Here is a 72089-nt window from a genome sequence, read left to right as displayed (position 1 = left end):
ACTGCTAGACAAGTAGCATCTGGAAAACCTAATGGGAATTTTTCTTTATGGTCATGTCCACAGCAAATGAGAAACTGCATTCTAAAAGCCTTGGTAATGACCATTTGTTCTTGTTTTCTTTTAAGGCAGGATTTCACACCATTTCCTAAACTATAGAATTTGCAACAATCCCTTCTCCCCCGGGTCAACCTGCTGGCAGAGAGAAAATCGGTTTTCTTCAGGGAATGACACTAGAAAGATCAAGCCATCCTGGGAAGAACTTGTTCAGGAGTAGTTGACTAACAAATAAGTCATGAAACAGCCTCTGTGTTTGTGTGTGTGTGTGTGTGTGTGTGTGTGTGTGTGTGTGTGTGTTGGGGTGTATGTGGTGTTCTTTTGGGCCGATGTTGTATTTTATTTTGCATCTTTTAGTGTAAATATATTACAAACTTATTAAAGGTTTCTACAATGAAATATTATTGAATTTTTACATTCCAGTGCTCCCACAAGCATGTGACAGCAAACTTGCCCAGGTTTCTCTGTCTTGCTTGCTTCCTTTTGTAGTCTCCTTCACAGAATAGCTGTAAGGCATTGTGTCTCTTTAGCTGTTAGTGAAAGTCTGGGACATCAGGGGCCATAAGCATGCTGGGAAAAAAAGACTTAAGGAGAGAGATTGGGGCTTCAAGCAGGTCACAGACAGACAGGTATCTCTCCTTGTGAATGGAATAGGTGTGTGGTTTAATGTGGGGGAAGCTGACCTCTGATGGCCAACAGTGCTGTGTGACTGAGCTCACAGCTGGCAGCTTCCCTCTCCAGGACAACTTGGGCATTGCCTCAGGAGCTTCCCTCAACACCAGGTTCAATGTTGAATTTCCAAGTGTTCCATGATGCCTCCCTACCCGTGAGTGTTCAGATAGATTTTCATGCCCAGGAATATGGATGTTATCTGACATACTTTATATTCAGTACATGATAGTAGACAATAAGTGTACTTTTGAGATAATCCTGCTGATAACATGGTATGCATTGGGGTGAGAGGAGGGGTCCGACCAATGTGACCCAGCGACTGTTCTCACAGAACAGAAGATGCAGAGATGGTGGGCCTCTTGAATAGAGTCACCTCCTCCTGACCTTTGCCCTTCAGAAGAATGCTTGGGGTCACAGGAACATGTGTCCTATGGCTTTGTGCTCCCAATTTGGAACTCACCTTCATGTTTCTCTCACAGATGTACACTCTCTTAGTTGCAACTTGATCATCAGGGCTCCTACCAAAGCAGAACCTCTCTGGTATGAAGGACAGTGTTCAATGGATGGAAATGTTTTCCTTTCTTCTAATAACGTGAACAAGACCATGCCTTTGGGTAACCAGGAGAAGATGGCAAATGCCACCGAAGTGTGGAAATGTGTGACCCAGTGGATAGACCTATTGGGCCAGGACTTAAGGGACAAGGTGTCTGAAATCAAAGTGCACACACCCAAGACCAGTGGTAAGTGTGGGACTGAGCACAGAGGCAGAGATGGTTGGCACAAGAGGAGGGGCAGAGCAGATGGAGGAATGGGATGTGAGTGTCTCTGTGTGAAGGAGCTGAGCGCTTGTGGTACTGTGCAGGCCCAGGGTACACAGTGGATAAAAAGAGAAAGTCGTGTGGAAAAGATACTGACACCTAAGCTTGTAGAGAAGGACTTGACCTTGAGGGGTAATGAATGGATCAGAAGGGAAGAATGACGGTGTTGTATGTGACTTGCAGGTCACCCCACTTTATGGGTCACCATGCTTTCTAACCACAGCCATGGACAAATCATTAGTGCTTCCTGGGAACTCAACATCAGTGAGAATTATTCCTTCATCTTGGACCTAAAGACTATGAAGTGGAAACTGATTAATCCTGTACCAGAGGACATCATGAAAGAATGGAAAGATGATAAGACATTAATGAAACATCTGAATTTGTTCATAGTAGAATGCAGTCCGAAATTCAATGAATTCTTAAATCAGCACGAGGAAAGAACAAGTAGGTATTACCTGGATTGTCAGAAGGCTCTTCTTCTCATTTCATAGACTGAGTGAGTGAGTTCTGGGTAGTGTTCCTGAGACAGTGATGACCACAGGGATTCCTCAGTCCATCTCACACCCCAGTGTTCCTCACTCCCTGTTAACCAGTGGTCCAGGCTCTGCATGGCCTGCTAATGAGCCCCAGCTCTGTGTGCATCACTGAAAACTTCCGGTCCTCTCATCCTCAGGTAGCTGCCCTTCCACCAGCTCCACCACCACTTTTTAAAGGATTTACCATTTTACTCTGGCACAGTTATACACCAGCAATTTCCTCAACATCCAGTGATATCCACAGTTCATTTGTCAAATTTTGGGATGGTTTGATAGACATTAACTTTCCTTTGTAATGAAATAAACTCTGCTGAGACATCATTTATACAACTCCCACTCCTCTGTCTACTCAGGACTTTGTAAATAGGTCTGGCATGTGAGTCCCTCTGACTGCCTTGGGAGAGAAGGTGCTAATGGAGGGGTGTATTTAACTTTATGGAGAACTTTCCTATGTTTTTTTTTTTTAAGGATCAACAACAAGGGCCCCAGATATCACCCAGCCTCCACCTACCAGCCAGGTTCCTTATAAGGAAGTATTGATCCCTGTAGGACTCATCATTTCCATCATCTTTATTATTTTCATTTGCATATGTGTGAAGAGGATGTGTTGTCCCCAAGGAGGTGAGGAGCAGGCTGGGGTCTCATCCTGTCCTTGGTAGGGTTGTTTGTCAGGGGACTTTCAATAGTTGTCTCAGTGGGTATTAGGGATGGGAATGCTGGTCCTCATACTTGCATAGCAAGTGCCTTTACCCACTGAGCCATCTTACCAGCAACCAACATTGACCTTTTGGGAAACTGATTTCCAGTTCAATAAGTTTCCTTCTGCTCAGACCATGAGAATGGAATGAAACAAGCTTGTGAGCGCCTCACTTGCAGGCACTCCTATCATGACCCATGCAGGGACACTGACTCTACATTCATTCCCAGAACAATTGGAAAGCTGTTTCCACACAGCCAGTTAGGACTGCCCATGAACTCTTTCTGTCTTACTTCCCTTTACGATACATGCAGTAATGGCTGTTGACCCCAGAAATGGGTCTGTCTGAGAAGAGGATTGGTGACCTGGATCTCTAAACCATCTTTGTTAGTCAGGGGTCATGACATATCAGGGTACAAGCTAAGAAGTGACTTCCAGACTTCTGTGCTGGGATCAAGGATGTATTACTTCCACAATCAAAGTGTGTCTCTCACTTCAAACCTCCCTAGGTAGAGAACTTCAGCTGCTCAAGGACTACTGCATCAACTGCCACAAGCCACAGAGGAATGAGGGGCTAGAGGAGACAAAAGGAGAGGTTCCCAACCAGAGAACCAAAATGTTGTCCCAGGAGGAAGATCCCAAGACATTGGGGTAAAAGCATTTACTCAACCAAACATCCAAATTATCCCATCCAAATTCAGGGAATACCTCACATCTAAGGGAAGAATGGGTGCAGGAGAACACTGTTCCCACTCATGACCTCAGTGCTGTGCCTTTGAGCTCAGGAATTCTGAGAAATTGCATGATCCCTGCACAAGAGCAGGCCTGTCAACCATCCCTTCATGGAGCCACAGGGCCTCATAAGCTTCCTCAGTCACTGAGAATTTTTCTGCATTTAATGATGCCAGAGCTTATTGTGTTTATTGGTGTGGTCACTACTAAGGAGCCTGTATTCCTGCAAATAACTCCTTGCACACACTCCTATTAGTAAATTCAAATTAAGTCTTTTTATCAATTATTATTACTTTTTAATTTAAAGAAACTTCCCTTGAAAGTAGAGGGGGCATTTGGAAGAGGAAACCTATGCAGGAACTGGGTAAGGGACATGAGAGGTGATTAAAGGGTTGTCGTCACCAGATTATCTTACACACATATATGAACACATCATAGTGAATCCAACTGTGATGCATTACTTATGTGAAATACATTGTTAGATGTTTGTGTATGTTTTACTCTTACTGTGTATCAGTGTTTTGCCTGTCTGTCTGTCTGTCTGTAACATGTGTACCTGGTACTTGCAGAGGCCCAAGGAGGGCATCAGAATCTGTGGAACTGGAGTTACAGATGTTTTCAAGTACTGGGAGCTGAACCGAGGACATCTCCAAGAACAGCAAGGGATCTTAACTACTGAGCCTTCACGCCAAACGATAAATGAATTTTTCCTTTAAAAATGATTTTTATTTTGTTTATGTATATGAGTACACTGTCTCTGTCTTCACACACACCAGAGGTGGGCATCAGATCCCATCACAGATCGCTCTGAACCACTATGTGTTGCTGAGAGTTGAACTCAGGACCTCTGGAGAGTGAGCAGTTCTCTTAACTGCCCAGCCATCTCTTCAGATTAATAAATTTCTTAAAAAGAAAATATGGCCTTAATATTATTCAATACAGGGGAAGGCCTTAACCAAACTTCACGATAAAGTTGAATGTTTCAGATTCACTCACAGTAAAATGACCATGGAGTGTAATGGCCAGTTATGACGTCATTTGTAGCATTGGAGCATAAAGGTTTGGTCAGAGGGGCACACAGTTGCTCTAAGAGAAATGCCAAGTAATACCACCATATCTAATGAAACCTGTAAATATAAGGTATGTGCTTCACAGTTTTATGTGAGTTTGACATATTATAAAGCGGTATGAGAGGAGAGAAACTCGGTTTTAAAATGCTTCCTTCAGATCAGGCTGGAGGGAACCCTGTAGGGCATTTTCTTCACAGTAATAACATGCAGCTCACAGCCCATTTCGGTGGTCCTTTCCTATAAGGCTGATGGCTTGTGTATGAGACTGTATGGCTGAGCAAGCCATGAGGAGAAATCTAGTAAACAGCACCCATGCATGGCCTGTGCATCAGCTCCTGCCTCCAAGTCCCTGCCCTCTTTGAATCCTGTCCTGACTTCTTTCAAAGGACAGTGATTTGGAAGTGTAAGCCACATAAACTCTTTCCTTCCCAAGTCCCTATGGTCATGATGTTTCACCACAGGAAAAGTAAACCTCATTAAGACACATTGGTACCAAGACAGTGTGTGGTTTTGTTGCAGCAGACATGGGCATGTATTTTGGGGAAGTCTAGAAGGCCTTTGGACCTCTTGGCTAGAAAAGCCATTGAGTGATAAGAGGTACCTGGTCCATTCTTCAGGACCTTAGATGACAGGCATGTTGAAAGCAGTGCGGACAATGGAGGCCTGACTTGTGATGTTCAGGGAAGCAAATGCTACCAAGTCATTTGAATTAAGAATGGATGGCTCTATGTTGCTGGGGCTGAAGAATTGGCTGTGATTAACAAGAGTCCAGAACTACTTTAGTGGAACCTTTGCTTTGCTGGGATACTGGATGCTGTTCAGCTGGACCTGAGAACTTAACAGTCATCAGGAGAGAGCAGCACCACTGAAGTGAGATCATCTGGGAAGGGATTCCTGAGAGTCAGTACACAAGCTGTGTGCAAGACCAGGCCAGTTTGGGCCTTGTGAGGTATCTGAAGTAGTCAGTGTAAGAGCTAGCCTGGTGTTCCTGGTTTTGAAGGTGTGAAGGGGTCATGGAGAACAGCTGAGGCTTGGCACTGTGTGACAGAATTGGAGTCCATGAATAGAGCTCTTCACAAGACACTACTAAAAGTGTGGCTAGAGCAGAAGACTCTAGCTCTATGGAAATGCCAGTGCCATGAATGAACATCGAGGAAAGCATCAGTGGCAATGGAGTGGAGCAAGCCAGAACCTAGAAGACAGGCTGTCTGTACTCTAGTGGGCGAGCTGGTGATGTAACTCACATGGTGATGGGGAGCCGGGTCTAGGCCAACCTTGGACCCTGTGTATAGTTGTCTATTTATGGCATTCATTGGAGACTCCATAACTGGTCCTATCCTCAATCACGGCTTTCTGTTCAAGCCAGACTCCTCAAGACCTGATTAAAACTTAATTTTAAGAAAAGGGAAAATTAGGAAAGTCCCCTGAGACACAAATAGTGGAAGTTATCCTCCAAGAACAACATATTTGTAACACACACACACACACACACACAGACACACACACACACGCACACACACACACACACACACACACACACACACACACACCCCACAAATAGAACTTAATGACCGATCAAAGTACAAATTGTGCAGACATTTTGAAGCTCCACTGAGTTTTCTTTGGGGTTGCTAACAGGAGTCTAGTGAGAGGCTAATTATAGGATCTGGGGTGACTTCTCCAAAGCTGTTTCATTGCAGAGCTCACCTCAACACAGGCAGTGACTCCTGATGAGAAAATTAGAACAGATTTTAATGTGCACAATGACCAGCCAGTTTTAAAACCACAGTGAAACACTTAGTCCTATCTCAATTGTCTAGAACAACTGAGGAGCTGTCTTGCACAGCTTCTGCTAATCCAGGCCTTTAGCAAATACACAAGAACGAGGTGACTGCAACAGTGGAGGTCATTACCTTGAAAATCTTTGCAACCTGATATTACAGCTAGAACCCACCTATATGTTCTGACGACTCCCCCTTCAGTGGATGTCAACAAGCAGGAGGGCAAATGGCGAGGAGCCTTCTACTTCAGGGTGACACCTCTGCAGCCACAGAGACATTTTAGGAAGCTCAGGGAGCACTTTCTACATCTGATAATTGTGTTTCTGCAGGAAGTGGCACTAATGTGGAAAGGTAAAGTTAAGGAAATCGTAGAGTCCAGAGCCCACAATTAGTCTCAATGATTATCTGAAGCTCATGATTGGAGTCTGGGAGACTCAGAAGAAGTGTGCACTAAGTTGTAGGGAGAGACCACACCCAACTGAGATGCCTGATAGAGAAGCAACTGTAAAATATTATAGCACCAGGTGAAGGTACCATGGAAAAAGACTCCATGCACATACCCTGAAAGACAATGAGTCAAGCAGAGGCCCCCAGTGGTAGACAGACACATGGTCCCCATACAGTAACTGAGTACTAAGTTCCAGGAGCATGAGCCATGACTGAAGGGTGTTCATGGAAATTTGGAGATTCTGACAGGATGAGGCCCATTCTCTTCCCATGTTCCTCCTTGGTACCAAGTGAATATCTCCAACAGGGGCCCTGTGGGATTGCTAGATAGAACAAGCCACAGAAACATGTGAGGCATTCTGAAAGTTCACAAGTCAGTGTCTGGGAGGGATCAGGTCACATACAGTGATGACAGGCTTCCTTCTAATGATTCAACAGGGGAAAGGTGAAGTCGTCTGTTCAGTTTCTGTGTACTTCTGTTTGTCTGTCAGGGGAATTGATTGTTTCTTTGTTTGTTAGACACAGAGCTGACAAGCACACAGTCCTCATGGTGAGTTGTCCTTCCTGGAAAGAGCATTCAGCTCTGGCATGCCCTTTACCTGTGCACGGAAAACATTCCTTATTTATTTTATTTTTTAGACATGTTTTCTCTTGGTAGCCCTGCTTGTCCTGGAACTCATGTACAGAATAGTGGCTGTGAAGGCCAAGATTAGCATCCCTCTGCTTCTCTAGTGCTAGGAGCAAATGCTGGCACATCCACTACCTGGCAAACATACTCTTTATACATTTATCTGTTTCATGAATCAAGGCATAAAAACCAAGAGTACTCAGCAATGTGTTCTGTCATTTTCAAATCAGCAATGTTTCCATTGTTAATTTCAAACATGAATGGGCACTCAGAGGATTTCATTCATCTCCTGGGTCTGCTAGCATGCGAAATCAAATAGTGACATCTGCTGGCCTAGCTAAGAATCTCCTGGATGATGACAGTAAACATGGGATAACAAAAAACCCAGGATAACAATAACTATTCTCAAAAATATCAGAAATTCTGGGGGATCACCATCCCTGATCTCAAGCTGTATTACAGAGCAATAGTGATAAAAACTGTATGGTATTGGTACAGAGACAGGCAGGTAGATCCATGGAATAGAATTGAAGACACTGAAATAAACTCACCCTTCTATGGTCACTTGATCTTTGAAGAAGAAGCCCAAACCATCCAGTCGCAAAACAAAGCATTTTCAACAAATGGTGTTGGATCAATTGATGATTGGGATGCAGAAGAATGCAAATTGATTCATTTGTATCTCCTTAGACTCTAGTCCAAGTGGATCAATGACCTCCACATAAAACCAGAAACACTGAATGTAATAGAAGAATAAGTGGGAAGGAGCCTTGAACACATTGGCACAGGGGAAATTTCCTGAACAGAATACCAATGGCTCATGCTCCAAGATCAGCAATGGGCAAATGGGAGCTCTTGAAAATGAAAGCTTCTTTAAAGCAAAGTATACTGTAAGTAGGACAAAAATGGCAATCTACAGATTGGGAAAAGGTCTTTAGCAACATGAAATCAGATAGAGGGCGAATATTCTAAATATACAAAGAACTCAGATAGATTGCAGAGGACCAAATAACCCCACTAAAAGTGGGGTACAGAGCTAAATGATGAATTCTCAAATGAGGAATATCGAATGTCTGAGAAGCACCTAAAGAAATATCCAACATCCTTAGCTGTCAGGGAAAGTAAATCAATACATCCCAAGCCTCCCCCTCAAACCTGTCAATATGGCTTAAGGTGAAAAATTCAGGCAACAGAGGGTGGTGGGTAACATGTGAAGAAAAAGGAACATTCCTTCATTGCTGGTGGGATTGCAAGCTGGTAGAAACACTCTGGAAGTCAATCTGGTGTTTCCTCAGAAAACTGGAAATAGTTTTACCTGAAGTCCCAGTTTTACCACTACTGGGCATATACCCCAAAAAAAGGCTCCTGCACATAATAAAGACATCTGTTCTACTATGTTCATAGCTTATTTATAGCAATCAGAAGGAGGGATCAACCCAGCTGCCCCATGATGAAAGAATGGATACAGAAAGTGTGATACAGTTACAGAGGGGAGTACTACGCAGCTATTAAAAATGATAACTTCATGAAACAATTAGGGAAATGGGTGGAATTAGAAAATACCATCCTGAGTGAGGGAACCCAGACCCAAGAAAACACACATTGTATGAACTCACCAGTAAGTGGACATTAGCCCAAAAACTTGGAATACCCAAGTTACAATTCACAAACTCGTATGGAGCTAAACAAGAAGGAAGACCAAACTGTAGATGCTTCAGTCCTCCGTGGAAGAGGGGACAAAATGGTCTGTTGAGGAGGATTAACCTTCTGACAGAGAGAGGAGGGAAGACGTTCAAGACGGAGCAGGTATGTGAAGAGACAGGAGAGAAGTGCAGGGCGACAGGGAAAGGAATAGAAATGTGTAGCTGCGTGGGGTATAGAACAAGAGGGGACCACTAGAAAGTCCCAGACACCAGGGAAGCTGGAGGTTCCCAGGACCCAGTGTGGATGGCATTAGTAGAAATACCCAACAGAGAGGAGACAGAACCTGAGGAGACCCCGTGGATTAGGTAGACATGGTGCCAGTCGAGGGACGCGGCCTCCCACCCATCTCAAGGTTTTCAACCCAGAATTGTGCCTGCCTAAAGAAAATGCAGGGACAAAACCTGGAGCAGAGAGTGAGGGAAAGGCCATCTAGAGACTGCCCCTCCTTGGGATCCATCCCAAACCCATACATTATTACTGATGCCAAGAAGAGCTTCCTGACAGGAGCCTAGTATATCTGTCCTCTGAGAGCCTCTGCCAGCACCTGACTAATACAGAAACAGATACAGCCAACCATCAGACTGAGGAGAGGGACTCCAATGGAAGAGCCTGGGAAAGGACTGAAGGATCTGAAGGGGATTGCAACCCCATAGGAAGAACAACAGTATCTACTCACTAGACTCGCAGAGCTCCCAGGGACTCAACCATTATCCAAAGAGTGCACATGAATGGGTCCATGACTCCAGCTACATATGTAGAAGACAACTGCATATCTGGCATCAATGGGATCAGGAAACCCTTGGTCCTGTGCAGGCCTGATGCCCCAGCACAGGGGGATGCTTCAGAGTTGAGGTGGGTGTGAGTGGGTGGGTGGGTGGGTGGAGGAGCACCCTCATAGAAGCAGAGTGGAGGGGGGATAAGATAGGGGGATTGCAGAAGGGGAACCAGGGAAAGTAGGTAACGTTTGACATGTAATTAAATAAAACAACCAATAATGAAAAAACCAGCAAATCCAACTTCAAAAAAATTGAATTAAAACAAAAAAATCACGTGTATTGGAACCATGAGCACTCAATTGAAAACATTTATGTTTACAGAGGGTGGGACCAAAGAGCAGAGATCTAAAGGCTTCACACAGACTACATCATCAAGCTGTGAGGAAACCTTCCATCTCACAGGCCCTGACTCTTCCGTGCTGCTGATTGTCCCAGCCGTCCTCAGGGGCTTAGGAGAACATGACCTTAAGACATCATTAGTCCAAACTATTAAAGAACATGGAACAATCTCGGGATAAAAGTGAAGGATTCAAGTATGGAGAAGGAAGGCGCAGGGAACCTTCAGTTAATTCCACATTAACGATGTGGCTTTAATACCATAAGTATTTAGCTTGATGTAGGCATGTGCAGGTCCTGAGAACCCAGTGAGCAAAACAAACAAAACAAAACAAACAAAAAAGAAATTAGGAGTCATAAATCAAGTACAAAGTTGTAAAATTAAAAAAAAAATCAGCAACCAAAAAAAATCAGGTGTATGTACACATGCGAAGTATGATGGGAAATTTAACTTTAAAGAACTGTTTCCCTGTCAGTAACAGTAAGAAGAATTCAATACCTACAAATCAACTTAGCCAAATGAGTAAAACATCTGCAGACAGAGGAAAGCAGTTGAAGGGGAGGCATCCAGTGTCCAGGGATTAGAAGGAAAATTTTCATAAAGTTCACGGTAACCAAAGTGGCCCAGAGACTGTATGCAGTCGCTTGTAAGTTCTTAATTATATTCTCCATAGGAGAAAACTAGGAAATAAAACAATCTCCAAAGAGACAACATATTTCTTAATTTTTACATTTATGTATTTTGCTGTAGGTGTGCTGGGGACAACATAGGATGACAGGGACAGCCAGCAGTAGGCTGGGCTGCAGACATCTCAGAAGCCCATGGCAGTTCCTTGTAAAGTATGGTGGCGTTTGGGACCCTAAGAAGCAGGAGACAGATCCCTCCAGAGGACCCGCCATCTGAAATAAGAGGCTACCTGAAGTAGGGCAGAATGGAGACATCTCAGTAGCCCGCAGCAGCTCTTTGTAAAAACTGGCTGTTCCCATTTCTCCTAACCTTAGCCCTGGACAACGGCTGTATAGATTTCATTTGTGTGTGACTGCCTTTCAGTTGGCCTTGTATAATTATTCTATTATATCTGACCTTTCTACTTCTTTCTCCTTCTGCTCTGGTGAGTTCTGTGAAACTAGATAATCCTTGACGTTGTTATTCTTAATCAATTGGAAATTGAGGCATAGGGGCACAGCACAGTCTTAATGGCCCAGGTGCATGCCCTGTGTTCTCGTCTTGGAAACAACGTAATAACTGCACAATCATAGTTCCAGATTAATGCTTGACTTGCAAAGAAACTTTAAGGAAATTATTAGAAAATGAATTAGTGCCAACATTGGGACCCTAAGAAAGGAAAAAGTTATTGAAGTTAGGAAATAAGTTTTACATAACACTTGAGAGTGGTTCCTGGATTAGGAAGTGGAGAATATATAAAATTATATACTAGTAAACTAAGTCAAAACTCTGGGACTCTTACGAGAGTCATTGTGTAAAAATGCTAGCAGAACCACTGAGGTCAGGGTTAACTTCATTCTTTCTGGCCACTGCCTGACCGCTTCGCCTGTGTCATTTATCAGTAGAGATTCACAGGAAATGCAAGTAGCTGACCTCAGAGCTTTGAGCTGCAAAGTATAATAAGTTAAAAGTTAAAGTTTATAATGATCAGTTTGCAATTATTATTATTTTGGCCACAGGCCTGGCAATAGGGGAATCGTGAAACTTGGGGAATAATTGTTTTTTTTAGTTCTATATGGGATGTGGCTATTCTTTTGAATTTGACTTGGCAATGATTATACATTGTCTTTTTTCTACCTGCTCTTGAATTATCAATAAAAGACTGCGGCAAGAGAAAGACTGGAGAGAATGAGAGAGAACACGTGAAGAGTGAATGAGAGAGAGAATGCGAAGAGTGCATGAGAGAGAGAATGTGAAGAGTGAATGAGAGAGAGCATGAGGGAGCGATTGAGAGAGCAAGACTGAGAACAAGGGTGAGAGCGAGTGAGAGAGCATGAGAAGAGCATGTGAAGAGAGTGAAGAGAGAATGTGAAGAGTGAATGAGAGAATGTGAGGTGTGTATGAAGATTGTGTGTGTGAGTGAAAGGAGAGTGCGTGTGGTGTGTGTGAGATATGTGTGAGGTGTGTATGAAGAGTGTGTGTGAGAGTGAAAGGAGAGTGCGTGTGGTGTGTGTGAGATATGTGTGAGGTGTGTATGAAGAGTGTGTGTGTGAGTGAAAGAGAGTGCATGTGGTGTGTGTGAGATATGTGTGAGGTGTGTATGAAGAGTGTGTGTGTGAGTGAAAGGAGAGTGCGTGTGGTGTGTGTGAGATATGTGTGAGGTGTGTATGAAGAGTGTGAGAGTGAAAGGAGAGTGCATGTGGTGTGTGTGAGATATGTGTGAGGTGTGCATGAAGAGTGTGAGAGTGAAAGGAGAGTGCATGTGGTGTGTGTGAGATATGTGTGAGGTGTGTATGAAGAGTGTGTGTGTGAGTGAAAGGAGGGTGCGTGTGGTGTGTGTGAGATATGTGTGAGGTGTGTATGAAGAGTGTGTGTGAGAGCGAAAGGGTAATGAACAGAGGTGTGCATGAGTGAGGGAGTTTGAGAAAAGAAACCACAATAAAAAAAAAAAGCAGAGTGTGCAAGAGATTGCAGTGTGTGCAGCCTCGACCTGAGAGAGAGAGAGAGAGAGGGAGAGAGAGAGAGAGAGAGAGAGAATTTAAGCCTTGAAATTGCCTGTCAGTTTGTACCCAAAGAGTAGTCTGTGAATATTTATTATGCACCTTCCAGATATCCCTGCTTCCAGTTGAGAACTTGGATCCTGTGTCGAGGCTGGACCCTGGCATAGGTGTATGAGTGTTGGGCTCCTATGTAAATCTGCTCACCACTGTGTTGAGATGATTGTGAGCTGACAGCGGGACCCACAAACCAAATGGCACAGAAAGAATTACTAGAAAACAGCTGTGAGCAGTCTAGCAAGAAGCTCAAAGGACAGAGAAGCTGAGTGGCTGTGATTCATCAGTGTTTCATAGGAGAGACCTGCACACCTCAGCCAGGGAGATCAGCCTCAGCACCCAGGAGAGACAGCTGTTCTGAGTTCCCTCCACTGAAGCTCCTAAGCCAGTGTGTGGGAGACTCAGTGCACAGAGGGTCTGTCAGACTCAACAGTGAGTGTCATTAGCTGTGGCTTATCTCACACAGACAAGCACTGAGCATCTCAAGTTCTTTATCTCAGTAACCCACAGGTTGGAGGTACCAGTGACTCTTCACCAAAACTTAATCTCTGTCCTGTATATACATTCACTCACTGACAACCCCCTATGCACATACCAGCACCTTCCCACATATACAATGCACCTGCAAACACACACACACACACACACACACACACACACACACAGAGGAGCAGATTCACAAATTTGCTCCCAAGGGCCCTGATATAACAGTGTTGGTTAATGAAAAATTTTCATTCATTTTTGTTTCATGTGTATCTCATTGTCTCATCTCATCTCATCTCATCTCATCTCATCTCATCTCATCTAATCTCTCCTCTCTCTCTCTCTCTCCCCCCTCCCATGTGTGTGTGTGTGTGTGTGTGTGTGTGTGTGTGTGTAGCATGTGAGTGCAGTCAGTGTCCAAGGAGGGGAGAGCCTGCATCTAACTCCCTGACAACATTTACAGGTTTTCAATACCAGGCATGGGACACATGGCTTTAATCCCAGCACTCTATGGACAGATGCAGGCTGTTCACTGAGGCCAGTCTGGTCTACAGAATGAGTTCCACGACAGCCAGGGCTACAAATAGAAACACTGTCTCTAAGTGTCACAGAGCTAAGTGGAAAAGGAAAAGCATAGTCTCTCTTCAACACAAGATAGAAATTCTCAGGCTGGAGAGATGGTTGAGTGGTTAAGAGCAACGACTACACTTCCTGAGGTCCTGAGTTCCAATCCCAGCAACCACAGGGTGGCTCCCAACCATCTGTAATGAGATCTGATGCCCTCTTCTGGTGTGTCTGAAGACAGCTCCTGTGTTTTTTGTTTATACATAATAAACACATGATTTTATTTTTTTAAAAATAAAGGTGGTAATTGTCTTCACTGGGGAGAGTAGAAGGAAGGAAACAGGAGAGAGGAGGAAAGGAGGTGACTGGGAAGCACTAGTGGAGGGGGGACAGTGGCTAACAGCAGGGCAGCAAAGAAGCAGAGCCTGCACCAGGGGATGATGGGGTAGGGAGCTGGAAAGACAGAGTGTGGTGTGGAGAAAAGATGGAGGAAGTGAGAAGAGCAGACTGAGTCTGAGGGAGCCTGAGGCTGTGTCTCCAGGAGAAGAAGCAGCAGTGGAAACTGCTAGAACAATCATTGGGGCCCCTACTGGGTGAGAACAAACCAGTGACTCTGTGAGTGCTGCATGCATGGGAGTGGGCAGAAACTGGTGCTCTGGTTGTAAATTTCCTTGATTCTGACTGCACTTTTTGCAGAGGATGTGCTGACCACACCAATCTTTTTCTTTTTCCTTTTTTTTCTCTTCCTTGTTTCTTTCTTTCTTTTTTTTTGCATTTCAACTTTTATTTGAAAACAACTTAAATTTTAGACAAATGATTTTTATATAAATTTGATTTCTTTTATACAGAATGTAAAGATTTCCCTTATTAATCTCTCATGTGAAGGGTATTACAGGCCCGAAGGAAGACATATTCTGCACACAAAGTACACTTCGTATGTGTGGCACTGGTGACAAATGGTGTCGTGCTCCTACACATACATTAGGGACCAAGTGGTGACATCACACATCAAAGGTCTGCCCCAACTGTCTGTGGTTTGCTCATGTTGACCTTAAGGAATTTGCTGGGCGGTTAGGCTTCCTACTGGTTCTGGGGCTTGGCTGTTAGCCAAGGAACTTGGACTCCGCTCCTTTCTGTCTCTCAGAGAAGGCACGGACTTCTCTGTACTACCACTGATGACACAGCCACCACAGCTGAAGCTGCAGACTGAAACCGCAGGCCACTCAGCGCCCGCTGACTCATGAATCTACTGCAGACCATCCCTGGGGACTGGTTATTTTGTTTCTTTACCCTGTTCTGGAGGAACCCTGAGGGCGCAGCTGTAGGTGAGTGAGATGAAGGGGTGTCGGATGCGAAAGTCCTGAAAAAGTAGGCTCAGTATTCAGGTCACAGTAGCAAACTCCACGGGACCTCGGGGACCTCAGGGACCTCTGCATGAAGACCAGAGCTAACAGGGCCTGTAGGGATTCCCAGAAACAAGTAGGAAAAGGGGCACTAGGAACTGCAAGACTGGAGCGTGAAAAGCCCAGAATTCACAGTCCAGGTGCCTGGAACTTTCTCAGTTCTCTGCACTGGGTCCTGTGCGGTGCAATACTGAGGATTCCTGATTTTCTCAGCAGCTCTGGTCGCACCCTAGGCCGCCTGGGCTCAGAAAAGACCATGGCAAAGAGAGGAACCACCAAGTGCAATCTTTCTCTGAGTCTGGGCCTTTTGCTGCTGCTGAATTTTCTGGGGACCGCGATGCTAGAAGGTGAGTTCCCAGGGTCCTCATGGAGGGGTCTACACGGAGGGGGTCTACATGGAGGGGATCTACACAGAGGGGGTCTACATGGAGGGGATCTACACGGAGGGGGTCTACATGGAGGGGGTTGGGGCACTGAACAAGGACCTGGCTAAGTCAGGAAATTCTCTCAGTCCTGAACTACCAGGAAACTCCTAGGCTTCTTCTCCACTTCATCAACTCAGCAACTGGGGACCGTGGTTCTGCCTGCCTCTACTCCCCTCCCCCATGCTGCACATTGAAGTTCTGGAAAAAAAAACACATTATGGCAGGAGGGCATAGCGGGACTACAGGGTTGAAGGTTATATCTGACAGAAAAGAGTACTTGGTGATGTCCTCAACACCACTGGGGTCCTTAGGAAGGAAGTCTAAAAACCAGTCTCTGGGACTGGATATGCTGGGCACAGTGCTGAGCCCTCCAAGGGAAAGGCTCAGACAGCTGACCTGGATCTAAGGCAGGCTGTGCTCTGAAGACTGCCTTCCTGGGGATTCCTCACAAGCTCTGCACCATTTCAGAAACTGTTTGTTCTTGAGCTTTCCTTCCTACCTTCCCATCCTCTGTCTCATGGTACCTCCAGACTGGTGGGAAAGAAAGGTTTAAGGAGATACATTGGGCCTTCAAGCACGTCACAGACAGACAGAGATCTCTTCCTGAGAATGGATTAGGTGTGTGGTTTAATGTGGGGGAAGCTGAGCTCTGATGGCCAACAGTGCTGTGTGACAGAGCCCAGAGGGAGCAGGAATGAGCACTGAGCTCACAGATGGCAGCTGCCCTCTCCAGGACAACTGGGACATTGCTTCAGGAGCTTCCCTCAACACCAGGCTCCATGTTGAATTTCCAAGTGTTCCATGTTGCCTCCCTTCCCGTAAGTGTTCAGATAGATTTTCATGCCCAGGAATATGGATTTTATCTGACAAACTTTATACTTCAGTACTTGATAGTAGACAATAAGAATAGTTTTGTGGTAAGTCCTGCGGGTAACATGGTATGCACTGGGGTGGGGTAGGGTCCGACCAACGTGAAATAGTCACTGTTCTCACAGAACAGAAGATGCAGAGATGGTGGGCCTCTTGAATAGAGTCACCTCTTCCTGACCTTTGCCCTTCAGAAGAATGCTTGGGGTCACAGGAACATGTGTCCTATGGCTTTGTGCTCCCAATTTGGAACTCACCTTCATGTTTCTCTCACAGATGTACACTCCTTTAGTTGCAACTTGATCATCAGGGCTCCTACCAAAGCAGAACCTCTCTGGTATGAAGGACAGTGCTCAGTGGATGGAATTGATTTCCTTTCTTCTAATAACGTGAACAAGACCATGCCTTTGGGCAACCAGGAGAAGATGGCAAATGCCACCGAAGTGTGGACATGTGAGATCCAGTGGCTAGACCTATTGGGCCAGGACTTAAGGGACAAGGTGTCTGAAATCAAAGTGCACACAACCAAGACCAGTGGTAAGTGTGGGACTGAGCACAGAGGCAGAGATGGTTGGCAAGAGAGGAGGGGCAGAGCACATGGAGGAGTGGGATGTGAGTGTCTTTGAGTGAAGGAGCTGAGTGCTTGTGGTACTGTGCAGGCCCAGGGTACACAGTGGATAAAAAGAGAAAGTCCTGTGGAAAAGATACTGACACCTAAGCTTGTAGAGAAGGACTTGACCTTGAGGGGTAACGAATGGATCAGAAGGGAAGAATGACTGTGTTGTATGTGACTTGCAGGTCACCCCACTTTACGGGTCACCATGCTTTCTAAGCACAGACACGGACAAATCATTAGTGCTTCCTGGGAATTCAACATCAGTGAGAATTATTCCTTCATCTTGGACCTAAAGAATATGAAATGGATACCAGAGGACATCATGAAAGAATGGAAAGATGATGCGACATTAATGAAACATCTGAATTTGTTCATAGTAGAATGCAGTCCGAAATTCAATGAATTCTTAAATCAGCATGAGGAAAGAACAAGTAGGTATTACCTGGATTGTCAGAAGGATCTTCTAATTTCATAGACTGAGTGAGTGAGTGACTTCTGGGGAGTGTTCCTGGCTGGGGAGACAGTGATGACCACAGGGATTCCTCAGTCCATCTCACACCCCAGTGTTCCTCACTCCCTGTTAACCAGTGGTCCAGGCTCTGCATGGCCTGCTGATGAGCCCTAACTCTGTGTGCATCACTGTACACTTCCAGCCCTCTCATCCTCAGGTAGCTGCCCTTCCACCAGCTCCACCATCACTTTTTAAAGGATTTACCATCTGACTCTGGCACAGTTATACACCAGCAATTTCCCAACATCCAGTGATACCCACAGTTCATTTGTCAAACTTTTGGGATGGTTTGATAGACATTAACTTTCCTTTGTAATGAAATAAAGTCTGCTGAGACTTCATTTATACAACTCCCACTCCTCTGTCTACTCAGGACTTTGTAAATAGGTCTGGCATGTGAGTCCCTCTGGCTGCCTTGGGAGAGAAGGTGCTAATGGAGGGGTGTATTTAACTTTATGGAGAACTTTCCTATGTTTTTTTAAGGATCAACAACAAGGGCCCCAGATATCACCCAGCCTCCACCTACCAGGCAGTTTCCTTATAAGGAAGTATTGATCCCTGTGGTTCTCATCATCTTTATTATTTTCATTTGCATATGTGTGAAGAGGATGTGTTGTCCCCAAGGAGGTGAGGAGCAGGCTGGGGTCTCATCCTGTCCTTGGTAGTGTTGTTTGTCAGGGGACTTGCAATAGTTGTCTCACTGGTTATTAGGGATGGGAATGCTGGTCCTCATACTTGCATAGTAAGTGCCTTTACCCACTGAGCCATCTTACCAGCAACCAACATTGACCTTTTGAGAAACTGACTTCCAGTTCAATAAATTTCCTTCTGCTCAGACCATGAGAATGGAATGAAACCAGCTTGTGAGCACCTCACTTGCAGGCACTCCTATCATGACCCATGCAGGGACACTGACTCTACATTCATTCCCAGAACAATTGGAAAGCTGTTTCCACACAGCCAGTTAGGACTGCCCATGAACTCTCTCTGTCTTACTTCCCTTCACGCTACATGCAGTAATGGCTGTTGACCCCAGAAATGGGTCTGTCTGAGAAGAGGTTTGGTGACCTGGAGCTCTAAACTATCTTTGTTTGTCAGGGGTCATGACATGTAAAAGTAGAAGCTAAGAAGGGACTTCCAGACTTCTGTGGTGGGATCAAGGATGTATTACTTGCACAATCAAAGTGTGTCTCTCACTTCAAACCTCCCTAGGTAGAGAACTTCAGCTGCTCAAGGACTACTGCATCAACTTCCACAAGCCACAGAGGAATGAGGGGCTAGAGGAGACAAGAGGAGAGGTTCCCAACCAGAGAACCAAAATTTTGTCCCAGGAGGAAGATCCCAAGACATTGGGGTAAAAGCATTTATTCAACCAAACATCCATATTACCCCATCCAAGATTCAGGAAACACCTTACAACATAGGGAAGAATAGGTGCAGGAGAGCACAGTTCCCAGGCATGATCTCACGTGTGTGTCTTTGAACTGAATATTTCTGAGAAATTGCATGATGCCTGCACAAGACCTGGCCTGTCAATCCTCCCTTCATGGAGCCACAGGGCCTCATAAGCTTCCTCACTCACTGAGAATTTTTCTGCATTTAATGCTGCCAGAGCTGATAGTATTTATTGGTGTGGTCACTACTAAGGAGCATGTATTCCTGCAAATAACTCCTTGCCCACACTCCTATAAATGAGTCCAAGTTAAGTCATTTGATCAATTATTATTACTTTTTAATTTAAAGAAACTTCCCTTGAAAGTAGAGGTGGCATTTGGGAGAGGACACCTAAGCAGGAAGTGGGTAGGGGACATGAGAAGTGATTAAAGTGTTGTCATGACCAAATTATCTTACACACATGTATGAACACATCATAGTGAATCCAATTGTGATGCATAATTTATGTGAAATACATAGTTAGAAATTTGGCTATGTTTCATTCTTACTGTGTATCAGTGTTTTGCCTGTATGTATATCTGTATGTAACATGTGTACCTGGTACTTGCAGAGGCCCCAGGAGGGCATCGGATCCTGTGGAACTGGAGTTACACATGGTTTTGAGTACTGGGAGCTGAACGCAGAACCTCTCCAAGAACAGCAAGGGAACTTCTGAGCCTTCTCTCAAACCCTCGAATATTTTTTTCCTTAAAAGATTTTTATTTTGTTTATGTATATGAGTACACTGTCTCTGTCTTCACACACACCAAAGGTGGGAATCAGATCCCATCACAGATCGCTCTGAGCCACTATGTGTTGCTGAGAGTTGAACTCAGGACCTCTGGAAGAGTGAGCAGTTCTCTTAACCGCCCAGCCATCTCTTCAGATTAATAAATTTCTGAAAAAGAAAATATGGCCTAAATATTATTAAATATAGGGGAAGGCCTTAACCAAACTTCACGATAAAGTTGAATGTTTCAGATTCATTCACTGTAAAGTGATCATGGAGTGTAATGGCCAGTTATGACGTCATTTGTAGCATTGGAGCATAAAGGTTTGGTCAGAGGGGCTCACAGTCGTTCTAAGAGAAATGCCAAGTAATACCGCCATATCTAATGAAACCGGAAAATATAAAGTATTTGCTTCAGAGTTTTATGTGAGTTTGACATATTATAAAGCGGTATGAGAGGAGAGAAACTCGGTTTTAAAATGCTTCCATCAGATCAGGCTGGAGGGAACCCTGTAGGGCATTTTCTTCACAGTAATAACATGCAGCTCACAGCCCATTTCGGTGGTCCTTTCCTATAAGGCTGATGGCTTGTGTATGAGACTGTATGGCTGAGAAGCCATGAGGAGAAATCTAGTAAACAGCACCCCTGCATGGCCTCTGCATCAGCTCCTGCCTCCAAGTCCCTGCCCTCTTTGAATCCTGTCCTGACTTCTTTCAAAGGACAAACAGTGATTTGGAAGTGTAAGCCACACAAACTCTTTCCTTCCCAAGTCCCTTTGGTCATGATGTTTCACCACAGGAAAAGTAAACCTAAGTAAGACAGATTGGTACCAAGATAGTGTGTGGTTTTGTTGCAGTAGACCTGGGCATGTGTTTTGGGGAAGTTTCTAGAAGGACTTTGGACCTCTTGGCTAGAAAATCCATTGAGTGTTAAGAGGTACCTGGTCCATGCTTCAGGACCTTAGATGACAGGCATGTTGAAAGCAGTGAAGATAATGGAGGCCTGACTTGTGATGTTCAGGGAAGCAAATGCTACCAAGTCATTTGAATTAAGAATGGATGGCTCGGGGCTGGGGATTTAGCTCAGTGGTAGAGCGCTTACCTAGGAAGCGCAAGGCCCTGGGTTCGATCCCCAGCTCCGAAAAAAAGAACCAAAAAAAAAAAAAAAAAAAGAATGGATGTTGCTGGGGCTGAAGAATTGGCTGTGATTAATAAGAGTCCAGAACTACTTTAGTGGAACCTTTGCTTTGCTGGGATACTCAATGCTCTTCAGCTGGAGCTCAGAACTTAACAGTCATCAGGAGAGAGCAGCTCCACTGAAGTGAGATCATCTGGGAAGGGATTCCTGAGAGTCAGTACACAAGCTGTGTTCAAGACCCGGCCAGTTTTGATCTTGTGAGGTACCTGAATAAGTCAGTGTAAGAGCTAGCCTGGTGTTCCTGGTTTTGAAGATGTGAAGGGGTCATGGAGAACAGCTGAGGCTTGGCACTGTGTGACAGAATTGGAGTCCATGAATAGAGCTCTTCACAGGACACTACTAAAAGTGTGGCTAGAGCAGAAGACTCGAGCTCTTTGGAAATGCCAGTGCCATGAATGAACATTGAGGAAAGCATCAGTGGAAATGGAGTGGAGCAAGCCAGAACCTAGAAGACAGGCTGTCTGTACTCTAGTTGGCGAGCTGGTGATGTAACTCACATGGTGATGGGGAGCCGGGTCTAGGCCAACCTTGGACCCTGTGTATAGTTTTCTATTTATGGCATTCATTGGAGACTCCATAACTGGTCCTATCCTCAATCACGGCTTTCTGTTCAAGCCAGACTCCTCAAGACCTGATTAAGACCTAATTTTAAGAAAAGGGAAAATTAGGAAAGTCCCCTGAGACACAAATAGTGGAAGTTATCCTCCAAGAACAACATATTTGTAACACACACACACACACACACACACACGCACACACCATAAGTAGAACTTAATGACAGATCAAAGTACAAATCGTGCAGACATTTTGAATCTCCACTGAGTTTTCTTTGGGGTTGCTAACAGGAGTCTAGTGAGAGGCTAATTATAGGATCTGGGGTGACTTCTCCAAAGCTGTTTCATTGCAGAGCCCCCCTCAACACAGGCAGTGACTCCTGATGAGAAAATTAGAACAGATTTTAATATGTGCACTTGACCAGCAAGTTTTAAAACCACAGTGAAAAACCTAGTCCTATCTCAACTAGGTAGAACTGCTGAGGAGATGTCTTGCAGCTTCTGCTAAGCTAGGCCTTTAGCAAATACACAAGAACGAGGTGACTGCAATAGTGGAAGTCGTTACCTTGAAAATTTTTGCAACCTGATATTACAGCTAGAACACCTATATGTTCTGACAACTCCTTCTTCAGTGGATGTCAATAAGCTGGAGGGCAAATGGCGAGGAGCCTTCTACTTCAGGGTGACACCTCTGCAGCCACAGAGACATTTTAGGAAGCTCAGTGAGCACTTTCTACATCTGATAATTGTGTTTCTGCAGGAAATAGCACTAATGTGGAAAGGTAAAGTTAAGGAAATCATAGAGTCCAGAGCCCACAATTAGTGTCAATGAGTATCTGAAGGTCATGATTGGAGTGTGGGAGAGTCAGAAGAAGTGTGCACTAAGTTGTAGGGAGAGACCACACCCAACTGAGATGCCTGATAGAGAAACAACTCTAAAATATTATAGCACCAGGTGAAGGTACCATGGAAAAAGACTCCATGCACATACCCTGAAAGACAATGAATCAAGCAGAGGCCCCCAGTGGTAGACAGACACATGGTCCCCATACAGTAACTGAGTACTAAGTTCCAGGAGCATGAGCCATGACTGAAGGGTGTTCATGGAAATTTGGAGATTCTGTTAGGATGAGGCCCATTCTGTTCCCATGTTCCTCTTTGGTACAAAGTGAGTATCTCCAACAGGGGCCCAGGGGGATTGCTAGATAGCACAAGCCACAGAAACATGTGAGGCATTCTGAAAGTTCACATGCCAGTGTCTGGGAGGGATCAGGTCAGATACAGAGATGACAGGCTTCCTTCTAATGATTCAACAGGGGAAAGGTGAAGTCATCTTTTCAGTTTCTGTGTACTTCTGTCTGTCAGGGGAATTGATTGTTTCTTTGTTTGTTAGACACGGAGCTGAAAATCACACAGTCCTGATCGTGAGTCGTCCTCTCTGGAAAGAGCATTAAGCTGTGGCGTGCCCTTAACCTGTGCACGGAAAACATTCTTTATTTTTTATTTTTATTTTTTTAGACATGTTTTCTCTTGGTAGCCCTGGTTGTCCTGGAACTCGTGTACAGAATAGTGGCCATGAAGGCAGAAATTAGCCTCCCTCTGCTTCTCTAGTGCTGGGAGCAAAGGCTGGCACTTCCCCTGCCTGACAAGAATACTCTTTAAACATTTATCTGTTTCATGAATCAAGGAATGGCCTAAAAAGCAGAGCACTCAGTAATGTGTGATGTCATTTTCAAATCGGCAATGTGTCCACTGTTCAATTCAAAACTGAATGGGCACTCAGAGGCTTGCATTCATCTCCTGGGTCTGCTAGAATGGGAAATCAAAGAGTGACATCTGCTGGCCCACGTCAGAATCTCCTGGACTCTGACAGTAAACATGGGATAACAAAAAACCCAGGATATCAAAAACTATTCTCAACAATATCAGAAATTGTGGGGGATCACCATCCCTGATCTCAAGCTGTATTACAGAGCAATAGTGATAAAAACTGTATGGTATTGGTACAGAGACAGGCAGGTAGATCCATGGAATAGACTTGAAGACATTGAAATAAACTCACCCTTCTATGGTCACTTGATCTTTGAAGAAGAAGCCAAAACCGTCCAGAGGGAAAAACAAAGCCTTTTCAACAAATGGTGGTGGATCAATTGGTGAATAGGATGCAGAAGAATGTGAAGTGATTCATTTGTATCTCCTTAGACTCTAGTCCAAGTGGATCAATGACCTCCACATAAAACCAGATACACTGAATGCAGTAGAAGAATAAGTGGGAAATATCCTGAACAGAATACCAATGTCTCAGGCTCCAATATCAACAATTGGCAAATGGGACCTCTTAAAAATGAAAGCTTCTTTAAAGCAAAGTATACTGTCAATAGGACAAAATGGCAATCCACCAACTGGGAAAAGGTCTTTATCAACATGAACTCAGATAGAGGTCTAATATCCTAAATATACAAAAAACTCAAAAGTTTGACTCCAGAGAACCAATAACCCCGTTAAAAGTGGGGTACAGAGCTAAATGATGAATTCTCAAATGAGGAAATTATCGCATGTCTGAGAAGCACCTAAAGAAATGTCCAACATCCTTAGTTGTCTGGGAAAGAAACTCAAAACATCCCTGAGCTTCCACCTCAAACCTGTCAGAATGGCTAAGATCATAAATTCACGCAACAGAAGACGCTGGCGATGATGCGAAGGAAAAGGAACATTCCTCCATTGCTGGTGGGATCACAAGCTGGCAAAAACACTCTGGAAGTCAATCTGATGTTTCCTCAGAAAACTGGAAATAGTTTTACCTGAAGTCCCAGTTTTACCACTACTGGGCATATACCCCAAAAAAGACTTCTGCACATAATAAAGACATCTGTTCTACTATGTTCATAGCTTCCTTATTTATAGCAACCAGAAGGAGGGATCAACCCAGCTGCCCCACGATGAAAGAATGGATACAGAAAGTGTGATACAGTTACAGAAGGGAGTACTACGCAGCTATTAAAAATGATGACTTCATGAAACAATTAGGGAAATGGGTGGAATTAGAAAATACCATCCTGAGGGAGGGAACCCAGACCCAAGAAAACACACATGCTGTGAACCCACCGGTAAGTGGCTATTAGCCCAAAAACTTGGAATACCCAAGTTACAATTCACAAACTCACATGGAGCTAAACAAGAAGGAAGAACAAACTGTAGATGCTTCAGTCCTCCGTGGAGGAGGGAACAAAATGGTCAGTTGAGGAGGATTAACCTTCTGACAGAGAGACGAGGGAAGACGTTCAAGACGGAGCAGGTATGTGAAGAGACAGGAGAGCAGTTCAGGGCGACAGGGAAAGGAATAGAAATGTGTAGCTGTGTGGGGTATAGAACAAGTGGGACCACTATACAGTCCCAGACACCAGGGAAGCTGGAGGTTCCCAGGACCCAGTGTGGATGGCATTAGTAGAAATACCGAACAGAGAGGAGACAGAACCTGAAGAGACCCCGTGGATTAGGTAGACATGGTGCCAGTCGAGGGACGCGGCCTCCCACCCATCTCAAGGTTTTCAACCCAGAATTGTTCCTGCCTAAAGAAAATGCAGGGACAAAACCTGGAGCAGAGAGTGAGGGAAAGGCCATCCAGAGACTGTCCCTCCTTGGGATCCATCCCAAACCCATACATTATTACTGATACCAAGAAGAGCTTCCTACAGGAGCCTAGTATATCTGTCCTCTGAGAGCCTCTGCCAGCACCTGACTAATACAGAAACAGATACAGCCAGCCATCAGACTGAGGAGAGGGACTCCAATGGAAGAGCCTGGGAAAGGACTGAAGGAGCTGAAGGGGATTGCAACCCCATAGGAAGAACAACAATATCAACTCACTGGACACGCAGAGCTCCCAGGGACTCAACCATTATCCAAAGAGTGCACATGAATTGATCCATGACTCCAGATACATATGTAGAAGACAACTGCCTATCTGGCATCAGTGGGATCAGGAAACCCTTGGTCCTGTGCAGGCCTGATGTCCCAGCACAGGGGGATGCTTCAGAGTTGAGGTGGGTGTGAGTTGGTGGGTGGGTGGGTGGAGGAGCACCCTCACAGAAGCAGAGTGGAGGGGGGATAAGATAGGGCGGTTGCAGAAGGGGAACCAGGGAAAGGAGGAAACATTTGACATGTAATTAAATAAAACAACCAATAATGAAAAAACCAGCAAATCCAACTTCAAAAAAATTTAATTAAAACAAAAAAATCACGTGTGTTGGAACCATGAGCACTCAATTGAAAACACTTATTTTTACAGAGGGTGGGACCAAAAAGCAGAGATCTAAAGGCTTCACACAGACTACATCATCAAGCTGTGAGGAAACCTTCCATCTCACAGGCCCAGGCTCTTCCGTGATGCTGACTGTCCCAGCCGTCCTCAGGGGCTCAGGAGAACATGACCTTAAGACATCATTAGTCCAAACTATTAAAGAACATGGAACAATCTCGGGATAAAAGTGAAGGATTCAAGTACAGAGAAGGAAGGCGCAGGGAACCTTCAGTTAATTCCACATCAATGATGTGGCTTTAAAAGCATAAGTATTTAGCTTGATGTAGGCCTGTGCAGGTCCTGAGAACCCAGTGAGCAAAACGAACAAAACAAAACAAACAAAAAAGAAATTAGGAGTCATAAATCAAGTACAAAGTTGTAAAAATTTAAAAAAAAAATCAGCAACTAAAAAAATCAGGTGTATGTACACATGCGAAGTATGATGGGAAATTTAACTTAAAAGAACTGTTTCCCAGTCAGTAACAGTAAGATGAATTCAATACTTATAAATCAACTTAGCCAAATGAATGAAACCTCTGCAGACAGAGGAAAGCAGTTGAAGGGGAGGCATCCAGTGTCCAGGGATTAGAAGGAAATTTTTCATAAAGTTCACGGTAAACACCAGAGACTGTATGCAGTCGCTTGTAAGTTCTTAATTATATTCTCCATAGGAGAAAACTAGGAAATAAAACAATCTCCAAAGAGACAACATATTTCTTAATTTTTACATTTAGGTATTTTACTGTAGGTGTGCTGGGGACAACATAGGATGACAGGGACGGCCAGCAGTAGGCAGGGATGGAGACATCTCAGAAGCCCACAGCAGCTCCTTGTAAAGTAGGGTGGCGTTTGGGACCCTAAGAAGCAGGAGACAGATCCCTCCAGAGGACCTGCCATCTGAAATAAGAGGCTACCTGAAGTAGGGCAGGATGGAGACATCTCAGTAGCCCACAGCAGCTCCTTGTAAAGTAGGGTGGTGTTTGGTACCCTAAGAAGCAGAAGACAGATCCCTCCAGACGACGTGCCATCTGAAATAAGAGGCTGCAGTAGCCTGGATGGAGACATCTCAGCAACCTGCAGCATCTCTGTGTAAAAACTGGCTGTTCCCATTTCTCCTAACCTTACCCCTGGATAACGGCTGTATAGATTTCATTTGTGTGTGACTGCCTTTCAGTTGGCCTTGCATAATTATTCTATTATATCTGGCTTTCCTACTTCTTTCTCCTTCTGCTCTGGTGAATTCTGTCAAACTAGATGTTCCTTGATGTTATGATTCTTAAACAATTGGAAATTGAGGCATAGGGGCACAGCACAGCACAGCCCTGATGGCCCAGGTGGATGCCCTGTGTTCTCATCTTGGAAACAATGGAATAACTGCACAACAGTAGTTACAGATTAACGCTTGACTTACAAAGAAACTTTAAAGAAATTATTAGAAAAATGAATTACAGCCAACATTGGAACCCTAAGAAATGAAAAAGTTATTGAAGTTAGGAAATAAGTTTTACATAACACTTGAGAGTGTTTCCTGGATTAGGAAGTATAGAATATATAAAATTATATACTAGTAAACTAAGTCAAAATTCTGGGACTCTTACAAGAGTCATTGTGTGCAAGGAACAGAAAGTTAGCAGAACCACTGAGGTAAGGGTTAACTTGATTCCTTCTGGCCACTGCCTGACCGTTTTGCCTATGTCATTTATCAGTAGAGATTCACAGGAAAAGGCAAGCAGCTGACCTCAGACCTTTGGGGTCTGATGTATAATAAGTCAAAAGTTAAAGTTTAAATAATGATAAGTTTGCAATTATTATTATTTTGCCCACAGGCCTGGGAATAGGGGAAGCTTGAAACTTTGGGGAACATTTGTAATTCTTAGTTCTATATGGGATGTGGTTATTCTTTTGAATTTGATTTGGCAATGATTGTACAATGTCTTTTTTTCTACCTGCTTTTGAATTATCAATAAAAGACTGGGGCAAGAGAAAGACTGGAGTGAATGAGAGAGAACATGTGAAGAGTGAATGAGAGAGAGCATATGAAGAGAGCATGAGAGAGAGAATGTGAAGAGTGAATGAGAGAGAGCATGAGGGAGCGATTGAGAGACCAAGTCTGAGAACAAGGGTGAGAGCGAGTGAGAGAGCATGAGAAGAGCATGTGAAGAGTGAGTGAAGAGAAAATGTGAGGAGTGAATGAGAGAATGTGAGGTGTGTATGAAGATTGTGTGTGTGAGTGAAAGGAGAGTGCGTGTGGTGTGTGTGAGATATGTGTGAGGTGTGTATGAAGAGTGTGTGTGAGAGTGAAAGGGTAATGAACAGAGGTGTACATGAGTGTGGGAGTTTGAGAAAAGAAAGTGCAATAAAAAAAGCAGAGTGTGCAAGAGAATGCAGTGTGTGCAGCCTCAACCTGAGAGAGAGGGAGAGAGAGAGAGAGAGAGAGAGAGAGAGAGAGAGAGAGAGAGAGAGAGAGAGAATGAATTTAAGCCTTGAAATTGCCTGTCAGTTTGTACCCAAAGAGTAGTCTGTGAATATTTATTATGCGCCTTCCAGATATCCCTGCTTCCAGTTGAGAACTCGGATCCCGTGTCAAGGCTGGACCCTGGCATAGGTGTATGAGTGATGTGCTCCTATGTAAATCTGTTCACCACTGTGTTGTGGATGATGGTGAGCTGACAGTGGGACCCACAAACCAAATGGCACAGAAACAATTACTAGAAAACAGCTGTGAGCAGTCTAGCAAGAAGCTCAAAGGACAGAGAAGCTGAGTGGCTGTGATTCATCAGTGTTTCATAGGAGAGACCTGCACACCTCAGCCAGGGAGATCAGCCTCAGCACCCAGGAGAGGCAGCTGTTCTGAGTTCCCTCCACTGAAGCTCCCAAGCCAGTGTGTGGGAGACTCAGTGCACAGAGGGTCTGTCAGACTCAACAGTGAGTGTCATTAGCTGTGGCTTATCTCACACAGGCAAGCACTGAGCACCTCAAGTTCTTTATCTCAGTAACCCACAGGTTGGAGGTACCAGTGAATCTTCACCTAAACTTAATCTCTGTCCTGTATATACATTCACTCACTGACAACCCCCTATGCACATACCAGCACCTTCTAAATATACAATGCACCTGCAAACACACACACACACACACACACACACACACACACACACACACACACACACACACACACACACACAGAGGAGCAGATTCACAAATTTGCTCCCAAGGGCCCTGATATAACAGTGTTGGTTAATGAAAAATTTTCATTCATGTGTATCTCATCGTCTCATCTCATCTCTCATCTCTCTCTCTCTCTCTCTCTGTCTCTCTGTCTCTCTGTCTCTCTGTCTCTCTGTCTCTCTGTCTCTCTCTCTCTCTCTCTCTCCCCCCTCCGGTGTGTGTGTGTGTGTGTGTGTGTGTGTAGCATGTGTGTGCAGTCAGTGTTCAAGGAGGGGAGAGCCTGCATCTAACTCCCTGACAACATTTACAGGTTTTCAATAACAGGCATGGGACACATGGTTTTAATCCCAGCACTCTATAGACAGATGCAGGCTGTTCACCGAGGCCAGCCTGGTCTACAGAATGAGTTCCAGGACAGCCAGGGCTACAAATAGAAACACTGTCTCTAAATGTCACAGAGCTAAGTGGATAAGGAAAAGCATATTCTCTCCTCAACACAAGATAGAAATTGTCAGGCTGGAGAGATGGTTGAGTGGTTAAGAGCATGGACTACTCTTCCTGAGGTCCTGAGTTCCAATCCCAGTAACCACAGGGTGGCTCCCAACCATCTGTAATGAGATCTGATGCCCTCTTCTGGTGTGTCTGAAGACAGCTCATGTCCTTTGTTTATATATAATAAACACATGATTTTATTTTAAAAACGAAAACGTAATTGTCTTCACTGGGGAGAGTAGAAGGAAGGAAACGGGGGAGGGGTGGAAAGGAGGTCACTGGGAAGCACTGGTGGAGGTGGGACAGTAGCTAACAGCAGGGCAGCAAAGAAGCAGAGCCTGCACCAGGGGATGATGGGGTAGGGAGCTGGAAAGACAGAGTGTGGTGTGGAGAAAAGATGGAGGAAGTGAGAAGAGCAGACTGAGTCTGAGGGAGCCTGAGGCTGTGTCTCCAGGAGAAGAAGCAGCAGTGGAAACTGCTAGAACAATCATTGGGGCCCCTACTGGGTGAGAACAAACCAGTGACTCTGTGAGTGCTGCATGCATGGGAGTGGGCAGAAACTGGAGCTCTGGCTGTAAATTTCCTTGATTCTGACTGCACTTTTTGCAGAGGATGTGGTGACCACACCAATCTTTTTCTTTTTCTTTTCTTTCTTTCTTTTTTGACTTCAACTTTTATTTGAAAATAACTTAAATTTTAGACAAATGATTTTAGTATATAAATTTGATTTTTTTTATACAGAATATAAAGATTTCCCTCATTAATCTCTCGTGGGAAGGGGATTACAGGCCCGAAGGAAGACACATTCTGCACACAAAGTACACCTCCTATGTGTGGCACTGGGGATAAATGGTGTCTTCTCCTGAACATACATTAGAACCAAGTGGTGACATCACACATCAAAGGTCCCCCCCCTCCCCCGTCTGTGGTTTGCTCACATTGACCTTAAGGAATTTAAGGGGCAGGTAGTCTTCCTCCTGGTTCTGGGGCTCGGCTGTGCGCCTCCTGGTGTCCGCTAAGGACTTGGCCCTTTCACTCCCTCAATTGTAGGCGTGTGCTTCTCTCTACCTTTGCAGGCTCCACCCGGACAGGCTCCTCCCAAGACGCCGGTTCTGCCGGCCGCCTCAGGCCTCCAGCGCAGGGCGCGGCCTCAGGCAGCTTGTGCCTACCGCGGACTGGACTCCTTATTTTGTTTCTTTACCCTGTGCTCAAGGAACCCTGAGGGCGCAGCTGCAGGTGAGTGAGATGAAGGGTCGGCCAATGTGAGCGTCCTGAAAAAGTTGGCTCAGTATTCAGGTCACAGTAGCAGACTCCATGGGCCTCGGGGACCTCAGGGACCTCTGCATGTGCCACTGAGGACCAGAGCCACCAGGTCCTGTAGGGATTCACAGAAACAAGTAGGAAAAGGTGCCCTAGGAACCTACAAGGCTGGAACTTGAACTCGGAAAGCCCAGAATTCACAGTCCAGGTGCCTGGGACTTTCGCAATTCTCTGTGCTGGGTCCTGTGCGGGGAGGTACTGAGGATTCCTGATTTTCTCAGCAGCTCTGGTCGCACCCTAGGCCACCTGGGCTCAGAAAGGACCATAGCAATGAGAGCCACCACCAAGTGCAGTCTTTCTCTGAGACTCGGCCTTATGCTGCTGAATTTTCTGGGGACCGCGATGCTAGAAGGTGAGTTCCCAGGGTCTACATGGAGGGGGGTCTACATGGCGGGGATTGGGGCACTGAACAAGGACCTGGCTAAGTCAGGAAGTTCCCTCAGTCCTGAGCTACCAGGAATCTCCTAGGCTTCTTCTCCACTTCATCAACTCAGCAACTGGGGACCCTGATTCTGCCTGCCTCTACTCCCCTCCCACACGCTGCACATAGAAGTTCTGAAAAAAAAAAAAAAAACACGTTATGGCAGGAGGGCATAGCGGGACTACAGGGTTGAAGGTTACATCTGACAGAAAAGAGTACTTGGTGATGTCCTCAACACCACTGGGGTCCTTAGGAAGGAACTCTAAAAACCGGTCTCTGGGACTGGATATGCTGGGCACAGTGCTGAGCCCTCCAAGGGAAAGGCTCAGACAGCTGACCTGGATCTAAGGCAGGCTGTGCTCTGAAGATTGCCTTCCTGAGGATTCATCACAAGCTCTGGACCATTTCAGAATCTGTTCTTGAGCTTTCCTTCCTACCTTCCCATCCACTGTCTCATGGTACCTCCCAGACTGGTGGGAAAGAAAGGTTTAAGGAGATACATTGGGCCTTCACCAGACAGACAGGTATCTCTTCTTGTGAATGGATTAGGTGTGTGGTTTAATGTGGGGGAAGCTGAGCTCTGATGGCCAACAGAGCTGTGTGACAGAGCCCAGTGGGAGCAGGGATGAGCACTGAGCTCACAGATGGCAGCTTCCCTCTCCAGGACAACTGGGGCATTGCCTCAGGAGCTTCCCTCAACTCCAGGATCCATGTTGAATTTCCATGTGTTCTATGTTGCCTCCCTTCCCCATGAGTGATCAGATAGATTTTCATCCCCAGGAACATGGATATATCTGACAGATTTTATACTTCAGTACTTGATAGTAGACAATAAGTGTACTTGCAAGATAAATCTCCCTGCTGACCTGTATGCCTTTGAGGAGTTCTAAGACAGTTAACTATGGCATAGAATTAGTATCCAGAAGCTGGTGGAACTCTTGATTAGAGGCTTCTCCTCCTGGTCCATCAGAGAGATTCTGAGTGCTAGAAAAGCATGACTCCTATGGACCCCTGCTCCCACTGTGGACCTCTCCTGCATGTTTCTCTCACAGGTACAGACTCTCTAAGTTGTACCTTCACTGTTAAGTACAGATCCTCACCTGGACAGTGCTCAGTGAATGGAAAGACTCTCCTTCTTTTTGATGATGAAAGACAGAATTCACCTGTGGGTAAACCTGAAAAGAAGGGAAATGCCACTAAGGTGTGCAATGATTTGAACCAAAGCCTGAAAGACATTTTTCAGAAGATGACGAACGTGGTGTCAGGGCTGTTTGATCAGTCCAAGGGTGAGTATGAGGCAGAATGCAAAGACAGAGATTATGAATAAGGAAGAGGAAGAACAGAGCATATGCAGGAAGGGGCTGTGGATGTGTCTGCATGTAAGAGCTGAATATTGACCCAACCTTGAGGTACATGGCACCCAATGTGTAAGAAGCAGCACGCCAGGGAGGAAAGAATACAGACCCCTAAGCATGAAGAGAGCGACGGGACCACTGAGGGAGGATGATTGTATAAAGGGTGGAAGATGATGGTGTTTGGTGTCATTTGCAGGTAATCACACCTTGCAGGTCACTGTACAATCTCAATATAATCAAGGAATATTCATGGATGGATGCTGGGGCTTCATGATTGATAGACAGTATCCCTTCTACTTTTATCCAAAAAATCATGACCTGGAGAGAGAGTCATCCTGATGCCAGCGGGACCTTGAGTCATTGGGGGAACAACAGGCAAGTAGCCCAGAGTCTCAGGACGTGCTCCATGGGGGATTTCAGCCAGTGCCTCAGGAAATTGTTGACAGACTCCAGAGAAGTGCCAAGTAAGTAGTTATGTAGATGATCACGAGGAAACACCCACAGAGTGGGGAAGGCAAGACTATTCTCCTGAAATGGGTGACGATTTCCCTGTATGGATATCAGCATGAGTGTATGATCAGCCTAAAGCTTTTCTCATTTTTCTCAGCATCAACAATAACGACCTTGGATCCCACCCAGCCTTCATCTGCCATCCAGATTCCACCCACAGTGGACAGTGCCTCATCTGTGTTTACCACCTGGAGTCAAAATATATTTGTATTGATTCTATGTTTAGCAATATTAATCATCAATGCATTGATCCGTTAGGCGCCTTTGTGGTTGCTACCATGATGAAGAAAAAGGTAAGGAAAGGGCTGGGCTCACTCTTCTTCTTGGTATATTAATCAGGTAAGAACATAGGAAAGGGGTCCCAATGGTCTAACGCAAGCCACTCTCTATCTGTGTACTAGAATGAAGTCTAAGCTTAGTCTTCAACTCCCTCTCCAGAGTAATGTTGGAGATGATGATTGTTGGTCCCAGGAGGAAGGCAGAGTCAGAATAACTCTGCAGTCAGAGGAGGATGAACCAGGAATGTCCTCGTGAGGGAACAGAGAATCCATAGTCCTAGGATCCAAATAAGATACAAGGAAAACCTAAATGAGGTGTTCACTCATCATAACAACAAAAGTTACCATAAGAATGTGATTAAAGGTCTGGTTTTTTTCTGGCGATGACATGATCCAGTGCAGTAATTCTTATGCCCAGGGCCACGTGTGTACATCAACAGCTCCTGACTTAGGCCAGCCCTTAATACAGAAGGATCAGATTGAGCAGAGTGTTCAAGAAGTCGGCTGACCTGTAATCTGAGCACTCAGGCGGCTCAGTGAAAACGACCACCAAATTCAGGGCCAGCCTGGGCTGCATAGTTGAATCTTGTCCAAAGAATGAAGAAAACTGCAAAGTCCACTCATTTAACTTGGTCCCTCTACCTAGGCACAGTTGCATGCATGTGAAACTGTGACTCCAAGTCTCTGTCCTCTGAAGTTGAAGCCGAGTTTAGTCAGGGAATGTGAGATGAGTGCTCACAACTGACATTCTTGGCTTTTTCCAAATACATAAGAAAGGAAAAATATAATTTGTGTAGAAAATGTCAATGTTCTTAGTATTTTAATGTGTTCTAAAAATTTTTCCATATAATCATAGGTTGGTATTTTAATGTCAAGTGACATTTCAGATATTTAGACAATATCATTATTTTTAATAACTTATATTGCATAAAAGTTTTAAATCCACTTGTATACATCTGCAGACCTACATTTCCTCTGTGTGGGAAGCTGAGGCAGGAGGATTGCCACAAGATTTCAAGCTTGTTGTCAATTACATTCTAAGCTTGGGTTCGGCTTGAGGGATACAGAGAAGCCTTGACTCCTAAGAATTAAAAAAAAAAAAGAAAAGGTAGAAAGAAGGAAAGAAAAGTAAAAGGCCAGCAAATACAGACAGAGTTATATTTTGCTGGCTTCCTATATTTTCTGATATTTTCATGTTTCCTGATGTTTTTAATATTTCCTTTTTATTCACAATTTTTGGTGTATTCGACTTTCAGCTCCAGAAACATTTTAAGCCCCATCTTACCTGAGCTTGTGGTGGGAAAAAATATCTAGAAAAAAAATAACCGAGAAAAGGATTGGGTAACTGAGTCTGGTCTGTGATGTGGGCAAGTGTCTGGGAGAGGGAAGTAGAGTGGATGCTGAAGCTGATGCCCAGGAACTCACTGTAAGCCTCACCCCTTTTTGTCACAGGTGCTCCCTGCTGTAGTCTGATCTGCAGTCTTCCTCATCAGCTGTGTCTGGTGACACTTGAACATTGCCTGTGGCTTCTTCCTCAAAGTCTCAAACATAAGTATGTCTGACGGCATCTCTGAAATCTGTGCTGTTGACTTTGGACCTAACTGTTGGGAACCCAGCAGACTGATGGCTGTCAGAGCCTCACTCCCCAGGGCATCAGGGTGCCCTAGGCCATCGCTATAAGCACTTTCTCTTGCTCTGTTCCTTCTGCTTTCTTATTCTTGGATGGAGGCGTCATGGAGATCAAGGCAGCTCTAACTCTAAATTATTGATCGCTGTACAAAACAGGGGCTTGCCCTTGTGACTTCATTTTACCTGGAGAAGTTGGTTCCTTTCTGGATGCAAAGCAGATGTTGGGTGACAGGACACCTTCCTGTTAGCACAGACACATGCCAGGCAAATACCACCCACAAGGCAAAGGCTGGTAGTTAATGTAATCCTAAAGGTAAAAGTGCATCACCTCTACTCTTATCTAAGTTGGTTGGAACAAGTTAGCACAAATGGACCTCAAACCATACAAGAAAACCAGGTCTGAAGATTTATCCCACCCTCACCTGGAGCCTTAAAGGGTCACCTAACCCTACAATATTTATGTCACAACAAACTAGCCACCAGGATGTCTATGTGTCAGGGAACCTGCAGGCAGGGAACTCCTGGCCATATTAAGCCCTCAGCTCCATCCACACTGTTAATGTCTCCTCCTTGAATCACTGTCTGACAGCTCATCTGCTGCTCATGCTAATGTGGGTCTGCATCTCACCTGCTGGATCCTCAGTCCTGCACCTCACCTGTGCAGTTCACTCAGTGCTGAGGCCTGGTGCAGCCCTGCAGCTCTCCATGAGCTCCCTTCACAGCTCCTCTAACCACCTGTATTCAGTCTGTCTGTGTGTCTGTTATCCCTCTGTCTCTGCCTCCAGGCTGGTCTCTTTGAACTCCAATGGCAACTCTTTCACTCTTCTGCAGCCATTCTGTGATCTGAGGCCATAAGAAAACTGTGTGATGTTCAATGTGTGATCTGGGAGTTTATCTCATAATTAAGAGTGGAGTAAGAGAGCTAGGGACTGGCCAGTTGCCAGTGGTAATTAGGACTACCTGGCAATCACAGCCAGTGAATTGGATGGAGCTAGAAATTAAGACACATATGTGAGCACCTATTTTTCCTGGCATAGCTCACTCTGGATTTCCTCACAATATTCCTCACACATCCAGTGAATAAACAAACCATTGGCAAAGAAATTGGATACACACAACTTTTGTTCAAAGAAATGCATTGTCTGGTGATAGAAATAAAATTCTGCATCCCTACCAAACCCTGGCCAACAGAGACTAAGCTTGCTCCACTGATCCAATGCCTGCCTCACAGTTCAGTGCACCCTCACACTGTTCAGGGTGACATCTGACCAAGGTGTGCGGATCAGGGGAGCCTTCCATCAGCTTCTCATGATGAACGGGTTAGCAAAAATAAATAAAGAAACAGTAAGAGAAGTGAGCAAACCTCAGATCACACATGTATGACCATTTATATCTAAGGAGGTTATAAAATTATACTATATTATGAATTTATGGTGTGTAAAAGAAAACTAAGTAAATTGGTAGCTAAGGTAAGAAACATGAGTATCAGACTAAGAAAAGATAAATCCTCAAACAGTGTGGCGTCCAGGGCCGCACAGGGCCACAGATGATAATCACAGTCTTAGAGTATATGGCTCTACCATGCCAGGAACTCAGAGGGGCCTGGCACAGGCATCCAGATGTTTCAATCACAGCGGACAAGGATATAAATATTTTAGTGAGGAACAAGGGACAATGAGACAGTTTAGTCGTACAGTGCTTGCCCCTTACAAACACGAGGACCTGAGATTCCTCCTCAGAACCCGAGATTCCTCCTCAGAACCCATGCACTCTGTGATGGCACATGCTTGTAATCCCAGTGTAGGGAACAGAGAGACAAGTGCATCTCTGGGGATTCCTCCTCAGCCAGAATAGTTGAATTGGTGAGTTTCAGTAGAGATGAGCGCAAGACACAGTGTGCATGGCATCCTGGGAACTGACATCCTAAGGTAATGAGTATTCTCTGAAGTATGAGTATATGAACAAGCATAGGCACATGTGTATACACACACACCCAGACACACACACACACACTCACACAGAGAGAGAGAGAGAGAGAGAGAGAGAGAGACAGACAGACAGACACACACACACACACACAGAGAGAGAGAGAGAGAGAGAGAGAGAGAGAGAGAGAGAGAGAGAGAGAGAGATACAGATTCTGAACTCAAACACAGGTAGTCACTTCTACAGAGGCAATATCCTGAGCAGAAAGAAGTGTTTTCATACTAGTTATGAGATGTCACACCTGGGCTTGTCTTCTTGGCCATTTGTATGTTTGTATTTGAATACATAAGAAGGGAATCGGTCTTGTCTTCTTAAATAGCAAGTTTCATAGAACCTTTTTCAACCACTGATCTTTGTTTCCTGGGGTGGGCAGGATTTACCTTTTAATTGTGTAAGGAAACAGGAAGAACTGAATCAGAGTCCAAACATTGGAATGTGGTTATTAAAAGAGAATATTTTGATTTTATTTTTGAGGGAGGGACACTTTGTCTGCATAGCTGCCCTGACAATGGGCAGATCATGACATGAAAATGATGCAGAAGACTTCCTTTTGGAAGGGCTGTATTGCTGAGAACAGTGCATTGAGAGCCCTGTGTGGGGTCGCTGAGCTCTCAAGGGGTCCTAGGACCATAAATCTTAAGAAGGGATTGACCTACGTTTTGCAGAGGGAAAGGTTGGTTGTTGCATGAGGTTGAAGGCCAGACTCTGACATCACTCAGAGATCCAGTGGTCCTTGCTGCTGACAGTAGGTGTTGGCACAGACGGTAGTGATGTATGGCACTATCTACATTTTAGTGACTTCTAATCTAGACGACAGACACCATACTGGAGGGTTAAGTGAGACCAGCCAAAGTGAGGACAGAGTCAAAGACACCACAGACATAGACTGTGAGAAGGAATAGTGAACTGTCACGGAAAGAATGTGTAAACATGTCCACAACACTCCCAGGAACCTGATTGATTGCAGGTGGGGAGCTCTTCCCTCAGCAGATCCCTCAGGGGCAGGCCTTATCATGACTACAGTTGGAGGGATGAGCAGGACCTGACAGGAGCTGGTTCAGACATCTCCCATGGCCTTGCACCTCATGGGAGAAATTTCAGAGAAATTTAACACACTACTTTAATTTAAACTGGAGAATACTGGGCAAATATGGGGTCAGAGTGTGAACTGCACTTTTCGTAGTATTCAGTGTCAGGTGTGGGCATCTGTCCCAAACATTATTGACACTCAAGGGTCTCATCATCTAGGGAGAGGTGGGTGTGGAGGAAATGTATATTGTGCAAACATCAAATGGGTGATAGACTTAGAATTGGGAATAATTTAGGATTGTAGAAGAGGATAAATTAGAAGGGGAGGGAGTTAAGATCTTCAGTTCTCTCAGTTGAACCAGGTCCTGGTGAGAATCCTGGTTGCAGCTGGTACACTTTTAAGTTTATATTATTTGTAGCTGTAGTTTTGGACAAGTTTATGAGACCATGTAGACAGCACCAGCTTCGTTGTGTAGTTCACAGATGTATTTTTATAGTGGTTACTTTCAGGGGTGTAGGAGAGTTTCAAGGAAACTTTGTCCTTATTTCTCATCCACAGATCCTATTCTGGATAATGGTATTTCTCTGTGAAATGACCCTAAAATTGAATGCTGGGATCTCCACATCCTCTCTGTAGTTCTCATATCCTTTTAGAGCTATCCCCCTGTCAGCTATGCTGGGACATAGACAACCTGGTGGGGAAGGTGAAAATCACTGCTGTCAGCCCAGCCCTTGATGCTCATTGCTTTAGGCCTCTAACTGTGGCCATTGCAAACTCAGAAAGTCAGTTACACGAGACTTGAAGAACAGGTAGTAGTTTTAGTCTGTTGCATAGCTTTTAGGAGTGACCAGCTCACAGCTCAAGACACCTATGAATGTGGCCAAATTAAATGCAGAAACTTCTAAAAGTTATTTAGAGGCAGTTTTGCAAATATATTTTGGAAACTGGATTGTATGGTCCTCAAGCCTGAATTAGGACATCACTTTGTGTTACAACATTGAAAGATTAGACCCTTCTGAGGAATAATTATGAACAAAATCAGATTCTAAATCAATGTTGACTATGACAAAATTGTATTGTGAATTTGAATGCCCGATAAACTGAGAAAAAATTACAAGCAATAATTTTGCCACACTATAAATGTAATTAAAGATGTTTTATTTTATAAATCATACAGTTTGGAATAAACTGCAACAAGCCCACAGACCTACTTTTTTACAGTCCCTTAGAAGGGCTTTATTATGAACTTATCTTCCAAATCTTTCATAGCAATAAGCACATTCTATTCATCAGAAATTTGTACTCTCACTAGGCTTATTTTTTGTGGTAGGTGGGGGTCTGATTCCTTCTTTGTAAGTTGTAATTTAGTCTTCTCTTCCTAGAGATATAAACCCTGAACACAGCAAACCTCCCCATGTTTTGTCTGTTACAAATTGGTCTTAGATGCACAGTGCTACCAAGTATTCCATTGTCATTGGTTAATATGCTTTTTTGCACCAAGGTTCAAAACCTGGTGGCATTGCTTGTGTAATGCTGATGTTTCCTTGTTTCTTCAGAAACTGGAAATAATCTAGTGTGTTAGATTTGTTTGTATCATATGCATTAAAAGAAATTTGAACTAAGCGTGCGTATTCCATTGTTTCCTTGTCAGCCACTTTAAGTTATACGCTTTGAGGGAATTATCATGTAAAGACACCACACATCACCCATCTGTAGGGGGAGAAGAGTTACAACAAATCAGAGACACAGACACACAGCTGGGCCTGGCCTAGAAACGATGGAAAAGCCTTGCATGTGTGGACAGGAGTTCCTGGACAGACATGAACCCACAAAAGCTAACTGAGCAATCCTCAGTGAAGTGAGATGCTGAGGGGCCCAGGTCCTGAGACATATTTTCTAGGGCCATCTTCAGTCCCCTGAGGAACCAATTCCTGTCTATGTCCTTTTGTGTCCTAACTTTTTGTGACTCTTAGAAATGTCTTTAAAATATACGAAGAAATGCTCTAACTTCACCAACCCAAAAGGTTAGAATTTTATCAGATGCGATATGGGCACAGAGTTGAGATTCGACAAAATTGATACAACACATCTTCCTGCTGTGTATACCCATTCATTTGAGAGATTATTGATTTATGACTTTCCTTGTCTCTTCACTACAGAAAGTTCATAAACAGAGAAATATGACGTAAAAATATGGGTAACCTAAATCTGTGGTCACTTTGGCAACCGCATGATGGTCATGGTCTTTCATATTTGTCTCCAGACTAAAGTGGCTCTTACCCTTTGAAAGAAGGGTTCTTTTTCTAAGACATGGACGTTATTGGCTATTTTGCCTCTCAAGGGTAGTGGAAATCTTTCCCTGGGTTGGACTCTGTTTGTAAGCTTGGTGTATGTTGTGAACTTTGGACTACTTCATATTCTTTGTAAATCTTTAAGGCCACAAACTGTCCTGGCCCGCTTCTGAGGAGCTCCAGCAGCCTGATCCCTCCCCCCAGACCTCCCTAATTGTTGTAAGGGTGCTCCAGTCTCTATAAGGGTCATAGAGTTTATCTCTAGCCCCTCAGCAGGACAGTGCCCAGGTCAAGCTCACATTAGGTGAAAAGTTTGTACATAGGACAATTCCTGAATAGAAAAACACATGAATCCCTGAACCTCCCACAGAATCACACAAATTCCTGCATAGGAAAACCCATCAATCCCTGAGCTCTCCTAAGATCAGGACTTAAAATCCCACCAATCTTCACCCTGGACACCTCCAATCTAGGAAGCTCTGTCCCCAGAAAACCATATATAAGCCCTTCTCTTGGTCCAACCCGGCTGACCACTCCCTCTCATGAGCAGTGGCAGTCACTCCTGGATTTGTTCCTCAGTGCCCTGGATCTCCCTAATAAATCTCTTTTATGAAATTGGCTGTCTGTGACTCTACCAATGAAGACAAGAAGGGAAGAATTGAGGAGAAGGAGGTGGCTGAGGCTCTGTGTGGAACTTTAATGTTTTCAAACTTTATTTTTAATGCTGGTTCCTAAACGTTTTAATCTCTCTTGCACCTCATGACCTACTAGAGGTGGTGGCAAAGAAATGATGTGGGGGACGTGGGGGGAAGTAGACCTTTGGAGCAACTCTTGTCTGTGTTGTCTGGAAATTATCGGTTCTGTTCACAGGTTAGCAGCAGCAGCCTGATCCACTCGCAAACACTTTACAGATGCACCAGCAGTCTAGTTCCATAGAGCCAGGAGAGCAAACAGGAATTAGCAGCAGTGGCACTACCTAGCAGAGACAACCAGGCCTCAGCCTTGGCTCAATCAGGAGGATGGACCAGGAGGGACGCCAGGAGATGTTTTGGCTGTGACTCTCTTGGGGAATGGAAAATCAGTGAAGGTGTGAGACACAAACATTATATAGCTAGCTGTACCAGCAAGCCAAGGTTTGTCCCCTTCACTCTGTCACATGTCCTGTATGTGTCTTGCTTTAGCACAGCTCTTGTCTTAGTATGTGATCTAATCAGCCCAAGTTGACAGTGTCAACAAATTGGAGCTCAACTATGGATGCTGTAAGGATAACCAATCCATGTGTGTTGTTAGTAAAGACTCTTTTACCATGTGTCCTGTCATGTGTGTGCTATAGCAGAGCATCTACTCTCCTTTGTCTGCCCTAGAGAAATGTTTCTTTATGAGTCTGTCTTGGTCTTTCACCTGAGTTCACTTCGGGATACTCCACTCCTTCATGTGTTTGCCCCAGCAAAACAGCATCTAACACAATTGACTTTCCTTTTTTTTTCTTTTTTTTCGGAGCTGAGGACCGAACCCAGGGCCTTGCGCTTGCTAGGCAAGCACTCTACCACTGAGCTAAATCCCCAACCCCCACAATTGACTTTCCAAAGAAGCATTAAGTTTCCACTTCACCTGAGCTCCTCAGCTATTGGGGATATCCTCCCCTAGGAGCTGCAATGCCTCTGCTGAGGAGGCGTCATCTCAGAGCTGTGTGGTTCCTGAGCTCCAGTGTCTCAGGGTATCCTTCTGTTAGGACACTGTCCCGCCTCAGAGCTATGTGCTGCCTTGGCTCCCCTGTCTCAGGATACCTTAACATTGGGTACCTTCTCCTTTCAGAGCTGTGTGGTTCCTGAGCTCCTGAGTCTGAAGACATCATCCCATCCAAGCAGAAACTCCGACAGAAGCAATGCCCAGCACTGTAATAGCAATCACAAAGAACGTGTGCCAGAATCAGTTTTCATCAAAGTGCATACTTACTAGACACAAAGGTGCCTCAGGTACAGAGCTCATGCAGCACCTGGATAGGTACCCAGAGAAGTCAGGAATGAACAGTAAAGCCTCTTAGGGAGCCTTAGGTTAGAAACAAAAGCTTCTGTAGCTTAAGGAAATGTTTTGAGGGAGAGGGGCAGCTCCCTAATGTTCTGTTAAATGTTCTGCAGCAAGAGTGAGGGAAAGGCCACACTTAGGTAAAAGAAGTGCATGAGAGAACCCTGCAGGCTGAGACAGGGGAGAAAAACAAAGGGAGGTCAGAGGGTGGGAAAGTGGAAAGCAGTGTCAGGCAGAGGGAGACTGATGGCCAAAGAGCCAGAGTTTGAGCAGGGTTTAGTGAGAGGATTTGCTGGGGTGCACAGGGCAACTCTCTCACACATGAGGATCCTGTCACATAGCCATGAAGGCATAGCTGTAGTGATCACAGAATGCTTGTCTGAATCATCACCAGAGAGGTGATTGAGAATAGAGCTGATATGCCATCAGTAAGGTAGTGCTCTCTGTTAGAGAATGTGTCCTAAGGAACAGTGGTTACAAATGAAATAAGTGTTTTCTTTGGGAAGTACTGAACATCGGATCTAGCCAGGTTTTGAGAATACTTCATAGAGTGAATTGGAAGGCACTATGCCTAAGAGACAGCGTTAGTCCTACCTAACACGACACTGAGTCTGAAAGTGCCCGTTAGGTTGTCAGACCCAAGTTCTCCACAGTTACTCACAAGCCATGCCTCCTTTCTGGACATCCTAAGAGAAGAACTCTTCTGAAATGTGGGGCTGGAACTTAGCTTCATGGCAGAGAAACTGCACAGATAGTTTTCCTAGATCAACCGCAAAGAGAGAGTCTGAAAACTTGCAACCTGAAACTGACTGCAAGTCAGCTCTGAGAGTGTGCTGGCTATTTACATGTGGGATTCACACAGGATGGAGTTATTATAGTGTAAGGTATCCCCCACGACAGAATTGAAGACCCAGAAATGAATCCACACTCCTATGGGCACTTGATTTTTGACAAAGGAGCCAAAACCATCAAATGGAAAAAAGATAGCATTTTCAGCAAATAGTGCTGGTTCAACTGGAGGTCAACATGTAGAAGAATGCAGATCAATCCATGCTTATCACCCTGTACAAAGCTTAAGTCCAAGTGGATCAAGGACCTCCACATCAAACCAGATACACTCAAACCAATAGAAGAAAAAGTGGGGAAGAATCTCGAACACATGGGCACTGGAGAAAATTTCCTTTACAAAACACCAATGGATTATGCTCTAAGATCAAGAATCGACAAATGGGATCACATAAAACTGCAAAGCTTCTGTAAGGCAAAGGACACTGTGGTTAGGACAAAACGGCAACCAATAGATTGGGAAAAGATCTTTACCAATCCTACAACAGATAGAGGACTTATATCCAAAATATACAAAGAACTCAAGAAGTTAGACCGCAGGGAAACAAATAACCCTATTAAAAAATGGGGTTCAGAGCTAAACAAAGAATTCACAGCTGAGGAATGCCGAATGGCTGAGAAACACCTAAAGAAATGTTCAACATCTTTAGTCATAAGGGAAATGCAAATCAAAACAACCCTGAGATTTCACCTCACACCAGTGAGAATGGCTAAGATAAAAAACTCAGGTGACAGCAGATGCTGGCGAGGATGTGGAGAAAGAGGAACACTCCTCCATTGTTGGTGGGCTTGCAGACTGGTACAACCATTCTGGAAATCAGTCTGGAGGTTCCTCAGAAAATTGGACATTGAACTGCCTGAGGATCCAGCTATACCTCTTTTGGGCATATATCCAAAAGATGCCCCAACATATAAAAAAGACACGTGTTCCACTATGTTCATAGCAGCCTTATTTATAATAGCCAGAAGCTGGAAAGAACCCAGATGCCCTTCAACAGAGGAATGGATACAGAAAATGTGGTACATCTACACAATGGAATATTACTCAGCTATCAAAAACAATGACTTTATGAAATTCGTAGGCAAATGGTTGGAACTGGAAAATATCATCCTGAGTGAGGTAACCCAATCACAGAAAAACACACATGGTATGCACTCATTGATAAGTGGCTATTAGCCCAAATGCTTGAATTACCCTAGATGCCTAGAACAAATGATACTCAAGACGAATGATCAAAATGTGAATGCTTCACTCCTTCTTTAAAAGGGGAACAAGAATACCCTTGGCAGGGAATAGAGAGGCAAAGATTAAAACAGACACAGAAGGAACACCCATTCGGAGCCTGCCCCACAGGTGGCCCATACATATACAGCCATCCAATTAGACAAGATGGATGAAGCAAAGAAGTGCAGGCCGACAGGAGCCGGATGTAGATCTCTCCTGAGAGACACAGCCAGAATACAGCAAACACAGAGGCAAATGCCAGCAGCAAACCACTGAACTGAGAACAAGACCCCCGTTGAAGGAATCAGAGAAAGAACTGGAAGAGCTTGAAGGAGCTCGAGACCCCTTATGAACAACAATGCCAAGCAACCAGAGCTTCCAGGGACTAAGCCACTACCTAAAGACTATACATGGACTGACCCTGGACTCTGACCTCATAGGTAGCAATGAATATTCTAGTAAGATCACCAGTGGAAGGGGAAGCCCTTGGTCCTGCTAAGACTGAACACCCAGTGAACGTGATTGTTGGGGGGAGGTTGGCAATGGGGGGAGGATGGGGAGGGGAACACCCATAAGGAAGGGGAGGGGGAGGGATTAGGGGGATGTTTGCCTGGAAACCGGGAAAGGGAATAACACTCGAAATGTAAATAAGAAATACTCAAGTCAATAAAAAAAAAAAAAGGTATCCCCCACGAGACTGGACTGTAGGCAATTCTCCATGACATTTATTACTTTATTGATTCATAGGGGAGGGCCCTACCCATTGTGGGTGGGGCCACCCTTGGGCTGGTAGTCCTATGTTCAACAAGTAGGCAGACTGAGCAAGCCATAGGGAGCAAGCATTAAGCAGTTCCCTCCACAGCTTCTGATTCACTTTCTGCTAAGGATGGTGTCCTGAGTTCCTTCAGTGACAGACTAAGATGTACAACTCTAAGCCAAATAAATTTTTTCATCACACATAGGATTTGCTCATGGTCACACAGCAGTAGTAACCCTAACTAAGACAGAAATTGGTACAGGATTATAGAGGATTGCTGCCAAGACCTCATGATGCATTGTGGGAAGGACTTGTTATATATATATATATATATATATATATATATATATATATATATATATATATATATATATATATATATATATATGGTCTAGACATGTCACTGAGTGTAGAGAGCTCAGTGGGCTGCTCTATAATAGGATGGAGGGAAAATTATTAAGAGCAATGCAGACGATGGAGGCCTCACTTGCCAATTTTCAAAGGGAAGCAAATCCCAACCAAGCCATTAGTGCTAAGAGTCTGTGGTGTCTGCTCAGCTATAGCTCAAGAACCTGGATTCTCTTGCAGCGGTCCAGGATTCAAGTCATTCCCAGCCCCAGCAGGTGGCTCACAACCACATGTAATGACAGCACAGAGGATCCTCTCTACTTGATAGGCACCTGCCTTTAAGACACAAGCTAATCACCTGGTAACAGTGCTTGTTTGTAAGACTTGTATTAGGTCAAGGTTGTATAACATCACATTTATAATTATCAATTTTGGCATTTGTTAAATGTCTCATGAATTGAAAGCAGAAACAAACTTACATAGTCTCTTGTTTTCATACAATCAACTTAAATGAACTCTCTTTGGGGGACTTTATCATGTAAACATGTATAGCACAATATTGAATGCAAAAGTGGAAGACAAACGTATCAATTCATAGTCAGGGGTCACAGCTGCACCTGAAGACCAAATGGCACACGAGCAATTTCCTGAAAACACTTATGAGAACTCTACTGTGAGACTCACAGGACATAGGGATGGTAGTGTTTTATAGTTGTTTCGCTGGAGAAAAAACCAAGATAATATTCAAAGCACACACCAGAACTTGATAGAATATGGGAGGGGAGTCACATTTAGCTTTTTTCTGAGTCCCAGGCAGCAAGTTTCCAAGCCAGTTTTTAATGAGAGTGCCCTGGGGTGACTCAGATGCCACAAACACTAGGTGTGACATTTCACTGCTGCAAATTCTAAGCACCATTTGGCATCAAGCAATAGGACAGTGGGGAGAGGAAGGATGTGTGAGGGCTCCACACACCCTATATTATCTTTCCTCTATGTAACCTTGTTGCATGGAGTAGGCATCCCCTTACTCTTTGTCTTTTTGTATTGACACTTCTGTCCTCCTTGAGAAGGGACAGATATCTTACAATCTCTACAAGGCCATAGACACCACCACAGAGTACTATACCCACCAAAACTTTCCTTCAGCGCATGTCGAAAATACAAGCTATCCCATGACTAAGTGAACTTTCAAAATAATTGATCCAGAAACCAAAGGTACAATAGATATTACAAAAAATCCACCAAGAACATGAGGTTAACTGCACCCATGAAAACGCATGAAATAAATAATCTCATTACAGGAAATCAAAAGATAGGAAACACACACACACACACACACACAACCAAAATAACAGGAATTAGCAATCATTGGTGTTTACTGTCTCTAAATATCAATGGACTAAACTCCCCAATAAAAAGACACAGGCTAACAGAATGTATGTGAAAACACTCTTCTGCTGTATACCTCAACATTTAAGAGAGATATTACCTCAGAGTAAAGTGTTGGAAGTAGATATTCTCAGGAAATGGATCTATTAAGCCAGCTGGTATTATATAAAATAGACTTCCAACCAAAATTAATCAACTGAGATGACAAAGGACACTTCATATTCACCACAGGAAAAATCCACCAAGTTGGCATTTTGATTTTTAACATGCTCCTGTATGAAGAAATGCACATCTGTAAAAGAAACATGACTATAAAGCTTAAACCACACAATGATCCTTGCATGTGAATAGTGGGAGACTTAAACACTGTAGTCTCACCAATGGACAGTTCTAAACTATACAGAGAAATAACGGAGCTAACAGATGTTATGAAACATCTGGACCTAACGGATACCTACAGAACTGTTCAACCAAACACAAACAAAATCACCTTCTTCTCAGCACTTCACAGAATCTTCTGAAACAGTGTCTACATATTAAGTCACAAAGCAAGTCTCAACAGACACAAGAGAAATGGAGTAACACCCTCTATCCTATCAGACCACCACTAATTAAAGCTGGTTTTCAACAACAGTAACAACAGAAGGCCTACCTACTCATCAACACTGACCAACTCTCTGCTGAATGAACATTGGATCAAGGCAAAAATGAGGAAATTAAAGTTTCTAGAACTCAATGAAAATGAACACCCTACATACCCAGACTTCTGGGAGTCAAAGAAAGTGATGAAGTCAAAGTTCCACCATTCTCGGGGCTCCTGGAGACAGCCCCACATGAGGGCACCACAACACAGCACAACTGCTCACTGTCCATGCGTCTGAAGAGACGACAGCATACTTTGCTCCTGTGTGGAACAGGTCAGACATCACCAGGATCAGACATGGTGCCTGTGACTGAAACACAAATGGGCCCAGGTCAGTACGGAAATGACAACATCCGTCACAATCTTCCAGCTCCCTCTGGTTCTCCTAGGGCTTTTCCACCACACCAGGAGACTAAGGTGGGTGTTGAGTTCAGATGCCCTGCACCCTAGGTCACAGCTGATGTCTGCAGAAGCCAATATATTGCAGAAGGTAGGGTCACAGCCCTGTTTACACCAAGAATATTATCAGCTAACATCAATGATTTGTGCTAAATTGTCCTTCAAGAGTGTGAACATCCGGAATGAGTGTGAATTGCCAAGGTCCAGATGTGAATTCCCATCAGTCCCCTGTTCTGCTGTCCTTGGGTGTACCTCCATCCTGCCAATCAGAGTGCCCTGGTCTTCAGGATAAGACACATAATCTATAGCCTTGGTGTTGCACGAGTTTTTAAAAGTGACTCCATGCCTCTGATCTCAATTTCTTAGCCAGTGTGGCTATGGTAGCATACTCAGGCAGCTGTCTTGGTGTCTGGGGGAGAGAGGAGAACACCAGAGCCGGGCTGCCTAGATCAGAATCAAGGCTTTGCTGGGTGACCCCTCATATGTACCTTAACATCTCTGAGCGCCCTACTTGAGGATGAACTAAATTAGTGTAGGGGACCCTGCGAAATGGGAGCTGTGAGCATGCCTGTCTGCCACTAATTCTGAGAGAGCCTCCTTCCCCCCTCTCTCCAGACTGCCACTGACATGTACTACATGCTGGAGGCCTTTCTTTAGGATGCCAGTAGGCAGGAGCCTGGGAGGAAAGGAGAGTCTGAAGGGGTGGAGCAGGGTTGTGGCTCTCCCAGGGCTAAGAGGAAAAGTCACAGCACTAAGTGCTGTCATGTAGAAACTGGAGAGATCTCCTACTAGTGACTTGACAGCACACCTGAAAGTTCTAGAACATCACCTGTAGCCAGGCAAGACTTCTAATGGAGGTATTGGGACACCATCCCAGACACAAAGCCTGTGACCTGTAATTTGTTTTGTCTATGAGACATGCTGGGAAGAAGATGGAGCAGAAATTGAGGGAGTGGCCAGCCCATGCCTGGACCAGCTTGACATCCATGCCATGAGAGGGCGTCCACCCCTGAGACTTCTGCTCATAGTCTGCTGTACTTGCAGACAAGAGCCTTGCATTACCATCAGCAGAGAGGCCTCAGCCTGTTATTGATGGAAAGAGATGCAGAGACTCACAGCCAAATATTAGGCAGACCTTGGGTGATCCTGTGGAAGAGTGAGGAATGAGTGCGTGGTCCAGGGATGTGAAGGACACAAGAAAACCCACAGAATCAACTACTCAGGTCTTACAGGGACTCATTGAGACAATCACGGAGCATGTGCTCATATGACATAAGGCAACATCAGCTGATTAATATACACCCAGTAATCCCAGTGCTTGGTTACAGTTGACATATTCTTAGAAACACAGGTTTGGATTTGCCTTTTCTTAAATGAATGTTTATACTATGGAAATAATAGCTGGTGTGGGTTAAACCAACTTTCCCTAGTCCGTGTGGATCTGATCTTCAAGAGAAGATGATCTGCCATTGACTGTTATCTCCCAACCAAAGGTTGAATAGAAGCTTATGCATGATTTTAATTCATGCTTTGGGACGTTATTTATAAGTACCACATTTACATCAGTTTCTTCTTATCTAGACTGTCCACGTACTTCTTTATCCTCCTGCTCCTTCCTCTCAAATCCATGATTTCCTTCTCTTTACTTTAGTTGGTGTATGTGTGTGTGTGTGTGTGTGTATATATATATATATATATATATATATATATATATATATATATAATAGATATCTACACACATCATATATATACATTTGTTCCCAAGAGTAACCATTTAAGCATGACTGCTTGGAACTAGATAATCTTTCAGGTGCTGACACCCCTGAGAAGACTGATTGGACATTTCTCTGCAACCATTGCTTGCCTGTAACTCCTCATCTAGGGATGGGTTCTTCTGAGATTCCTGCTGAGATTTGAATAACCTTGATGACACTACAACAATGTAACACTGAGCAGACCTCTCTACAGCATGGCGTTTCACATTTTTTTTCCAGCAACCAATATTTATGCTCCAATTCTGAGGACATCTGTGTACCTCATACACTATGTGACTGCTTTCTTGTGTATTTCCCCCTTTCCATTTCTTAGCACGAGTTTCTCATAAATACCCCCATCTTAAAGGCTAAGGATACACAATAAGCAATACGTAGTCCTGAGGTTTAAGATGGGAGGGTGACTCAGTCACTATTCTGTTAGATGCACAAATATGAAGACCTGAATATTATCCAGAAGTCACACATAACTAATGTCCAGGATGGGGGATTGTGCCTGGAATCCTAGTGCTAGTGAGACAATCAGTCGAGTCCCTGGGGTCACTAGGCAACCAGTCAATCCTGATTAGTAAGCCCCAGGCCAACGGGAGATTGTCTCAAAAATAAACTGAGCAGAATCTGAGTAACATCATGCCCCTGCCTCAGCCTCTGACATGGCATTGAATAAATGGACAAAGAAGTTGGGGGTTGTTGTTTTTGTTGTTGTTTTGTTTTGTTTTGAGTTTTTCCCTCTGGATTAAATCACCTAGACGTGTTTCTGGTACATTCCATTCTGCCTGTCCTTATTGAATTGCTTCATGCAGCTGCTGTCCTGTATTTGGTTTTCTTAGGTAATGTCTCAGTTCCCTACGGCTTCTTTAACAACTTATTAAAAGCACTCTGGCTTAAAATAGCAGAAATGAATTCTCTCACTGTTCTGGAGGCAGGGACCTGAAATCCAGGAGTCAGCAGGAACATGGTCCTTTAAGGCTTCGGGAAATACTGGCTTGCCTTTGCCTCTTTCCAGTGGTAGCGAGCAATCCTTGGCATGTGTCTGTTTATAGCCACTTAACTCACAGCTTTGTTGTTTTAAGATACGTGTGTGCTGTTTTTCTCTCTCTTAAAAGGACATATCTCTCACCCTGGTTTTTGATCACCTCTTCAAATATCATAATCATAATTCCAGGGCCTGATTTCCATACAAAGAAGCTTCTGATATCTAGGGAGTACATCAATGTATTTTTAAGGGTACACAACTATGAAAGCAGTCAGAAAATATTATTGAATGTGTGTGTATTAGTAAGGAGTTTATATAATTAGTATTATTTAGTCCTGTATTTGAGAAATGTGCAGAAAAAAGGATAACTTGAAGTTTAACAAAAAGGATCACAACAACAACAAACTATCAAGTAAAAAAAATTCAGACAGCAAAACTAATCATACCTAAAGTCTACAAACATTCTAATCAAAAACTCAAAAGACTTATGACATAAACTTAGTCCTCTACACAGTTAGACTAGCCATCCTGAATAACAATTTCTTAATGTAGTTAACAAATGCTGTTACCAGTTTATTCATTTCACCTGGTAACTTAGGGGCTGGAGAGATGGCTCAGCACTTAAGGGCACTGACTGCTCTTGCAGAGGATCAGGATTCAATGAGTAGCCAGTGCCCACAGGTGGCTCCCAACACCACAGGTGGTAACTGCAGGTGCAGAGGATTGCCTGGACTTGGGGGGCACCTGCATTTAACATGAACTTAAGTCATCCAGGGACAATGTATGTATGAGGTTTGTGTTGGGTGAAGGTTGTATAAGGTCCAATTTATAGTAACAATTTTGTGACATTCGTTAATGTCTTATGAATTGAAAGAAGAACAAAATTCAGGTGGTCTGCTGTTTCATATACTCTATTTAAATTAACCAATTTTGGGAGATTTTATCGTGTGAACATATATTACACAGCACAAAATTGTATCCAAAGGGGGAAGACAAATATCAGAGTTGCAACTAACAGCTGGAGCTGAAGATTGAAGGGCACACAAGCAGTTACTCAAAAACAATCAGGACAACTCTAGCAGCAAACTCAAAGGACACAGGAGATGATTGTGCTTACGTGGTGTTTGGGGACATGACGAAAACAAAGAACCAAAACTTTACTTTCTCTAGGGTTTCATGAAGCTGGAGAAGCAAGGGCACCAGAAAAACTCAGAGCCAACAAGCATTAGGCTATCATTTCACTGCATTCAAGCTGTGTTTCATCTGAAACTGGAAGACCGGATGCAGGGAATGAATCCACACAACCTCCCTTATCTCCTCTCTGCTTGGGCACAGGACTTGTGCAGCAGCCATCCTCTTCTAAGCATTTCAGGATTCTTTATACATTTGTCCTGCTCCAGGCCTGAGCGTGAGTGCAGAGAAATGACCACGGCAGAAAGAAGACCAGGGTCTCACTGAATGGGTACCAGAGACAGGTGGAGAGCAGTGGCCTTGGTTAGAGTTAGAAAGACAAACTGAAACTCCTGATAGGGATGCCAAGGACTTTGTTTGGGGCAGAAGTGGGGAGTGTCAAGGCGGAAGTTGGTGTGTGTGGAGGTGGGGTCTGTTGTGGGACAAGCCAGATACTCTGAATGGGCAGAAAGTTTCTCTTTGAGTCAGAGCTATTTGAGCATTGCTCTCTCTTGGTAGCTCAAGTCAGCTCAGATGTCAGTGCAGGCTGAAGAGAAGAGCCATGGCCTGGGCAGGAGGCCCCAAACTCAGACATTACCTCAGGCTGTGCTACTCCACTCAGTTGTTCTCCTGTTTGGCCTGCGTGGATGTCTGGCAGTGAGCAGAGGTGATCTGACTCTGGGAGCCTGAACACAGGGACCAGAAGGATGAACCTGATTCCTGCTTGGCCATCATGGTCCCAATTACAGCCCTTTCCCCCCAGGGCAGAGGTCTATGTCTAGAATGCCTCTGGGCAATAGACAATAGCCTGCCATTTCCCCTCCCTGGCCACTCAGAGGTAAACATACAGAATAAAAAAATCATCCCTGTAGAATATGCAGGATCTAGAGCAAAGTGGGTCATTATGGTAGGCTTGGATCCTAGACTACTGTACAGGTGTCTAACCCTTCCCACCCTGCAGATCCACAACCTCTCCTGCTCTCCCTGATGACTCAGCCCCTAACTTCCCTTTCCATCTTCCAGAGGGTCTACACACACACAGACACACAGACACACAGACTCACAGACACACAGACACACAGACTCACAGACACACAGACACACAGACACACACAATACATGCTGGCTTTTAAATTCTTTTCAGTTGCTATGACTGAATGACTGACTCAGTGGAAGGATCATATTCTGTAATCCAGGCTGGCTTTAAATCTCACCTGGTGCTTCTTGATAGATTTTTATATTTCAACACTCGGTAAAGGTGCCTAAAAGTCCTTGTATGGTAAATCATCCTGCTAACGCAGGTAGAATCTATGGCATCCTACAAACTTAAGACAGTCAGAGATGACACAGAATTGAGAATGCAGAGCTGGGGGACATCTTGAATAGAGACTTGTCTTCCTGTCCTTTTGCGTGTCAGATAGATACATGGGTGGGGCAGAAACATTGTCTGCTCCCACGTTGGAACTTGCCTGCATGTTTCTCTCACAGATTCACATGCTCTTAGTTACATCTTCATTGTCAGGCTCATAGCACCCCTGGCCATCCTTGGTGTGAAGGACAGTGCTCAGTGCTCAGACGCAATGCCCTTATAGGTCGATAATGAAAACAAGGCCACACACACCTTTGGGTAACCTGGGAAAGATGGTAAATGCCACTTAAGTGTGCATGTTTAGCCCAATGTTTAGCTGGAACACTTGTGGCAGGAGTTCAGAAAGAAGCTGGCTAACATCCAACTGGGCATCTTCAAGACCAGTGGGAAGGATTCGATAGATTACAGTAGGAAGAGACAGTTGGCAAGAGAGAGAAAAGGGAGAGCGCATGTAGGCATGCGATGGTGAATGTCTTTGTGTGAAGGAGCTGAGCATTTGTGATACTGAGCAGACCCAGGGTACACAATGGATAATAACAGCAAGTTGTGTGTCAACAAGACTGACACCCAAGCCTGGAGAGAAAGTCTTGACCTTTGAGGAGGTGACGGATGGATCAGAAGTGAAGGATGACTGTGTTGTATGTGACTTGCAGGTCACTCCACTTTATAGACCGCCATGCTTTCTCAGCACAGCCAAGGACCAATCGTTGGTACCTCCTGGCTATTCCACATCAGGGGAAATTATACTTCATCTTGAACACTATGACTTTGACCCATTCTTCTCTACATTTACGAAGCATCTTTTATTTTTTAAGATTTATTTATTTATTATACAGTACACTGTAGCTGTCTTCAGACACACCAGAAGAGGGCATCAGATCTCATTACAGATGGTTGGGAGCCACCATGTGGTTGCTGGGATTTGAACTCAGGACCTCTGGAAGAGCAGTCAGTGCTCTTAACCACTGAGCCATCTTGCCAGCACAGGAAGCATCTTTTAAAAAGTCAGCATCCACACACCAGATATCAACAGCCATGCAGAAAATGCCTCTCATACACTTCCACTTTCTCTGAGAGAAAAACTAACACACACACACACACACACACACACACACACACACACACACACACACACACCAGAAGTAGAACTTATGACATTCCAAAGTACCAATTACACAAACGTCCAATTTCAAGATCCACTGAGAGTTTTTGGGCTTGCTAATAAGAGTGGGGTGAGGGGTTACTCACATGAGCTGGGGTGACTTCAAAACAGCTGTGTCACTGCAGAGCCCACCTCAACACATGACTCCAGAAACAACACAGCAGAAACCTCAGGGACAGGTTTGGAGTTTTCTCTGTAGCTGGTTTGGCCAGAGTCTCCTCAGCAGCTTGGAGGGTCTCCTTTCTTAGACCCAGGAAGTTTGCTCATTTCCTGCAGGTGAGAACCCTCCCCCATCCTCTCAGAGAGTGCTGCAGTCAGAGTTAAGCAGGTAAAAACATCAAATGACATTTACATGAAGGCAGAGCACTTTGTCTCACAGACAGATCAATGCTTACAGTAAGCCCAAAGGGACAATCTGCAGAGGACCCAGGCTAGCTGATTTCCAGCCCCTTTCTTGTCTGTAATACACTGAGATCCTAGTTCAGGTCTCAAAGAAGCAGCAGGCAAAAGCTTTACTAATGCTTTAAGATGACTTCTCTTTCCTTAGGAGGGTGTTCCTCAGCAAAAACCACATCAGACCTTAACACTTCTGTCTGCAACCAATGAAAAGGGCAGAAAGTAGGGTGGGGCTATGTTTAAAAAGTATCAATTTCAGTCATCTCTGATATCAGTCAGAAGTCACGTGGGGTGTTCCAGAGTAACCTCGGTGCTTCAGACACACGGGAGCTTCATATATTCTAATCTCAGATATAAAATCAAGTTCTGCTTCTTAAGTCTCTGAGGAGTAGTGGTTCTCAACTTGTCTAATTCTGTGACCCTTAAACACAGATCCTCATTGAGGTGAATCACAACTATAAAATTTATTCCACCCAAGTTAAACAATTACTAGAAAACAGCTGTGAGCAGTCTAGCAAGAAGCTCAAAGGACAGAGAAGCTGAGTGGCTGTGATTCATCCGAGTGTTCCACAGGAGAGACCTGCACACCTCAGCCAGGGAGATTAGCCTCAGCACCCAGGAGAGACAGCTGTTCTGAGTTCCCTCCACTGAAGCTCCCAAGCCAGTGTGAGGGAGACTCAGTGCACAGAGGGTCTGTCAGACTCAACAGTGAGTGTCATTAGCTGTGGCTTATCTCACACAGACAAGCACTGAGCATCTCAAGTTCTTTATCTAAGTAACCCACAGGTTGGAGGTACCAGTGACTCTTCACCTAAACTTAATCTCTGTCCTGTATATACATTCACTCACTGACAACCCCCTATGCACATACCAGCACCTTCTAAATATACAATGCATGTGCAAACACACACACACACACACACACACACACACACACACACACACACACACACACACGAGGAGATTCACAGATTTGTCCCCAGCTGCGTCATGTAACACTGGTGAAGAAATTCATGGCCCTGATGTGAGACCTGTGGAAAAATGTGTGTGCAAATGACTTCAAAGTCTGCAACGAGGAACTCCTCTGGAAAAAGAAATGGTTCCCTCTTGGGAAATGGTTTCAGAATGAGGTCAAGCACATTTAGGATTCAGAGCCGGGCAGAGCTGGTGGTCTCTGGGAAGACATGTGGAGCCTGTAAATCCACACACAAGGTTAACCTCTGTCCTGTGAACACACACACACACACACACACACACACACACACACACACACACAAGCCCCTTAACAAACATGTAGTTCACAGCCAAAAGCACACTAAAAAATCGATTCATATGTAGTCTGTCAGGGATTTGGACATTTCTTATGCAGAAGCCTGTTCTACAACAGAAAGAAAAGGGTCAATTCATTTTTGACTCATTTACATGAATGTTTTCCAGTGTGTGACCACATTATGGTTGTGCAGTGACCACAATGAAGAGAAACGTGAATCTAATTCCCTGCAGCCACAGTTATAGAAGGTTTTGATCAACCAGACATTGTGGCATAAGCTTTTAATCCCAGCACTCGAGAGGCACAGGCAGGAAATCTGTGACTTTGAGGCCACCTTGGTCTACAGAGAATGTTCCAGAACAGCCAGGGCTATACAGAGAAACCAAACAAAAGAGAAGAAAACCTGAGGAGGGGAGCTGTTGTGTGAGTGCTGGGAACCCAGTCTGGGTACCTGAAAAGAGCAGCAGGTTCTCTTAATCTCTGGGTATCTGTTCACCCCTCAGAAGATGCTTTAATTAGAAAAAAGTTTTTGATTGCAGAACTTTCTTAAGTTCTAGTGTCACAGAGCTAAGGGGAAATGCTCAACCATCCTTCCCCACACGATAGTAATTGTCTTCAGTACAGAGAAAGTAGAAGGAAGGAAATGAGGCCGTGAAGGGGGGCGATGACCATGGATTATCAGTGGAGAGACAACAGCAACAAGCAGTGAGACAGGAAAGAGCTTGTACCTGAGCCAGGGGATGATGCTGAAGGGACCTGGAGGGGCAAGAATGAGTCTGAGATGGAGAGGAAAAGAGGAAGTGAGGGAGAGGAGGCCGGAAGCCTGAGGGAGACTGAGGGAAGTTCTCAAGCTAGAGGAGAAGCACAGGAAACCAGTACAGCCAATATTTAGGGCCACCTACTTTGATGATCTCATGTGGACCGCCCAGAGTGACACTGCATGTGTGCATGGGCGTGCCACCTCCCTGGGTAGGGACTGGCCTGGTATAAATTTCTCTGACTCTGGTGGCAGGCTGCATCTGATCAAGGTGAAGGCACCAATTTTATTCTGTTTCTTTACTCTGTTCCCAAGGGACTCTGAGGACCCAGTTACTGCTGAGTGAGATGAAGGGACTGGGAGATGAGTGGGGTGTGGGAGCCCTGAAAAAGTGTCAAGGCCTCCAGGCACCCAGGAGTGATATGGATCTTGGGAGGGATGATCAGAGCCACAGGGCCCTGGAGGGATTTCCTTAGATAAGGACTAGGAACTTGCATGACTGGACCAGGAAAAGTCCTGAATTCACAGCCTGGATTTATTCTGAGCTGTGTCCTCTGTGTGCTGGGCTTTTGGAGGGGTTGAGGGGTGAAGGCAGGGGTGGTAGTTGGAGTAATACAGCAGATTTTCTCATTCTCTCTGCAGCTCCAGTCACACCATAGGCAGCAGGGTCTCAGGAAGGGCCATGGCAAAGGGAGCAACCAGCAAGTGCAATCATTCTCTCACTCTGAGCCTTTTGGTTCTGCTGAACTCTCTGGGCACCATGCAGGTAGATGGTGAGTTCTCAGGGTCTGCATGGAGTGGGGTTGGGTTACAGAATATGGACCTGGTTTAAGTCAGGAAGCTCACAACTGGGTTATGAGGAGGGAAGCTACAGGGCTTCTCTTTCTCTCCTTCAAGGACTAGGGGCCTTGGGCTCTCCCTGGTTCCACTCCACCCAGCCTTCACTGGTTTGAAGAAGTCAGGAAAAAGTTATGGTGTGGAGGGTGTGGGACAAGCTACATGGATGAATAGCACATCAGGCAGAAGGCAAAATCTGGTAATGCCCTCAGCACCATTGGGGTCTGCAGGGAGCCTAAAACCAATCTCCAGGCTGGCTATGCTGGGAACATTTCTGGGTTAAATGTTTTGAGATGTGTGGGTGGCCCCACCCATCAACTGGGGGCCATGCTTCTCTACTGGTGGGGGTCACTACAGGTTGTATCTCCCCTTTGTTGGATATTTCGGCTAAAGTCATGACCATTTGGTCCTAGGGGCCTCTTGCTTCCCTGGAGTCTGGGACTTTCTAGTGGCTACACCTAGTTCCCCATCCTCCACTGCTCCACGTGTCTACTCAATTTCCTGACCCTCTGTACTTCTCTCCTGTCCCTTCCATTGCCTGCTCCTGTTCCCCCTTTTCCTTCCCTCTCTGCTCTCTCTCCCAGACCCCTCCCTCCCTCTGCCTCCTGTTATTGTTTTGTTCCCTGTTCTATGTAGGAGAGAAACAATTATACTTTGTCTTCCTACTTCTTAAGCTCTGAGAGTTTTCTTTAAACTACCACTGTACACATTCACAGTAGCACCGAGGTATTGTTCCTGAGTGACAGGGCAATAATGAAGCTAGAGAGAAATAATCACTGCACTTCCTGGGGCAATGAGTGGTCTCTACTTGTTGTGACCTGATTGACCCTCCTAGGAAGTCAATCTGGGTCTGTCTTTGAGCTGGCTCACTTTTAAATTGTTTTAGGTATATTTTGATTTTATATGCATAATATCTTAACTTCATTATGCATGTGTACAATGTGTTTGCTTCTTGCCCTTGGAAACTACAACAGGGCATAGGACCCCCAGCCTAAAATAGAGTTACAGGCAGTTGTGAACAACCACGTGGTTTCAGGGAATAAATCTAGATCTTTGTCAAGAGCATCCTGTGCCCCATCCTCTGTGTCATCTATCTAACCTCACTGGTCTGGTTTTACATAGTTGACAGAGGATTTTTGGGGAGGACCCATTCATCTATAATGGATTTTCTTCATTACACTTTCTGGTTCTCCTTTTCTCCTCAAACTATACCTTTTGTATTTTTCCTTTCCCAGCTTTCTACTTTTCATTCCGCATAAGAGTAACTTCTAACAACCACAAGACAGGATGTGTTGAAATATCTTCTGCCAAAGCCATTAATCCTAAACTCTTTAATTTTGCCTTAGGCAATTGTTCCTGGGGGTTGTGATAGTGGTGCAGGATGGGAGGGCAGAGCCACAAAGCAAACACATTCTTTGAAACAATATTACAAGGTCATTTTCTAGGACACTTTTCCTCTGAAACCAATACTAGGTTGTTATTATCTACATTTCTCAAGGCATCACTGTTGTCCATGGTTTTGCTCCTATGGCCCATTACACTCCGCTAAAATGATCAACTTCTTTGCTAATTCAAGGTTCAAAATTCCACATTCTGCCCACGAGCAGCTTGGTCAGGCTTCTCACGGCTATACCCCACTCCCTGGTACCTACTTTTATCTTGGTAGTGTGGTGGTTTGAATATGTTTGGCCTAGGAGATGGCACTTTTAGGACTTTGGCATTGTTGCAGCAGGTATGACCTGGTTGGAGGAAGTGTGTCACTGAGGGGGCGGGCTGTGAGACCCTTCTCCTAGCTGCCTTAGGACAGTCTGCTCCTCACTTATTTTGGGTAAAGATGTAAACCTCTCAGGATCTCCTGCACTGTGCCTGACTGGATGCTGCCATACAACTACCTTGATATAATAGACTGAACATCTGAACCTATAAGCCAGCTCCAACTACATGTTGTCCTTTATAAAGTTGCCTTGGTCGTGGTGTCTGTTCACAGCAGTAAAACCTTAACAAAGACAGTCAGTGTCCTGACTAAGGCACAGTGACCATTTTATTGGGGCTTGCATACCATTGGTCAGGACCATTTCTTTTTTCTCAGGTTGGGGAGCATGGCAGCACACAGGAATATATGGTAGCTGAGAGTTCTACATCCTTACCTAAATGCCACAGAAGACAGAGACTCTGGGTTACGAACTGGTTTTTCAAACTTCAGGCTAGCTCCAGTGACCCACTTCCTCTTCTTTGGCTACAACAAAGCCATACTACTGATTTCATTACTCATCTCTCTTGACATGTGCACTTCTTTGAGTCTTATTACACACACTTCAGTACAAGTTTTAGCGGTTCTAGATTCTGTTTTACATGTAGTACGGACTAGCCTCTCACCAGATTCCTGCCAGACATTTCTATGACACCTGGGCATTAGCTCCAGAGAATTCTGGTGGTTTGCTGATGACTAAAAGTCCTGTGTCCAAAGCATGAGGAGAAGGCTGAGTTTAAACTGTGTGCTTCCCAACCATGAGAACCTGAGCTGATCATTGGACCTCCTGTAAAAGGGCTGGGCATGGTGCTGTGTGCTTTCATTGTCAGGACTAGCAAGGCAGAGGCAACTCTCTATAACTTCGTTGCTCTCTGAAGATCTTTGGCTCCTGTAGGCTTTCACAGACACTGCATGCACATGGTACACAGAAACACAGGCAAATATTGATACACATAAAATAAAAATAAGTAAGATCTGAGTCCCTGGCAAGACTTTCAATCTACTTTGTGAATCCCAAGCATGTTAGAGGCCTTGTGTAATCAGCATTACTGTGGTATTTTTGTAAGACATTATCAAAACGTTGTTCTTACTAAAAGTTTGCTGTTAATACCATTCTAAGACAACTTGCTGCCCTCCTGCTCCTCCATCCCCTCCTCCTCATCACCTTCATCATCACCATCATCATCATCACCACCATCATCATCATCTTTTATTGATGCAAATATTTGAAGGCAGGAATGCTTTCTTTAAGTCACCTTCATTATTCACAGCTCCTCAATTAGCAAAACAGATTCCTTTAATTAAACTTCGAAGTGGATTTTGTTTTTTATTGGATATTTTTATTTAGATTTCTTTTTTATGTTAGATATATTTTTATTGGGTATTTTTAAATTTACATTTCAAATGCTTTCCCATATCCTAGTCCCTAAACCCCCTATTTCATCCCACCTTCCCTTTATTTTATGAGGGTATTCACCCTCCCCAACTTCCCACCCCTTCCTGCCTACCTGCCCTGACATTCCCCTACACTGGAGGGTTCAGATCCCTCCTTGCAAGTGGATTAGGTGTGTGGTTTAATGTGGGAGAAGCTGAGACCTGGTGACCAACACTGCTGTGTGACAGAGCCCAGTGGGAGCAGGGATGAGCCCTGAGCTCACAGCTGGCAGATCCCCTCTCCAAGATAAACTTGTACATTGCTTCAGGAGCTTCCCTCAACATCAGGCTCCATGTCGAATTTCCATGTGTACTATGATGCCTCCCTTACCCCTGTGTGCTCAGATAGATTTTCATCCCAGGAACATGGATGCTATCTGACATATTTTATTCTTTACTACCTGATAATAGTCACTAAAATTACTTCCAAGACAAATCACCTTGGTGACATAAACACCTTTGAAGAATAATAACAGTTAAATATGGGGTAGAATTAAGATCCAGAAGCTGCTGGACTTCTTGATTAGAGGCTTCTCCTCCTGATCCATCAGAGAGATTCTGAGTGCAAGAAAACTGTGACTTCTATGGACCCTTGCCCCACTTTGGACCTCACCTGCCTGTTTCTCTCACAGGTACAGACTCTCTAAGTTGTAACTTCACTGTCCAGTATAAAGTCTCACTTGGACAATGCTCAGTGAATGGAATGACTGTCCTTTGTTTTGACGATGTAAGGCAGAACTCACCTGTGTGTAAAACTGAAAAGAAGGGAAATGCTACTAAGCTGTGCAATGATTTGAACCAAAGCCTGAGTTACAGTTTTTATGAAATGATGAAGCTGGAGTCAGGGCTATTCGAGTCCAAGGGTGAGTATGAGACAGAATGCAAAGACAGAGGCTATAAATAAGAAAGAGGAAGAACAGAGCGTATGTAGGAAGGGGTTGCGGATGTTTCTGCATGTAAGAGCTGAATATTGACCCAACCTTGAGATACATGGTACCCAATGTGTGAGAAACAGCAAACCAAGGAGGAAAGTATACAGACCCTAAGCATGCAGAGAGTGACTGGATCACTGAGTGAGGATGATTCTATAAAGGGTGGAAGATGATGGTGTTGGGTGTCATTTGCAGGTAATCACACCTTGCGGGTCACTGTACAATCTCAATATAATCAAGGAGAATTCATGGATGGATGCTGGGCCTTCATGATTGATAGACAGTATCCCTTCTACTTTTATCCAAAAAATATGACCTGGAGAGAAAATCAGCCTAATGCTATCAAGACCATGAGTCAATGGGAGAATAACAGGGAACTATTCCAAAGTCTCAAGTTCCTCTCCACGGGAGATTTCAGTCTGTGCCTCAAGAAATTGTTGACAGACTCCAGAGAATTGACAAGTAAGTAGTTAATTAGATGACAACAAGGAAACATCCACATCGGGGGGGGGTATGAAAATTCTAGTGACTTCCATATATACATGTAAGCATGTGTGCACAATGGAAAGTTTGATAGTCTGCCTGAGTCATTTCAGGTGGTCTTCCTCTGTAGGGAGTCAGTGATGGCCACTAGGATTTCTGTTCCCCATCTCACCTCCCTGTAGTAGGAAATTTAAATCCTGGCCTGGGTCTTCTACTCTGACTTAATCATAACATTTTTCAGACAGAGACACACTGAAAGGCTTTATCATTTTAACAACCCTCATGTAGTACAATAGCTGGGCAGCTGCCTACCCTCCAGGCTGTTAGAATCTGCTTCGTATCGATAATCCTGACCTATTGTTTACTATTTACCATGTTCCTTCTGGTCTCCAATTGTGCATGCTCTTTTGACCATTATCCCATGGATGCTTCTCCTTGCTCCCTCCTGCGCTTTCCTCTAGTCCATGGTAGCTTCTTCGTTTTTCGTCCTCCTAGTGATCCTGTCTCTTCTAAGTCCTCAAAACCTCAACCCCATCTATGTCTCTTCTGCCCAGCTATTGGTTGCTGTTATCTTTATTTATAGATCACAATTACCTGGGGGTAGAATGCAATTAATCAGTTTTAGGGGCTCAAATTAGCATAAGAATACAAGCAGCTTCAGGCCCATCCACTACACCTCTCAATGTTTCTCCTTCCCTGTTAAGCAGTGGCCCAGGCTCTAAATGGCCTGCCAGTGAGCCCCAAGTCTGTGTGCATCACTATAAACTTCCAGCCTTTTCTTGCTTCAGTATAGCTGCCTTCCCACCAGTTTTAACATCACTTTTGAAGGTTTCATTATTTTTCTCGGCACAATTAAACACCCCTAATTATGCCATCAACCAAAAAGTTCTAACCACAAGAAAAATGTCACATTGTTTGATGTTTCAGTAGACATTTGCTTTCTTTGATAGAGAAACAAACTCTGTAAGGACACTTTACATACACATTCTACTCATCTTTATATCCAGGGTTTGGGAAAATAGTTACTGCATTTGAAGTCCCTGGGCTGCACAGAGAGAAGTTGCTGATCGAGGTGTGTTTTTAGCTTCATTCGTATATTTTCTGATTTTTCTTTTTTAGGATCGACAATAAAGGCACCAGATACCACCCAACCTACATCTACCACCCAGAGTCCATCTACAGGGAATAGCACCCCAGCCATGTCTTCCAACCAGAGTTCATCTACAGGGAATAGCACCCAACCTACATCTACGACTGATTATCTAATTATATTTGAGTTTACAGCAATCTTCCTTGCATTGATCGTGGTTTCTATGGAAAAAAAAAGGTAAGGGAAGGGCTGTGTTCTCACTCTTCTTCTTGGTTTATAAATCAGGTAAGAACTTTGGAGACAGGTCCCAGTGGTTTGTTTAATCCAAGCCACTAGCTATTTCAGTGTCTCTCTGTCTGTTAGAATGAAGTCTCAGCTTAATCTTCAGCCCTCACTCCACGGTAATGTTGGAGATGATGATGGTTGGGTACAGGAGGCAACAGAGTCAGTTTAAATCTGCAGTCAGAGGAGGATGAAACAGTAAAGTCCTGCTGAGGGAACAGGGAATCCATGGATCCAAATAAGATTCAAGGAAAATGGAAATGAGGGGATTTCTCCTCATATCCAAGAAATGGTTCTCTCAAGACTGTGAGTAAAGTCTGTTTGCTTTCTGTGGATGACATGATCCAACATCACACAATAATTCTAATGAGTAGGGCCAAGTCTATACCTTAATAGCTCCTAGCTTAGGCCACCATTTAAGACAGAAGGATCCCAATGAGCAGATCTTTTAAGGAGTTGACATTGTGGGACAGACCTGTAATCCCTGCACTCAGGAGGCCCACGAAGAGGTCACCAAGTTCAAGGCCAACCTGGGCTGCTTGGTTACATCTGTATTAAGAACAAAGAGAACAATAAAACCCATTCATTTATTTAACTTGGCCACTCTACTTAGCCACAGTTCAGTGCACGTGGTACCATGATTCCAATGTCTCTGTCCTCTGAAGTTGAAGTCACCTGTGTTTATGCAGTTAATGTGAACCGAGTGTCCACCACTGTTGTTGTTAGCCTTTGCCACACAGTCTAGAGCTGATGTACAGGATTGTGATGAAGATTCCGATGTTCTAATTATTCGAATATGATCTAAAATATTTTCCCTATAGGCATATGGAGGTAAAAGATTTACATCTAACATCAGGTGACATCCCATATTTAAGTCAATATAATTATTTTTGAATAACATGTTGTCTGAAAATTTTTACCTCAAATGTATATATTTGGTCAGTCTTACAATTCCCATATCTGGAAAGCCGAGACAGGAGGATTGCCACAAGAATCCAGGAATGCAGTAGATTGTGCACTAAGCTCAAGTCCAGCTTGGGGGATAAAGTGAAGCTTTTTCAACATCTAACGTGAAATTAAAAAGACGAGCAAATACAAAATCTCTGCTATATTTTGCAGACCTTTCATATTTGCTGAGTTTTTCATATTTCTTTTTATTTTGTTTTATTTACTATCTTTGTTTCACTACACTTACAACTCCAGAAACATCTGAAGTCTTATCATAGTGGAGCTCACAGTGGCAGAAAGTTCTAGAAGGAAAAGTGAAAGAGAGAAGGATTGGGTAACAGATTCCGTGGTCTGTGATGTGAGGGAGTAGAGTGGGGGCTGCAGCTGATGCCCAGGCTCACACTCTAAGCCACACCCCTTTTGTCCTAGGTGCTTCCTGCTGCTCCCCTTCCTCTTTAGTATGAACTTCAGTCCCCATCACCAGCTGTATGGGATGAATCTTGAACATATTTCTGTGGCTTCTCCAGCAAAGGAACATATTTCTCATGACATCTCAGAAAACCTTGCTGCTGACTTTGAACCAGATTGGTAGGAACTCAGGAGACTGATGGCTGTCAGAGCCTCACCAACCAGGGCATCAGGGTGCACTAGGCTGTTGCTATGATGACTTTGTCTTGCTCTGATCCTTCTTCTGTCTGACACTCACCTGATAGCACTGCAGAGCTGAAGCTCGGCATGGCTCTCAATTACTCCTCACTGCATAAAACAAGGACTTGCCCTGGGTGACTCCATTTTACAAGCTGCAGTTGGCTCCCTCCTGAGTGCAATGCAGACATTGGAGGACATGACACCTCACTTTACACAGAGACACATGCCCACCCATTTCCCTCTCTGGTGCAGAGGCTGATAATTACCTTACTCCACAAAGTAAAAATATGTCGCCTCCACAGCTATCAAAATAGGTGGGAAGCAGTGCACACAAGTGCATCTCAAACCACATCAGCATCCAGCTCTGAGGATTTATCTCACCCTCGCCTGGAGCCCTGAAGAGGCCACCTGATCCTGCAAAAGTTATGTCACCCCAAACTTGTCCCCTGGCTGTTTGTGTCAGGGAACCTGCAGACAGAGAACTCCTGGCCATCTTAAGCCCTCAGCTCCACCCACACTGCTAATGTCTCCTCCTTGAATCACTGTCTCACAGCTCATCTGCTGCTCATGCTAATGTGGGTCTGCATCTCACCTGCTGGATCCTCAGTCCTGCACCTCACCTGTGCAGTTCACTCAGTGTTGAGGCCTGGTGCAGCCCTGCAGCTCTCCATGAGCTCCCTTCACAGCTCCTCTAACCTCCTGCATTGAGTCTGTCTGTGTGTCTGTTATCCCTCTGTCTCTGCCTCCTGTCTGGTCACTTTACACTCTAATGGCTAATTGTTCACTCTTCTGCAGCCATTCTGTGATCTAAGTCCATAAGATAACTGTGTGGTGTTCAATGTATGATCTGAGAGTTTATATTAGTAATTTTCTCTGTAGTCAAAAAGCCCAGGTTGGCCAGGAGCCATTTGTCAAAGATAATTAGGACGTCTTGGCAATTACAGTCAGCGAATTGGATGGAGCTGGTAAATTAAGACATAGATGCGAGTACCTGTTTTCCTAGCATAACTCACTTATTCCGGATTTCATTCGTAATACTTTAACCAATTAATGAGTAAACTGTCCATTGGGAGAGAAATTAGGAATACCCAACATTTTCAAACAAATGAAATGCTCAAAGAAATTCATCATCCCTTTGAAACCCTCGTCAACAGGGACTATGCTTGCTCCCCTGACCCAGTGCCTGCCTCACAGCACAGTGAAACCTCACACTGTGCAGCGTGAGATCTGATCTCTGTTTAAGAACAGAGGTGCATTCCCTCAGCCTCTCAGGAGGAGTGTGTCAGCAAAAATAAAAAACAAAGTGGAAAAGGAAGTAAGCAAACCTCAGATCACACATCAACGATAATTAATGTATATGATGGGGGTGTACTCTACTTCGAATTTATACTGTGTGAAAGAAAGCAAAGGGAAATGCTGACATCCATAAGGAAGATGAATGACAGACAATGGGATGTTAAATCCTCAAACAATGACGCCTCTAGGGACACATAGGACCATAGACTGGAGTACGAACACACGACTATAACCGTCCTAGGCTAGAGTGCACTGACATGCCAGGAACTACCAGGGGCCATGGAATAGGCATAACAGTGTCACATTCAGTGACTGAAAATTCTATATACATTTTAGTAAGGAACAAGGGACAAAGAGCGAACTCAGTCATACAGTGCCTGGTCTTTCCATGCATGAGGACCTGACTTTTCTCCTCAGAACCCATGCACACTGTGGTGGCACATGCTTGTAATCAGTGCAGGGGATAGCAAGAGAGACGTGCATCTCTGGGGCTTCCTCCTCAGCCAGTGTAGTTGAATTGGTGAGTTCCAGTAGGACTGACTCAAAACACAGTACATTGCATCCCTGGCATTCTGAGAAGTGATGTCCAGAGGTAAAGTGTAGTCTCCGTGAGTATATGACCGAGCATGCCCACATGTGTATATACACATGCGAAAATGATAGACACTGTGGACACAAACACAGCTAGAGACTTCTCCAGAGGCAATTCTCCGGAGAGGGAATGGGTGTTTTATATACTAGTTATGCGATATTACCTGGCCTTTTTATAAGAGACAAACAGCTGATAATTTCTTTGGTAATAATTTTCATAGACTATCGTTCAACTACTGGCCTTTGGTTCTAGGGTTGGGTAGGATTCACCCTCTCATTGTACGAGGTATCATGAGAAACGGAATCAGAATCTAAGCATTAGACTCTGGTTATTAAAAGAGGATGTTATGATTTTACTTTTGACGGGAGAACTGTTTGCATCTGCATGGCTGTCCTGAAAGATGGGCAGATCATGTCATGGATAGACGATGCAAATGCTTCCTTTTGGAAGGGGCGTATGCTGAGAATGGTACATTGCGAGCCCGGTCTGGGGCTGCTGAGCTCTCCTGGGTTCATACGACCATAAACCTTATGAAGGATAACCCTACATTTAGGAGAGGGGAAGGGTGATTGTTACATGATGTTGATGTCACTCAGAGGTCAAGTGGTCCTCGGTGCTGACAGCAGTGTTGGTGTAGATGGCAGTGATGGACAGCCCTGCCACAGCACTAACTCCATCACAGTGACTTCTAATCTAGACCATAGACATCATACTGGAGGGTTAAGTGAGACCGGACAAAGTCACCAAAGAGTTAAAACCAGAAATAGGCTGTGAGCAGGAATAAATAATTGTAACCCACAGTGATCAAAGGGGCAACTACCTTTTTTTTTTGGTTTCAAGACAGGCAGGAAGTATGACAATAGAAACTGACAAGCAGCAGAAATCCCAGAAATGGAGAAATAAGGGCTTCATAACCTGATATAAGGGCCTCGGATTATATCCTGTTGTAATTTTGGCTACTTCTTTTTCTGGAAGGTTTAAAACTCTGCACACAGAAAACCAGTCCATGCTTTGTGTTTTGCAAAATAGGTTTAGATGCACAACATTATCAAGTCTCACACTGTCGTTGGTTAATGTGCCTTTTCACACCCAGCTTCAAAACCCTGGTGACATATATATGGTGGTGTATAATGCAATATTTCCTGTTTTCCCCACAAATTTAAATTATGTAATGTGTCAAATTTGCTTACATTTGATGAGTTAAAAAAAGTGAACTAAGTTTGTATATTCTCTAGCTTTTTTATCAGTCAATTTTCATTAAACACTTTGGGGGAAGGACATTATATCATGTAAACTTTTCCACATACCATCTATTTGAAGGCAGAAAACAGATACTTCAAATCACATACTCAGGGGTCAACTCTGCCACACCACAAAACAACACACACACACGCACACACACACACAGACACACAGACACACAGACACACACAGACACACACACACACACACACTAGATTCCATATGTGAACAGGAGTTCACAGAAAAACCTCGACATACACAAGTTAGTCAACTAAGTCATCCTCAAAGATGTGAAATGCTGGAATGCCACAGGTCCCAAGTTATATTGTCTTGGGCCACCTTTAGTCTGCTTAGGTCCCTTGTGGCTATTAGATACAGCCTTAGAATTTATGAATGACCCTCAAGATTTTACCAATGCAGTAGCTAAGAATTTTATCAGACAGACATGTTATAGTATGACTAGGACTCTGACTGTGGGCCTCAGATATTCCCACCTATGTACTTTAAAGATAATTGATTCATGACTTCCATGTTTCTTACTATATAAAGTTTATAAAATTGTTGGCAGGTAAAATTGAGGGTAACCTAAATCTGTGGTCACCCTGATAGGTTGGCCATGATCTTTTAATTTTGTCTCCAGAAAAAGTACCTTTTACCCATTTGAGGGATGGTTTTCCGTTTTTACACATGGAAGCAACTCTCGGCAGTGTAATAGGAAACATGAAGACCATATAGCATGATTAGATATATTAGAGTGCACCCTGAGTATGGATAAGGTGGAAGATGGGGGACTTGGGCCCAGAGCTCATGCAGAACCTTGAAAAGGGGCACAGTGGAGCCAAGGAATGAGGTGAAGCCTCTTAGGGTAACTTGGGTTGGAGACGGAAGCTTCATTTGGAGGCAGTTGTTTGAGGGAGGAAGGACAGTTTCTAACTGTCCCACAAATTCCTGTACAATGTTCTGCAGGGGAATGCCTACAGCTAAGCAAGGGAAGGAGTGTATGAGGCGGCCTAGTATTCTGAGGTTGAGAGGGAGGGAAGGGGAGAAGGAAAACAAAGGGAGCTCAGAGGGAAGAAATGTCAAGCCAAGGAAGGCTGGTGGCAAAGAAGCCAGAGTTTGAGCAAGGTTTAGTGAGGGGGTCTGCTGGGGTACACAGGGCAGGTCTCTCACACCTGAGGATCCTGTCACACAGCCGTGAAGGCTTAGCTATAAGGATTACAGAATGCTGGCCTGAATCATCGCCAGATTGCAGATACAGCTGATGTGCCATCAGCAAGCCAGTGCTCTCCATTTGAGAATGGGTCCTAAAGAAAAACTGTGTTACAAAAGACATACGTGTTTTCTGTAGGATAGTCTCAACTTCAAATCTAACCAGTTTTTGAGGATAAATCCTGTGCTGAGTTAGAAGGCAGTGTAGCCAACAGACAGAATTGGTTCAATCCAAGATGCAATACTTAACCTGAAAGTGCCCACCCAGGAGAAGAACCCTCCTGGACCACAGTGCTGACCCTCAACTTCATTGCAGAGATGAACTGAGCAGACGGAGTGGCAGATTGGCATCAAGCACGTATTCTGGACACTTGCAACTTGAAACTGACTACAAGTCAGCTCTAAGAGTGTAGCGGTGAGTTTAATGTCAATTGCACACAAGATGGACTGATTAGAGCTGAGGGAGTGTCTAGTGAAAAAACTGCTGTTATAATGTTGAGTTTTAGCCAATAGTATAGGGCATTTATTAGTTTAATGAGTCTTGTGGAAGGGCCCAGCATATTGTTGGTCAGGCCCGCACTCTTGAATGGTGGTCACGGGTTTTATAAGAAAGCAGTATGCAGGGTTGGGGATTTAGCTCAGCGATAGAGTGCTTGCCTAGCAAGCACAAGGCCCTGGGTTCAGTCCCCAGCTCCGAATAAAAGGAAAAAAAAAGAAAGCAGTATGAGTGATCACAGGGCAGCAAGAAATAAACGTCACCCAGACCCTCATCCATGGCCTCTTGTTTCAGTTTCTGCTTGAGGTCCTGTCCTGACTTCCTTCAGTGATAGATGATGATACGGAAATCTAAGTCAAACAAACCTTTTCATCCTAAGTTGCATTGGTCACGGTGTTTCATCAGAGCAATAGCAACCCCAACTAGGACATAAATTGGTTCAGCATTGTTGGGTGTTGCTGACACAGACATGATGACATATTGTGGGGCAGAATTGTGGAAGAACATTGAAACTTTTAGCCAAAAAGTCCCTGAGTGTTGAGAGCTCAGGGAGCTGCTGTTCTGTAATAGGTTGAGGGAGAAGTCTTTTGGACACAGCTCATATGATGAGATCTGGCTTGTGAAGTTTAAGAGGGAAGCAAAAATTCCTCTACCAAAACATTTGTACAAAAAATCTGTTGTGTCTGGACAGCCGGAGCTGAAGAATGTGCTGCACTTAGTAAGAAATCAGAAGAGTACAGTAATCTTTTGCTTTATTGGGCAATGAGTGCTCTTACCTGAGCCTGAAGCATCAACTCAACAGTGATTAAAAAGAGATCAAGATCATTGAGGGGAATTCCATGAAGGGTTTCCTAAGAGTCAGCACACAGAAGCTTTGCTCCAGACAGGACCTAGGAGTTACCTTGTGCTGGCAGCTGAATCTGGTACTGTGTAATAGTCTCCCAAGTGATATGGTTTGAGGCATGAAGGGGTCACACGGAGCAGCAGAGGCTCAGCATTGTGAAAACACAGGAGAGGAAACTGGCAAGGGTGAAGCCTCTGGAGCAGTCAAAGCCCCAAGATGAAGGAATAAAGAAGAGAAGCTGAGGCATCGTGAAAGAGCCCTGGAGGGCTGTAGGTGAGAGCGCAGTCCAGTTGCAGCAAGAGACACCAGTGTTTTGAAGATGCCAGTACCATGTGATGAGCAGAAGACCTGCCTCAGCAGGGTAGGGAAGACATCTGGAGCCTAGGAGACCAGCTGTATGCTATGTGGGGCCAGAGCTGGAGAAAAACCCAAGACAATTGGAGGATCTGGAAGACTGTGAGTGGATCCCAGACGTTGAATCCTGAGTTGTTTATCAGTGGAGACGGGTTTTGCTGTGTTTGTATTGCAATAGTGCTCTGGCTCTTTCCTTGTGAAATAAAAAGATACTAAGTTAATTTTTTTAATGTAAGGCTGCAGTTAGAGACTTAACTTTTAAGAGATAATTTTCATTTTTAAAAATATTTATTCTTATAGATTGAACTTTTAAAGTATATGAATTGAGAGAGAACATGGGAGTTTTTATGTTATTTGTGTTTTGTTTTGTGGTATTACATGAATGTGCCATGTTTTCGATAAATGAGACAGATTTTGATTAAAATAAATAAAATGAATAAATAAATAAAGTAATAAAAATAAATTATTGTGGCAGCAGCTCTCTGCTCCCAGACCCGGTGAGAGAGAGACCCAACCGCCTGGTCAGGTGGGCACTCCTGAGGCTGCAGAGCGGAAGAGACCACCAACACTGCTCACCCCTGCCCACATCCCTGGCCCAAGAGGAAACT

General features: G+C 44.3%; 3 protein-coding genes and 1 non-coding gene across 4 annotated transcripts in view; 3 read left to right on the top strand and 1 right to left on the bottom strand.

Moving 5' to 3' along the window:
- LOC120100382 (small nucleolar RNA SNORA32) overlaps nt 1-103 on the bottom strand; it is a 122-nt gene extending 19 nt beyond the window's left edge. Inside the window, exon 1 of the small nucleolar RNA XR_005500145.1 lies at nt 1-103. This exon is cut by the window's left edge and continues 19 nt beyond it. This is a non-coding gene — a small nucleolar RNA (small nucleolar RNA SNORA32).
- LOC120093164 (retinoic acid early-inducible protein 1-gamma-like) overlaps nt 1-4678 on the top strand; it is a 5671-nt gene extending 993 nt beyond the window's left edge. The window contains exons 2-6 of the mRNA XM_039098412.2: nt 1206-1466; nt 1728-1991; nt 2552-2704; nt 3290-3431; nt 4082-4678. Coding sequence (XP_038954340.1) covers nt 1206-1466; nt 1728-1991; nt 2552-2704; nt 3290-3431; nt 4082-4148 — 887 coding nt within the window. The 3' untranslated portion in view covers nt 4149-4678. The remainder of the gene's footprint in view (nt 1-1205; nt 1467-1727; nt 1992-2551; nt 2705-3289; nt 3432-4081) is intronic.
- An 11003-nt stretch (nt 4679-15681) lies between these two features.
- On the top strand, nt 15682-18509 carry Raet1c (retinoic acid early transcript gamma). The gene is made up of 4 exons (XM_017589819.3): nt 15682-15772; nt 16994-17254; nt 17516-17764; nt 18328-18509. Exons 1-4 carry the CDS (start codon nt 15682-15684, stop codon nt 18507-18509), a joined length of 783 nt encoding a protein of 260 aa, XP_017445308.2.
- A 38726-nt stretch (nt 18510-57235) lies between these two features.
- H60bl2 (histocompatibility 60b like 2) lies at nt 57236-66259 on the top strand. The gene is made up of 6 exons (XM_039101477.1): nt 57236-57315; nt 57687-57817; nt 62193-62459; nt 63600-63807; nt 65230-65388; nt 66244-66259. The coding sequence occupies exons 2-6, from the start codon at nt 57727-57729 to the stop codon at nt 66257-66259; spliced, it is 741 nt and encodes a 246-aa protein (XP_038957405.1). The 5' UTR covers nt 57236-57315; nt 57687-57726.
- The last annotated feature ends 5830 nt before the right edge of the window (nt 66260-72089 follow it).

This window comes from Rattus norvegicus, chromosome 1 (assembly GCF_036323735.1).
Source record: "Rattus norvegicus strain BN/NHsdMcwi chromosome 1, GRCr8, whole genome shotgun sequence".
Taxonomy (NCBI): Eukaryota; Metazoa; Chordata; class Mammalia; order Rodentia; family Muridae; genus Rattus; species Rattus norvegicus.
Note: the sequence above shows the minus strand (reverse complement) of the source record. Positions and strands in the feature narration are given on the sequence as shown.

Coding starts and splice junctions, on each gene's coding strand:
- Raet1c (XM_017589819.3), top strand. CDS start 15,682: ATGGCAAAGAGAGGAACCACCAAGTGCAATCTTTCTCTGAGTCTGGGC. Junction 15,773..16,993: donor GGGGACCGCGATGCTAGAAG/GTGAGTTCCCAG, acceptor TTTCTCTCACAG/ATGTACACTCCTTTAGTTGC. Junction 17,255..17,515: donor GCACACAACCAAGACCAGTG/GTAAGTGTGGGA, acceptor TGTGACTTGCAG/GTCACCCCACTTTACGGGTC.
- H60bl2 (XM_039101477.1), top strand. CDS start 57,727: ATGGCAAAGGGAGCAACCAGCAAGTGCAATCATTCTCTCACTCTGAGC. Junction 57,818..62,192: donor GGGCACCATGCAGGTAGATG/GTGAGTTCTCAG, acceptor TGTCATTTGCAG/GTAATCACACCTTGCGGGTC. Junction 63,808..65,229: donor GTTTCTATGGAAAAAAAAAG/GTAAGGGAAGGG, acceptor CTTTTGTCCTAG/GTGCTTCCTGCTGCTCCCCT.